This window comes from Phocoena sinus, chromosome 2 (genome assembly GCF_008692025.1).
Source record: "Phocoena sinus isolate mPhoSin1 chromosome 2, mPhoSin1.pri, whole genome shotgun sequence".
In the NCBI taxonomy this organism is placed as follows: Eukaryota; Metazoa; Chordata; class Mammalia; order Artiodactyla; family Phocoenidae; genus Phocoena; species Phocoena sinus.
In genome coordinates this window covers 117,212,974-117,285,062 of record NC_045764.1, presented here as the reverse complement: position 1 = coordinate 117,285,062, position 72,089 = coordinate 117,212,974, and the positions used below count along the sequence as shown (strand labels likewise).

At 38.5% G+C, this 72,089-nt stretch overlaps 1 pseudogene; it reads right to left on the bottom strand.

The window, feature by feature from the left end:
* Positions 1–23,154: 23,154 nt before the first annotated feature.
* Positions 23,155–48,587, bottom strand: LOC116748615 (annotated as a pseudogene).
* Positions 48,588–72,089: the final 23,502 nt, after the last annotated feature.

Sequence of the window (72,089 nt, the reverse complement as noted above, 5' to 3'; positions counted from 1 at the left end):
AGATGTAGAAAGTACAGTACAAGTAATCTCTGAGTACTCAACATCTAGCTTAAGCAATGATGAATGTTTTGCTCTTCTCCCATCCACATTTTCTTATTTTTCTAATTTAAAACAAATCCTATACATCAATCTATTTAACTCGTATATACTCCAGTGAGTGTGTCTAGTATGTAAAGACTTCTTTTACCCATTACTTATCAACCATTTAACTTTTAGGTAACTCTGCTTATGAGAAACTTCTTCCTTGAACATTGTGCTGAAAGTTGGCTTCCTATAAATTTGGCTCATTGATCCTGATTTGTCTTTTTGGAACAATGCAGAATAACCAGTCTATCTTTCATAAGACTGTCTTATAATCAGCAAATATTTAAATTCTATTTCTGTGGATTATGGTACCTGCCTTTCCTCCCTGCCCATCCTAAAACTTTTGTCATCAAACATAATATATTTTATTTAACCATCAGGACTATGATGAAATTACTATCTTAGCAAGGCTTTTCTGAACACATTCCAAATGACCAAGGTCTGTCTTAAAATGAGATAGCAGAACACAATCATGTAGAGATGGTCTGACCACTGAAAGGTGCAGTACTGTCTCCCTTGATCTGGATATGCATGCAGGGTACATTTTTTTAATAGGAGCACTGCTGACTCATATTAAGCCTTTAGTCATCTGAAACAACTCGGTATTTTTTACATACATTTTTATAAAAGGTCTTCTTTTTATAGGTATGGAATTGATTTTGCTGAATCTAAATGCAGGCTTAACATTTCTATCCTGTTTGAATTTGATCTTACTAGTTTCTGCTTGTCTCAGTTCTTTCATTCAACAAATTAGCCATTTCTCTTGGTTTTATGCCATATCTAAACTTAATAAGCCTGACTTCTAGATCTATGCATAGTTGGTAGAGAGGCAGGGGAATGGGGTGAAAAGAAGCCTGGGTTGGAGTCAGACACCCTGGGAAAAATCCTGACTCTATGCACTAGCTGTGTATCTTGGGTGGATGCCCTTACCTTTTTCACCCTCAATTCCTCATCTTTTCAGTGGAGGATATAATAATACCTACTTCATAGAGTTTTTGTGAGGAATAAATCATTAACATATAAAGTGCTTAAAATTCTTAACCCTAGCCAAGAGTAAGGTTTAATATATGTTACCTATTATTATTAATTAGACATGTTAACAGAGCTGAGTCAAGGGTACAACTCGGAGGCCATGGACCAACACTATTTGGGAAGAGTCGTTCAACCAGCTAAGAATTCACCTAAATGTTTTGTTATCTAAATGTTTCTGTCTTTTATATAAGGTTGCCATATAAGACTTTGTAAAAATGCCTGTTGATGTCAAGATACACTATTTTTTTAGCCTTTTGATTAATTTTCACCTCAGTTAATTATTGCTTAACCGATATAAGAGCCATAATAAAAAATCGAGTCAGTTTACTTCCTTTTTTTGAAAATGAGATTGTAAGCATCATATTGGTCCTGAAATAAACACAAATATCTCTTCAATCACTACCCTAGGCCCGAGGGCAGCACTGGGGCATGGAGTGGGGGAGAGGATAGTTGCTTTGAGAGTTTACACAGAAATATCCTGATATCAGTTGAGAGAAATTAGTTGGTAAAACCGTGGCTTAGGTGAGTTCATAAGCTGAAGTTGGTGATATTGGGGAGGGGAAAATTTCCCCCTATCCCTTTTGATTCTTCTGGCTGATCTAATAATTACATTGCCACAAGGCATATTAACAAGAGAAGAATAAAACAAATTTAATTTTGTACACGTGGAGGCCTCATAGGACCCAAAGAAGTGACCAAAGCAGGCAGCTTTTATATATTTTAGACAAAGAAACAATATATTTGTGAATTGACAAGACAAAGGGGTTTGAGCTTGGGATAGTAAATTAGTAAAGGAGGTTTGTTTATACAGCCTTCTTGGCCTTGAATTTCCTATCTCTGATGATAAAGATGTCTCTTTACTTCCTGGTCCAGGGAGGGTGGCTTTCACATAGGAGATTTATTTCCTGCTTTCAGGAAGAGAAAGGAGGGTCAGACTGTCCTTCTTGCATTGGCTGTTTCTTAAGTAACTTTAATTCAAAGTATTCAGTAATATGCCAGAGTGGCATATTTGGGGGCAGCCTGACCTGACCCGATCAGTGAGTTTCTCTGAAAAGCAGTGCTCATCCCAAACTAAGAAAGTAATATCCTAAGACAGATGGTTTTAAAAAGAACAGTATAGTGTGGATGAAAATTGTTGCCTATCATATCAGTAAACAAAGGATGTTGCAGGCTTCAGGCCGTCAGCCACTGCAGCCACGTCCCCCACCCACTGTGCACCCCAAGGGGATTCAGATGCAGAAAAACAGGATACTGGCCCTAGATAGCTAAGGTGCATATCAAAGGAATGCTTTCAATGAGCCCAGACTCTTGCATCTTCCCATTCACGGAATAGTGCTAAATTCATTAACTTGAGATGTTTGTTTTTTCTTTAATTAGCAGTAATCTTTTGATGCTCTGACTACCTTCTTTTCACTGCAGAAACTCCTGTACATCCTGGCTCCTCCCTTACCTCTTAGGAGAAGTCCCTCAGAGCTATCTGAGAGGCTGCCTCCCAGGCTTAAGTCCTTAGCAAGTCTGCCGAATAAAACGTAATTCTCAACTTGTAGGTTGTGCATCTTTTTCAGTTGGCAATAGGATGCATGGAAGTAAATCTGTAGAACATGTTCAATGGAAAGAAGAATCCAGACTATCCCAGAAAAGAAAGACTGCTAAAGGTTATCCCTACTTCCTTTGAGAAGAAGAAGTGTACATCTATACCAGAACTCCAGTGATATACTTTGCAGTTGGATAAGATTAGGTGTCTGTCGTCTGTTTCCACAGAATACCAAAAGACCTGAGTGGCTTTTCACAAAGTAGGGAGGATAACCATATAATAACCATCGTAAATATTGCAGTGGTTTGACTTAAAAGAGAGGCCAAATAGTATGCCAGAATTCACTTTTGGGAGAAACTGGGGGTGAGGAGAAGCTGGTAACTGATAATTAAGAGAGATGATTTTTTTTTTTTTTTTGCGGTACCCGGGCCTCTCACTGCTGTGGTCTCTCCCGTTGCAGAGCACAGGCTCCGGAAGCACAAGCTCAGCGGCCATGGCTCACGGGCCCAGCCGCTCCGCAGCATGTGGGATCTTCCCGGACCGGGGCACGAACCCGTGTCCCCTGCATCGGCAGGCGGACTCTCAACCACTGCGCCACCAGGGAAGCCTGAGAGACGATTTTTATTTTGCATAGACAGGTATCATAAAGTCCAGTTAGAGGGGTGTTTGGCTGCCAACTGATAAAGACACACTATATCTACTAAAAGATTTCGAAAAGAAAAACAAATGGTGAGCCCTACAATTATGCTATTCTGTTTCTGTGCTTTTCTTCCCCCCCACTGATGAGGTTTGAAATGTAAAGCTTGGTTTAAATGGACATACTGTTCCACTGGTAAAATCACATTGGAATAGAGTAACACATTAGAATACAATACATTGGAGATGAGAACAGAAATTATTAAGAGTGTAACATTTAGGATCCAGACAATTAAAAAAACCAAAGAACAATTACGGTGTATAGCCCTCTGCATTTCAGTGAGTTTTGGTGATGGCTTGGCTTTGGAGAACATCGATTCCACTGAACCTCTTTTCTTGCAAATATCTGTAGAACCTAGAGAGAATCTGCCTTATTATGACTATAAGGAAATCAAAGAGGCAGCTGCTTATACTGAATGTCCTCTTACAGGGGCAACTCTTTGTAGTATGGCCAGAGCAAGGCAGCACCATGAGCTTACTCATTTGTACACTGGACATAGAATGATAAATGGAGTGACCAAATTGAAAATTATTTCAACCCTACAGTAATTATTAAAATTACAGGAAATAACTGAAATGACAATATTAATTTTTAAGTATTTCTATTAAACATTATTTAAAAGAGATTAATGATTCTTGTAATCATGGCAGGTAATAGATCTAGTGTATGTATAATGAGATGCATATAGTTCTTATAGGTTAGTAAAGGAGTACCCATTTTCAGTTAACTTTTATAACATTTTAAATTTAGGGAGCTCTCTAGGTATTGATGTATATAGCTAAATAAAGTATGAATTCTCCTTTGCTGCTTAAGACAACTTTCTGGTGCAGAGTGGCAGAACCTTTTCATGAATTAACAGTGCTTATTCCAGTTGCTATGCAGTTTAAGAACAACTCTTATTTTCTAATACATTTCTCATTTCCCATGATTTCAAAAATTGCCATCAGACATTCTGTAATTCTAGTTTTCAGTACCCTGTGTGATTTCACTCATTAGAACCCAGGGACTTTGTTTCATTATTATCACTCAAATGCAGTAGGTGAAAATAGCACTACACCAGGCTGGAGCCAGGAGTCTAGTTTTACCCAAGCATTGCCATGTACTTGTGACTGAGCAAGAAACTTAATTGCATTTTTTTAAAATGTGTAAACCAAAAACATTGGACTGTATGATTTTTTTGAGGCTCCTTTCAGTATCAAAATTCAATTCTAGTTTTTGCTTTTTTTTAATAGTATTTATTCTACCCTTTCCAAACTGACAATTATTATTCTTAATGGTATAAAAGGAAGCAAAATAGTTGAATATTTCTATTTCTTTTCTGTCATCAGGCAGTGTTATACCATCTGCTTTAAGATTTAGGCCAACCTCTGCTTATTTTTTTCTCTTTGCCCTAAGTCTAGCTTTAAAAACAAGGTCTTTCTGGGGCTGCAGAAACTTGTGCTAAGCCTTGCTCATAGAGTTTATGAAATCAGACAGAACCAAGGCTTGGATCTCAGTTCTGCTTTGTGCTAGTTGTGTGAAATTGGCAAGGCTATTGAATTCTCTAAAATTCAGTTTCCTCATTATTATACTGGGTTAACAGTGTTTATCTCATTCCATTGTTGTGGGATTACATGAAAAAAAAACATAAAAAGTGCTTAGAACAATACCTGGCCCAAAGAAAGCCCACGAGAAATGTTATTTTCTTATTTTTGCTTCTTGGTGCCATCATCATTATCATCATCATCATTTTTATTATCACTTGGGAAGTTATTTTTGAAATACTCTGGTTTTTCATTGCTTCTTTCTACTAAAAAGCAACATCAACAATACCTCATATGTGTAGATAATTTCACAGTTTATAAGGTATTTTTACATGTCTTATCTGATCTTTACAATAATGCTCTGAGTTGAGAAGGATTAGTTTCTCCACATTACAGATCAAAGTCTCAGAGAGGTTTGATAACTTGTCCAAAGGATGAACCCAGGGTACTTGTGATCTTTACTTCCCTAGCCCCATAGTCCCTAGTACAGGAAGTGACTAAGGTAACCCACATGGTACTAGCAGGACGGTGATAAACAACATCAGGTGGCCTTGTGACAGAGTCATCTGCAATGAACATCAGCACTGGAAAGTTTAAAGCTTCTTTAAAGAAAACTTTACATGATTTGAGAGAACACTGCTATTTTATTATAGAGTGTGAATGTCTTGAAATAGAAACAGTATAAGGGTTTTTTTTTTTCCCTTGTATACATTGGCTTGTAAACAAGGTTTATCTCTCAAAATTTATTTTTAATTTTGAAAATCATAAGCATGCTACTTTTTAAAAAGACAGTATGGAATGTGGGGTTCTAGAGGCATTCAGAAGGGGGTCCTGAGGTGGGTGTTGGGAGCAGTGAGTGGTCATTGGACATAGAAACGGTCTCTAGTTGTGCCTGGGTGTATTTGCTGGAGGACACAGACCAGTGTAACAAGTCACACTGATTCATTTGTCGCATTTCCCTCCTTATTTGTCTTCCTCCAATCAGGAGGAAAACAGCTGTTCTTGTCCTCTAGGGCACTTTACTGTGGGAAGGTTTCCACCAATTTGAAGAAAATGGAAAAAACAAGGACAGCAAAGTGAGCTTTTCATAATGCTAATTTTATGCTTCAATTTAAAAAAAATTTTTAGTTAAGAATTTCCTGTTGTTTTCCTATTAAAAAATGTCCTCTTCTGAATGATAGCAAATAGTAGTTGGCAGTTGATTTTAATTTGCTAATCAGGCCAAATAAAAAGTTGGTAAATACACATTGGCTTTTGAAATTGTATTGGTTTGTGGAATGCGAAGTCTGAGGTGGGAGACATCCCTGGCAGAAGGCACCTAAGACCAGATTTCTGTGTGGAAGCTCTTGGTCACTGGCTTGGCCAGCTCCCTCCACTGACCCAGCTCCCCTTGTGCTGAGCTCTGAATAAACATCCATCTCAGTGAATGAAATGTGATTTAGTTGAGTTCCTCTTGAAAGGCTGTCTGAGGGACTGTGAGATGTGACTGCTTTGACTGACGCCCCCATTTTCTCTCTCTCAAAATAAGTCAGATTGACAGGATTCAAAGGAGACATGAAATTAGTTCTTATTGGCTGATTTAGCAACAAAGCCAGGAAGCAGAATCTGCTAAGTGGAAAATATTCTAAGACTAGGAATGAGAGATTGTGAGTATAAGGCAAGTCTTAACTAGCTGAGGAAGTCTCTCCGTTCCTGCAGCTGATAAGCTACTTTTGTAACTGGATGAAATGTTGGTCCCAGTGAGGACCCCTTTGGCGCAGACACTTTCAGACTGACTGCCAGGTGCAAGAGCAGATAGCATTCAGCCATTACTCATGCACGCACCCTTCATAAAAGAGTTTTCCCAGTAGCTACTGAGGCATCAGCCATTCAGGAAGAATTCAGTGATAGTTTCTGCTTAATAACACGATAACCACTTCCATTACATAGTTATTTCAGACTTTAAAACAAAAATCAGGTGAGATAAAACTGTCTGAAAGGGAATGTCCAGGTTCTTCTCTTCCATTTCCTTATGGTACTGCCGCTGGGCCAGGCTGAGTCTCTGATATTGCCAGTGCTACTCTGAAGATCTACAGAATGAGGAATAGGGATGTTCTCTTTATATTAATACAGATTAATTGGGGGGGGGGGGAATCTGCCCTAATTTTCCCTGCAGCAGTTGAGCCCTTTTTCATTAAAGGAAAATAACTTAGACCTGCTTTCTCCTCTGGTAACTGGAATGGAGAGGATGAGGTGGAAAGAAGGTTTCAGGCATTACCACAGGGAAGTGAACTGGTGTCTATTCTGTCCCACTCCATTCCATATTGTAGGCATTTGCCCTCCCACCCCATCACTTAATAATGAAGTCAGGCAGTACAGCAAGGCCTCAGACAGAAGGCCCATTAGGCATGCCTGTGATTAAAGTTGATTAGCTAGAAGTCCAACATGAGTGGTGAATCAAATCCAATTTGCATGAACTACGAGGTGCTTCATTAAGGCTAATCATTTTCTTCTGTCCTTTGGTAATAAATCATCCTTATGTGGGGTTCAGTTAGATCAAGCTTGAGGATTTTGCCTTTAGATTCCTCTGTTAGCTATGCTCTTTGGCTTCATTTTCTAGGATGGTACCTGTCTGGAGCCCCGCCTCAGAGCTTCATCCTTGAAAAAACTTCCTAGAAATTTAAGCAATGATTCATTTAGGTCCACGTGCCAGCGCACAAGACTCACACGAAATGGTGTGCGTCTTTCAAAGTACCAGTAGAACAAATCATACTTATTTAAACTGATGAAGTACTCAGGCCACATAGTGCCCTGTGTTGAGCCCACTGATCATTAAATAATTTTACAAACCCTTCTTGAAATGAGTCTATTTAAATCCAGCAAAATTGACCACATTTAACCTTCCAGAGCTCATGTGTAGATCATTCTTTCTTTGCAGTCTCTTGGAGAATGATGAGATGCTGCTTGTTTTGCCCCAAAGAATTATTTCTGCATATCTCCTGTCATTTGTATACTCTGTCCTCTGTGCCTGAAGCACCCTTCCCATCCACTCTCACAGTCCTCTGTGCTTGTGTCTGTTGAAACATTCATCACACTGCAATACAATTTCTTTTTTACTTATTTATCTCTTCTACTCCTTGGAAACAGGAATTTCATGCCTAGCCCACAGCTGATAATAAATATATATTGAATAAAATGTTGTGAATTATGAGATGGTAGCTATAATGGACTATTATGCAGCCCCTTAAAAGAATGATGTTGATCTCTGTATATTGGCAAGTAAAGATGCCCATATATTTCATAATATAGTTACTGAAAAAAAGAAAGCTAAAAAACATTATGCATAGGATGATGCCATTTTTATTAAAAAAAAGTGCTTATGCGTGTATCCATAGAAAAGGTAAAAGTGTAAATATGCAGGGGCAGGATCTGGGATGTAAAGGTAGGGCTTTTACTTTTACCTTTATAAATTTCTATGTTCTAATTTTACTTTTAACTATAATTTTCCATATTTTAATTTGTTAGACTGAGTCTGTATTACTATTATAAGTTAAAAGCCTAATAAATAGCTTTAAAAACTATAAATTACAGATTCTGGTTGCAAATTTTTATTTTGAAAAATACTATGTTATTTCTAGGGTTGCTTTAACAAATTACCACAAACTGGGTTGTTTAGTACAACAGAAATTTATTCTTTCATGGTTCTGGAGGTTAGAAGTCTGAAGCCACGCTCCCTCCAAAGGTTCTAGAAAAGAATCCTTCTTTACCTCTTCTAGCTTCTGGTAGTTGGCCGCAATCCTTGGCATTCCTTGGCTTTTGCACACATCACTCCAGTTTCTGCCTCTGTTTTCACATAGCCTTCTCCCCTGTGTGTCTCCATGTTTTCACATAGCCTTCTTAAAAGGACACCAGTCAGTGTAATTTAGGGTCCAGGCTAATCCAGTATGACCTTACCTTAACTAATTACATCTGTAAAGATCCTATTTCTAGATAAGGTCATGTTCTGAGCTTCTGGGTGGACTTGAATTTGCAGCAGGGAGGAATAAATTTTCCCCAGTACAAACATTAAACAGCACTTACTAACAAGGGCCAGAACCAACAAGCTTTATGTGTCAAAATGTCTCTTCTGCAGACAGTTTTCTGAGCGGTATCTTACCATTACAATTTGCATACCTCATTGGACTGGCACAGGATGGGAGCACCGGGTGATGTTACTGCTACTACAGGTTTGGAGAACCTAACAACCCTTGAGCTCATCCCTCCTCTAGCCTGAGACCCGAATTCACTTCACTCTACCCCTCCAGTTCTGGGATGAAGCAGCTTTTAGTTCCTATTCTAATCTCTAGCTTTACTTTTGGTCTTAGGTTTTGTTTAATTTGCAAATTCAATTCCCTTATTTCTTACTTTTTTCTTCTTCTTTTAAGATTATTGTCTACTGTGTACAAGGCTCTGTAGGGTACACAAAATGGATTTCCTTGTAGTTTGTTAATACTTACATAATGTTAATGTTACCAACCAGGGTTCTTGGCCTTCCCCAGTCAATAGAAATTGACTAGAGGCCAGACAAGAAATTCAGTCAAGGCTTTATTGGGGCCCCTGCTGCAGCAGGGGGGAGCAAGAACAAACAACAGGCTCCCTTGCTTGCTTGCTCCCCAAGGGGAACCTTTTTCTTATATGGGGTGAGGGTAGGGATGCGTCCAGGGGTTGGGCCAGAGGGGTGGCTTAGGTGTTTTCCCACCCCTTAGGTGGTGTTGTGTGGAGGGGACATATGTAGTACCCTGCTTTTGCTCCTGGCACCCTGTTTTTGCTCCAGGCTCCTCAAAAGTGACAGTTGGGTTTTTTGGTCTCTTTGTATCTTTTGGGTCCAGAATTTGCTTCAGCTGCCCATGCACACAGTTATTTTTAGCCCCATACAGTTTCTCTGTATTTTGTTGCTCGAGGAGAGGTATGTCCAGGTGCAAGCATTGTAGCGCTGCAGCAAAGGGTGCCAGGTCCCAGCCTGTCTCATTAATACTGTACTTACTGATTGAAAGATACACATAAACCTTTGTAAAATTGAGGTTCTTCGTATAGTTCAGGCATGGCATAGTTCAGCTGACAGCATTTAAAATTTCTTAGTGGTAAATAAATTACACATCTTACAGTTAATGTCTTCAGATTCAATGATATATGGTAGCAAAAGAAATTTGGGCAAATCTTCCTGCCATTACACTAGATAAGCACATGTTGTGAGTGATTGTGGGTTAAGAAATAGGAACCTATAGTTCTTTATTTTAATATAGTTTTTAAAATAAAATGTTTATTATTGTTACTATTTTTTAAATTGAGGTAAAATTGACATATAACATTTTATTAGTTTTAGATGTACAACATAATGATTCAATCTTTGTATCTATTGTGAAATGATAGCCCCTATAGGTCTAGTTAACATCCATCACCACATAGTTATAAATTATTTTGTGTGATGAGAAGTTTCAATATATATTGTCTTAGCAACTTCCACATATGCAATACAGTAGTATTAACTATAGTCACCATGCTATACATTATATCTCCATGACTTATTTATTTTATAACTGGAAATTTGTACCTTTTGATCCACTTTACCCATTTTGCTCACTCCCCACTCCCTGCTTCTGTCAATCACCAATCTGTTCATTTTTTAAAATTTGTTGTTGTTGTTTTGTTTTTAGATTTCACATGTAAATGAAATCATATGGTATTTGTCTTTCTCTGCCTGATATATTTCACTTAGCCCAATGCCCAAGGTCTATCCATTTTGTTGCAAACGGCAAGACTACATTTTTATGGCTGAATAATTTTCCATTGTATATATACACCACATTTTCTTTATCCACTCATCTATCAGTGGACACTTAGGTTGTTTCTATATCTTGGCTATTGTAAATAATGCAGTGACCATGGACTTGCATATATCTGTTCTAATTAGTGTTTTTATTTTCTTCAGATAAATACCAAGGTGTGGAATTGCTGGATCATATGATAGTTCTATTTTTAATTTTTTGAGGAATCTCCATACTGTTTTCCATAGTGGCTGCACCAACTACATTCCTACCAGTGGTGTGCTAGTGTTTCTTTTTTCCACATCCTCACCAACACTTGTTATTTCTAGTTCCCTCATTTCTTATATTCATTCCAGAAATATGATTTAGCACCTACTATTTGCAAGGGATAGAACATATCTAAATGCTCTTATAGAAACAGTATTAGTACTTACATTTACCAAGCAGGAGGTCTGGATATCATTAAAAATTCTATAAGCCAAAAATATATGTGAACCAGGACAGGAGGCAAGCTATGGTCAATAGTGTACAAAGTTATCAACACTGTACCTTTCCCATTGGCAAGTTTCTTCCAATGAACTGGGTTCTCGAATTTTTTACTAGTGAAACCACAGTCTTTTAGGTGGAAAATTCATTGGTATCAACTTAGTATTTAGCTTTTTCCCAAGCCTGCAATCAGTTATCAATACTTACTGTTTGTACCAAGTATCCTTTCTGTAGTGTAGATTTCTGTCCCTCCCCCAAAGGGCTAAAATATCATATGGAGAAGGGAAAGAAAATGCAAGAGGAATTCTAATTCATGAGTTTTTTCTTTTATATAGTATTTGTACAGAAATAAGCCCAGCTAAAATTGATAATTCACCAGCTAAAAGAAAATGGTTTTATGTGGCAGACCTACTGCCCCAGAAAACAGGTAATTAAAGGACCTCTTAAAATAGCCATGAAATTGACATTCTGTGGGAGCCCATGTGTTCATTACTGTTCTTTTTAGTGAGGCTCCTCCCTGGGCACTATTCTGAGACCTGAGGTCTGTTGGCAAAATGAGCAAATCACCTAAGGACTTTGCATCCTCTTCTGGGGAAAGGGTTAGTGTATTTCTGGTGTAGGCAAGATAGTTATATCATGTCAGGTGGAAGTATGACCTTGTTATTGTTTTTATTTGGAGATTCAGTATGATTTGAGGAGATCTGTATGGGTGCCAAGTTGACAAGCGGTGGACTTGTGATGCTTAATTTTATGTGTCAACTTTGTTAGGCCATGCTAACCAAATATTCGACCAAACGTTAGTCTAGATGTTTCGGTGAAAATATTCTGTAGATGACATTAACATTTAAATTGGTAGACATTGAGTAAAGCAGACTGCCCTCCATAATGTGAGCAGACCTCATCTAATCAGTTGAAGATCTTAGTAGAAAAAGAACTGAAATCCCTGAAAGAAGAGGGAATTCTGCCAGCAGATGGCCTTCAGACTTGAAGTGCAATGTTGACTCTTTCCTGTGTCTGCAGCGTGCTGACCCACCCTGCAGAGTTTGGACTTGTCAGTCTCCACGATCACATGAGCCAATTCCTTAAATAAATTATCTATCTATCTTTCCATCTACTTACTGAATCTATTATCTATCCATCCTATTTGTTCATTTTCTCTGTGATGATTCTTTGGCTAGGGAAAGTTGGGGGCGAACTTCTACTGAGGAGAAAATGGGTCTTCCTCTAGATTCCAAAGCTAATGCTAACAGAATGCCACATTTCCCTCAGTTTCCCCAAATGTGAGCCATTTATTGGTGTTAGTAATGAAACTTCGGTTGTGAGTACAAAGTTTACATTACACTTGCTTAAATGTCCTAGTGTTTAGACGCAGAGGGCTTATCATCATAATGTAAACAAGAAACAAATATGATGGCCCATGTCTTCTTTCCCTGAAGGTAAGACAGCATCACTACCTCAGAAAAAGGAAGCTTTGGATCAAAACCAATGGGGGAAGGAGACAGAGAGTGGCTGGCTGTATTCCAATAGGTCTTCTGCCTTTCTTTTTTTTTTAATTTAATTTTATTTTTTATTGGTGTATAGTTGTTTTACAATGTGTTAGTTTCTACTGTACAGCAAAGTGGAGTTCCTTGTGCTATACAGCATGTTCTCATTAGTTATCTATTTTATACATATTAGTGTATATATGTCAATCCCAATATCGCAATTCATCCTGTCCTCCCTTCCCCTGCTTGGTGTCCATATGTTTCTTCTCCACATCTGTGTCTCTGTTTCTGCCTTGCAAACCAGTTCATCTGTGCCATTTTTCTAGATTCCACATATATGTGTTAATATACGATATTTGTTTTTCTCTTTCTGACTTACTTCACTCTGTATGACAGTCTCTAGGTCCATCCACATCTCTGCAAATGACCCAATTTCATTCCTCTTTATGGTTCCTTTAATATTCCATTGTATATATGTGCCACATCTTCTTTATCCATTCCTCTGTCGATGGACATTTAGGTTGCTTCCCTGTCCTGGCTATTGTAAACAGTGCTACAGTGAACACTGCGGTACATGTGTCTTTTTTGAATTATGGTTTTCTCAGGGTATATGCCCAGTAGTAGGATTGCTGGGTGATATGGTAGTTCTATTTTGTTTTTTAAGGAACCTCCATACTGTTCTCCATAGTGGCTGTATCAGTTTCCATTCCCATCAACAGTGCAAGAGGGTTCCCTTTTCTCCACACTCTCTCCAGCATTTATTGTTTGTAGATTTTCTGATGATGGCCATTCTAACCGGTATGAGGTGATACCTCATTGTAGTTTTGATTTGCCTTTCTCTAATAATTAGTGATGTTGAGGAGCTTTTCATGTGTTTGTTGGCTATCTGTATGTCTTCTTTGGAGAAACGTCCATTTAGGTCTTCTGCCTATTTTTTGATTGGGTTGTTTGTTTTCTTGATATTGAGCTGCATGAGCTGTTTGTATATTTTGGAGACTAATCTTTTGTCCTTTGATTCATTTGCAAATATTTTCTCCTATTCTGAGGATTGTCTTTTCATCTTGTTTATGGTTTCCTTTCCTGTGCAAAAGCTTTTAAGTTTCATTAGGTCCCATTTGTTTATATTTGTTTTTATTTCCATTACTCTAGGAGGTGGGTCAGAAAGGATCTTGCTGTGATTTATGTCAAAGAGTGTTCTTCCTGTGTTTTCCTCTAAGAGTTTGATAGTGTCCAGCCTTACATTTAGGTCTTTAATCCATTTTGAGTTAATTTTTGTGTATGGTGTTAGGCAGTGTTCTAATTTCATTCTTTTACATGTAGCTGTCCAGTTTTCCCAGCACCACTTATTGAAGAGGCTGTCTTTTCTCCATTGTATATTCTTGTCTCCTTTATCAAAAATAAGGTGACCATATGTGCAAAGGTTAATCTCTGGGCTTTCTATCCTATTCCATTGATCTGTTTTTGTGCCAGTACCATATTGTCTTGATTACTGTAGCTTTGTAGTATAGTCTGTATTCAGGGAGCCTGATTCCTCCAGCTCCGCTTTTCTTTTTCTCAAGATTGTTTTGGCTATTCGGGTCTTTTGTGTCTCCATACAAATATTAAGATTTTTTTTTTTCTAGTTCTGTGAAAAATGCAGGTCTTCTGTCTTTGCTCACACAGTCCTTCTCACCTGGTTTGGCTCAAGCCAAATATATGATGCTTTCTAAACTTGAATGGATTTTTCTTTCTATGCCAGATGCCCCTTAGAGACTGCTCATCTTTCTACTCCCTTTCATAGCAAAACTTCTTGAGTCAGTGTCTCCACATTCTCACCTCACTTTCTCCCATACCTGACTCCATTCAGACTTTTGTCCTTATCACATTGCAGAGACTACCCTAGTCGAGGCCCTTCGTGACCTCCACATTGCCCTCTAGCTTTGTTCAAGATTATCTCTGTGTCTTTGATTTTCTGTGATTTGAATATGGTATGCCTAGGGGAGTGTGTATGCATATGTATATATGTGGTATTTATCCTGCTTGGTATTCTCTGAGCTTCCTGGATTTGTGGTTTGTTATCATTAATTCTGGAATTCTTAGCCAATATTACTTCGGGTATTTATCCTGCTGTTTTTCTTTTCCTTCTGATATTTCAATTATTATATGTTACACCTTTTGAAATTATCCTACAGTTTTGGATGTTATATTCTTTTTTCTTTTTTATCCTCTTTTCTCTTTATATTTCAGTTTTGTAAGTTTCTATTGACCTATCTTCAAGCTCACTGATTCTTTTTTCAGCTGTGTCCAGTCTACTAATGAACCCATCAAAAGCATGCTTCATTTCTGTTACAGTGTTTTGTTTTGTGTTGTTTAACATCTTTATTGGAGTATAATTGCTTCACAATAGTCTGTTAGTTTCTGCTTTATAACAAAGTGAATCAGCCATACATGTACATACATCCCCATATCTCCTCCCTCTTGTATCTCCCTCCCACCCTCCCTATCCCACCCCTCTAGGTGGTCACAAAGCACCAAGCTGATCTCCCTGTGCCATGTGGCTGCCTCCCACTATCTATCTATTTTACATTTAGTAGTGTATATATGTCCATGCCACTCTCTCACTTCATCCCAGCTTACCCATCCCCCTCCCTGTGTCCTCAAGTCCGTTCTGTACGTCTGCGTTTTTATTCCTGTCCTGCCCCTAGGTTCTTTAGAACCTTTTTTTTTTTTCTTTAGATTCCCTATATATGTGTTAGCATACGGTATTTGTGTTTCTCTTTCTGACTTACTTCACTCTGTATGACAGACTCTGGGTCCATCCACCTCACTACAAATAACTCAATTTCATTTCTTTTTGTGGCTGAGTAATATTCCATTGTAAATATGTGCCACATCTTCTTTATCCATTCATCTGTTGATGGACACTTAGGTTGCTTCCATGTTCTGGCTATTGTAAATAGAGCTGAAATGAACATTGTGGTACATGATTCTTTTTGAATTATGGTTTTCTCAGGGTATATGCCCAGTAGTGGGATTGCTGGGTCATATGGTAGTTCTATTTGTAGTTTTTTAAGGAACCTCCATACTGTTCTCCGTAATGGCTGTATCAATTTACATTCCCACCAACAGTGCAAGAGGATTCCCTTTTCTCCACACCCTCTCCAGCATTTATTGTTTGTAGATTTTTTGATGATGGCCATTCTGACTGGTATGAGTTGATGTTTCAGTGTTTCTGGTTTCTAGCAGTTCCTTTTGATTCTTTCTTAGTTTCCACCTCCCTGTTTATATTACCCATTTGTTCTTGCATGTTGTCTGCTTTTTCCATTAGTGCACTTAGCATATTAATCATAGTTATTTAAAATTCCAGACCAGGCCTGATAAAACCAACATCTGTGTCATACTGGAGTCTGATTCTGATGCTTGCTTTGTCTCTTCACACTGTGTTCTTTCTTACCTTGTATTTTTGTTGTTGAAAGCCGGACATGATGTACTGAGTAATAGGAAATGAGGTACGTAGACTTTAGTGTAAATTTTTATGTTAATTTGGCTAGCGGTTGGACTGTGTTTAATGTCATAGCTATAGATACCACAGGCTTCAATTCCTCTCGTATCTTAGTTTTTGTCTCCCCTGTTGTTCTTGGGTTTCACTAAAAATTTCTTCTTAAACAGACCTGAATTCACTATTATTGTACTAAAACCCTGTTGGTGTGGTGGTAAGGAATGCAGGAGGGATAGCATTTTATAATCTTATTATTAAATTTCAGTCTTTTAGTGGCCCTGTGTCTCTGGGCTATGACCCTCATGTGTGTTTCTTAGTTTCCCTCTCCTAACCTTCGAATGAGATGAAGGCTAGAAGGGGAGAAATGCCCTTTTTCCAGATGGGATAAAGCTCTGGAAAGTAGATCTTTGTTATGGAGAGCAATTCTGACGTATTTCACAAGGATTATGATTGCCTATCCCTCGCTATAGCCACAAGGTGATCTTTTTTGGCTCTTCACTGGTGGGAAGAAACTGGTTAGGTTCCTGGAGGTGAAATTCATGAACGTGTAAGGGTCCCCTAAGACCCTGCAGTCCCAGGATTCTCTCACTCTCAAGCTAGTCCATTTTCAGTCTCCAGCAATTCATCAAAATTACCACTTAAATGTTTCTACCAGTTTATGGCCCCAATGCTTCTGCTTCAGATCTCAGCTGTGGCTCTCCAGAATCTGGCATGGTGGCTTGCCCTGAAACCTCAGTTCTCTGATGTTTCCAAGAAAAGTCACTGATTATCAGTTTGTTTAACATTTTCTTTTCCTAAGGATGGAAGTGATGATTTCCAAGCTTTTAACATGTTGAATCCCAAACTGGAAGTCTAGGTATCCTTTACAGTACCTAGCACTGTGCTAAACAGGAATTGGCATACCATGTCTTGGCTTGTGTTTTCACCAATGCTACTCAGCCCATTTCCCCAGCACTTCCACAGCTGCACAGGACACTCTTTTTGCCAGGGGAAACTAGTTGGAGCTTTAGCATGTGTGTTTTAATGGCTGCCAATCCTTTAAATATAGGCACTAATTTCATACTTAGAGTGAGTGATGGATGACAGCAGAGATCAAGTGGGGTTGTCCCACTCAGCTTCCTGTTTTCTTCTCCCAGACATGTATATTTGCATTATTGCCAAAAAAAGAACAATAAATCCAAAAAAAATCCACACTTCTCTGTTGGGCTGGAGCCTTGGCCTACTCAGGAAGGGTCATTTCTGGTGTCTCAGGTGTATAGGATCTTCCCTGAGGCTTGATTTCTGAGATTTAGAGACACTCTGAAGACTTTAATTTTCTTATTTATGGTTTTGCTTTTTGCTGTGTGGGAATACATTTCTCTCACCCTTTCTTTCTTTATTTCCTTCCTTCCTTTTTTCCTTCCCTCCCTCCCTCCTTCCTTTTCCTTTTCAATATTAGTACTTAGCATGTTTATGTTAAGTTAAATGTTTTCCTCATTAATGTTAGCTTTTAGCAGAAAAGGAAAATTTAGCTGAAGACAATTGCCTGGTGAGTCTTTTCAATACTGATTTGAAATGCAAATTAATATAAGCAATTACGAGATACTATACATAGTCTTAAAATGGAAGGCTTTAAATGACATTTTCCTGGCAATCTGTATAAATCTCAAAGATTAGGCATTCTCTTTATTCAACAAACTAAATATGCATCCAAAGCCCAATTTGAAGTTGCCATCCCATAATCATTCTTAATTGTAGCCAGCTCTGAAATAAAGATGACCTCATCAAATAAGTTACCTAAAGAATTACTCCCTATTTGGGAATGTATGTTTGGAAAGAGAGATACCTTATGTATTGGGGTTGGGTGCTGATGGCCTCAGAGGATGAAGACCAAGATGATATTTTAGGGAGATGGATTTTTTTTCTCAGTCAGAAGGAATTGAGTCTTCTCTGTGTTGAACACTTAATATTCATTCGTTATTCAATGAATATTCACTGGGTAGTACCATGTATTGGCCATATATTTTAATTGCTGGGGATGCAATGGGAATAGGACAGACAAGGTCCCTTCTCTCATGAGTCATATCCTGGTTGGAAAATAAAATTAATCTAGAGAATGATAAGTACCCTGATGTAGGACTGAGAATGGCTGGGTGGGTGGGTGAGGAGAGGGTGCCCATAAGATAGGGTGGAACAAGCAAGACCGTTTTGAAAAGGTGACATTTGCATTGAGCTATTAAAGAGCCAGCCAACCACTCATTTTGTAATTTTCACAACTTGAGGAAAAGGTAACTTTAGTTCAACTGGTATAGGCAAAGAAATGAATTGCTTAACTAGGTTAAGTCATTTCTCTAAAGTTACACAGACTTCAAATCCTATTCCATTTGTCTCCAAAGCTGCCCACCCACCACAGCCCACAGGTCATTGCTCACCAGCTGCCTCAGTCTTGGGTAGAAACAAGATTTTTGTTTACCTGATCTAGGACTTTAGGTTTTCATGGAACAGAGAATTTTCTAATAAAACTAACCCCCAGTCATCTATTTTCTCAGTAAGAATATTAAAAATCAAAGAAGACAGCCACTTAATTTTCATAAAAAAAGATATTTTAATACCAAAAAAGTTAAAAGGATATTGTCTGACATTAAAGGACATGACTTTGAATTGAATAAATTAGCTTTATGAAAGACACATTATTTTGTCTCTGTTTTTACTTATTTCACAGAGAATCACTAGAACCACAACATAAGAAGACTCATTTGAGAACCGATAGACTCAATGACCTGCAGGTTTACCTCCAACCTTGAGAATCTTAGGTTGATGCAAACTTCCTAATCTTGATGTGTGGAGGGGCAACGCAGGGAGATGCTCTGCCCTGAGGATATAAACTTTCTTTTAATTCAATCAGTCCAGCAAAGGGCAGGCAGGTCATCTAGACCCAAGTATTTCCAATTTGAGTGTTGTCCTTTGAAATGTTTATCTGTTTAGGAAAGAGGACATGATGCATTCTCTGTTCATTAAAAAGTTCAAACACAACTTAAAGTTCTTTACAAAATAATACACAAACTGTTTTTCCGTAGGCAGTTGCTTACAATGGCTTGAATAAATTAAGAGATTAGATTCATTGCTTTTCCTATTAATTAAATATATGGTTAGAAATGACCATTTGGACTTCTATTAATATCAGTAGAAGTGTGTATGTATGTATGTATGTGTGTGTGTGTGTTTGTTTGTGTGTATCTTTGTCATGAATATTCAAGTATTGATCAATTTATGATAGTGATATATCTGTATTTCTTTTCCTAACCGTGAAACATAAGCACAAATAGGAAATGTAAAAGAATAAATACTATTTTAAATTATATGAAAACATAATGATAATTACAGAGGCAATAATTGTATACAAGAGCAGCAATAGCATCCTTGAGGCCGTTTCTACAGTGTTTCAAGTACCTAATTATATCAGTTTTATCAGAGTTCATCTCATAGAGAGATGAGGTAAGAAGTGTTGGGCTCAAGGATCAATTGAAATTTCAGTTCTGTACATGAGTAAAAATAGCAAATACACAAGCTGTTTGAATGCCTGGCTCTTCTCTTCTTTTGTTAATATAACTGTTATTACCTTCGCACTGTTTTATCTCCCTCTCTTAGGCTTAATAGCATGAGCTAAAAGCAGTTGATTTCAGAAAGCAATTGAAGGGATGAAGAGAAATACAAATTATTAAAAATGTACCAGATACAAGTGAATGCATTCTACAATATTAACAAAGTCCAAAAAGGCTTAGAATTAGTTTGAAGCTTTTCCTCTGATAGCTGTTTAATATGTATATTTTTAATTTCAAAAGAAGTCAAGGATGGTAGAAGGAAGGAGAAGTAGGAAACATATAAAAAAGCTAAATCACCTGTAATACCACTACCAGGGTCAGCACTGTTTGTGTTTTCCTGAAATCCTTCTGGTCTTTAAGATGTATATATTTATTATGTATTTATTAAATATGTAATTATTAAAACAATTATAATGTGTACATAATTTTCTACCCTTTCATTAATATTATGAGGCATTTTCATAATAAGAAATATTTTTCATACACGTGCTTTGTATGATGGCCTAATATTTTATCACATAGAAATATTAAACTTTTTCTAGTTACTCTGCCACTCTTGGGCACTAAGGTTGTTTTCAGTTCTTCCTTCTTAAAAATAATGCTGCAATGAACATGATCAAATATGAATCTGTTTGCAATTTTGAAATACTTCCTTAGATTAGATTTCCATAAGTAGAATTGCTATGTTAAAGAATGCAAACCCTGCTTAGAGTCTTTACAGCAGAAATGTAGAAACAATCTACCAGTGTGGTTTAATAATTCCCACTTCACTGTACCTTCACCCCTACTGGTATTATCTCTGAAAAAAATGAGTTTGATAACTTGATAGATTAAAAAAACTCATTATATTAATTTGAATTTCTTTCCTTTTTTTCTTTTTTAGTGAGATTCATTTGTGCATTTCTTCACTAAAATTTCTACAAAGCATCATGTTGGCAGGACTGGCTTCAGTGGAGTGTGACCTGTACAGTTGCGTGAGACTCCAAAGCTCAGAAAGGTATTGTGCTTGGTTTAATGCTCTGCTGTCGCCGTCTTGGAATTTTATCTTTGAACTTATGTTTTGTAAGTGAAGTTTGATGGGACAATGCAATGAATATATGTATGAGCAGAGCAGAAGAAATATATGCAATAGGTGTGTCCACTCTTCCTCATCACTCCATTTGCCCAGAGTTTGTGATGTTCCATGAGTACAGCATTCTGGAGGACCCAGGATGCATACAAGTTCAGGAAGACTCAAAGTGAGTACAAGGTAAGCATGATACATCTATAATTGAGTAAGTAAGGGGAGGTGACAGCTCCAAGCGGCCATGCTTTATGTTTGTGCCAGAACTTGCTTCCAATGAAGAAAGAAGGTAATTTTTTTTTTTTTTTTGCGGTACATGGGCCTCTCACAGTCGTGACCTCTCCTGTTGTGGAGCACAGGCTCCGGACACGCAGGCTCAGTGGCCATGGCTCACGGGCCCAGCCGCTCCGTGGCATGTGGGATCTTCCCGGACCGGGGCACGAACCCGTGTCCCCTGCATCGGCAGGTGGACTCTCAACCACTGTGCCACCAGGCAAGCCCAGAAGGTAATATTTTTCTGAGAAACATGAACAACCAAGAAACCCTATCATATCCTTTTTCACTCATGTTACTTTCTTGTATTAGCCAACCACTTGCACTGAAAATAATGCCATAGAAGGAAAGAAAAAGATAAGCCAACCTATAGTTCCTCTTCCCTTTAGTCCTTTCTTGCTCGTGATGAGGAGGAAAATATTGTGACCAAAAGCAGGAGAGTAAACAGAACCCTGGAGTGAAACCGTGAATGTAGAGTGTTGTTCATCCGGTGGTCATAAGAACTGTTTCTGATTCTCCTGCCTGATGGGAATGAAGAAGAACATCTGTGAGCTCAGTTGGGGCATACCAACTGATACCACATCTGGTGCATTATCTGCAGTTGAGGCTTCTACTTAATTGTCACACACTGTGATCCAGACTGGTATTTGCAGGGGACAGACTAGTGAATTAAAGGGGAACAAAATGGGACCATCACCCCTGCATCCCTTAAGTCTTTGAGGGCGATGCTGATGTCTGCTGTTCTACTGAGGGTGCAATATATTTTTTATTTACTATCTTAGTTGCGACCAGGGAGTGGCAAGTTCAGGGGTTTCTGCTTTGCCTTCACTCGTATAGTGGTTTTATTCATTAGGCTCAAAAGAGCCTACATTAGGGTCATGTCAGTGTCTGAGATGGCTAGTCCAATTCTACGTTTGGAAACTGGGAAAATACCACTGGATGTGTCTGTGGACTTAGTGGACTCTCCGTAGATGACGTTAGTCCAGAAATCCATTTATTGCTCAATTTCCATATACCCCTACTCTAATAGGGAGGCCGTAATGGAGCTTTGAGCCCTCACATGTTAGTGCCTGGGTTTGGTATTTATGGATGTGGGAATATGGGAAGTATTCTCTCCTCCTCAATTTTCTAGAAGTTTGTGTAATATTGATATCATTTCTTCCTTAATTGTTTGATAGAATTTGCCAGTGAAACCACTGGTGAATGAATGAATTTAATTTCTTTAATTGATATGGGGTTAATTCAGATAATGTGAAAGAGCTGAATGTCCCCTTTCTCCAGTGTGCAGCCAACCGAGTAAATGGTCATAGGTCTGTTTGGCAGAAAGTCTGGGGGAATCACTGCTTTGTATATTGGCTATGATGTTGCAGGGCCTTCAAGGGGAACCAGCTTTCTTTCAGTAGATTTGTTCTGGGTCAAAGAGCTGGCTGAGGTCTGGAAATGGGGAAAGGGCTCGTGACTTTTCTAGGAGGCCTGATCTCAGCCTTCTCCTCATCCTTTCTTAATCTCTGTCGATTATATTATGCAATACGCTTGTTGGATATTTGACTATCTTGCCTTTAGGGATACATAAGAAGTGAGTATGAGCGATATCCATAGGTCCCTTTGAGCCAGGCTTTCTTGGCTACCATTCCAACTTGTTCCCCATTTTGAATAATTACTTCTTCCTTGTCAATGATGGTTAAATGCTACCTTTTGGCTTTTCCTACTTTGGATTCCCTACTGTTGCTGAGGCGCCCAGTTCTGCAACAGTTTCTCTGACGATTAGTACTGGTCTCCAGAGAACCACCACACTTGAACTTTGACTTTTCAGTGATGCTGGTGACCCCTCACCTGAGCGTTCCTTATTGCCTTGGCAAGGGGAATGTTCCCTGGCTGTTTCCAGAAATGTAGTCAACTGGTGGATTTTATGACCTTATATGATAGTTCTATTCTATCCACTACTCTGAACCTGTTAATTTCTTCCTCCACAGACTGTCACAGAAATTCTGGCATACGTTTAAAGTGGGCCATCACCTTTTTCAAGATTTTAAGAGCCATCCCACAAGTGTATATAAGCCAACTCAAGAATCCCTTCCCATGGTATTAAACTGAGAAACAGGAAGAGAGTTGCACTAGTAAAAAAAAAATTCTCCCTCAACCAACTTTATATTCTTCATCCCCGGTAGATCTACTCCTGGTACCAATGGTCTTTGGTAAGGTTTCTAGAAGCTTGAGATTTTTGTGGAAGTTATTTATAGAGGGAGTATTCTCTAGAAAAACCTGTAAGGGAATGAAGGAAGCATAATAGAGCAGAAGTCAAGCAAACATATGTTGCAAGAGAAATCTAGCCTTGGCCTCTTCCCACGGGGAGCTCTGGAGTGTGAATGTTGCTGCAGAAGTTGTCCTTCCCAAAGGCAAGGGGGTCTTTTTTACACCCTTACATCAGGTAGCCATCCTGATCCACAGGGTAAGGTGTAACCTCTTAGTTGCAGCAGGCGGGCTCCTTAGTTGTGACATGTGAACTCTTAGTTGCGGCATGCATGTGGGATCTAGTTCCCTGACAAGGCCCGGGCCCCCTGCATTGGGAGCCCCGAGTCTTAACCACCACACCACCAGGGAAGTCCGCTTCATAGGCTTCTGATACCCACCTACTATAGTTGGCACATATGATGAACCAACTCTCCATTCCATCTTAAGGTGTTCATAGGCTGCACATGCATGGAGCTACAAAGGGGTTAAACCTTTGGTGCAGAGCTATTCAATTCTTCATGCACCAAGTTGGAGTAAGGCAGAATAATATATGGTTGATGCCTCTTTAACAAAGAGTTGAACTTTGTGTCAGTCAAAATCTATGAGGAGGGAATAATGGCACATGTGCCATAAATTTGCAATTCTGGAGTTAGAGTATAAGCTCTTAGAGGGTGAGATTGTGCTTTATACATCTTTGTACCCTCTGTAGCTAGCACAGGACCCTGAATAAAGCAGATGCATAATAAATATTTGTTGATTGATTGTTTTGGCTACCTAACAATTTATGCAAATGAAGGAGCTAGTGTCAGTGAAAATTGTTGAACACTTAACAAGAATTTTTATTCCTTTGGCTTTCTTCTTTGAGAACATTCTTTGACATTACAGGGTGAAATCAGAGCTGGAGAATGTGCAGCTAAAGGTTAACTCTGTCCTCAAAATATCATCTTTGGGGCTTCCCTGGTGGTGCAGTGGTTGAGAGTCCCTGCCTGCAGGGGACACGGGTTCGTGCCCCGGTCTGGGAAGATCCCACATGCCACGGAGCGGCTGGGCCCGTGAGCCATGGCCGCTGAGCCTGCGTGTCTGGAACCTGTGCTCCACAATGGGAGAGGCCACAGCAGTGAGAGGCCCTGCAAAAAAAAAAAAAAAAAATCATCTTTGTAGTAGTAAAATAAAGCACTGATACTGAGGTCCTTATGCTTTTGTCCTGGTCTTTCTATAAAATATAAGGCCCATGTATTTTCTTTAGAAATCCCTTTTTGTCGTTATTCAATCTTATCTCCTTGCATGAATTACTCATTAGAATTTAGCTTCTTCCAGAGCCCCAGTAACATATTTTGGTTCCTGGAATGTTATTAAGAGTGATATTTTGTGGTCAGCAATAATCACTATTACTGTCTATTAATAGGTCCTGCTTGAGTCAAGGGAATTTTTTTTTGTTGTTGTTATTGGTATTGGTATTGGGGTGGGAAGGTGAATACCTCCAGGATTTGCATGTTTAGTCCTTGACCAAATCAATGATATAAAATCGGATTTTAGTGGGTTCAAAGGAGAATGTAATCTCGGTTTATTTATTGGAGAGCAGGTGTCTAGGGCCAAAGGACATTGCTATAGGATTAAGAATGTTGTTTATGTTACAGTGACATTTGCTATGTTTTTAATGCTTTCCCAAAATGATTTCTTCTCAAGCAAAAAATGCTGAGAAGAATTCAAAAGGCTTGAATACTAGAGTGCCTGAGGGAAAATCCAAAACAACACCACAATCTCTCCCTCTCTCTCTCTCTCTCTTTCTCTCTCTCTCTCTCTCTCTCTCACACACACACACACACACACACACACACACCGTGTGTGTGTGTGTGTGTGTGTGTGTGTGTGTGTGTGTGTATGGACAGGTACATTCCAGGTTAGCTTATGCTATTAATGAATAGCATGGGGCTGGGCTATTTGCCACAATCAAAATTAAAAACTTAGAACTCTTGACACCTCTCATCAATTTGATCTTTCCAATTTCCTCAAGCTAATGAGGGTGATGGTTTTATTTGACACTAAAATATTTAGGAAATGCCTTAATCTAACAATGTGACAAGATAAATTGGGTTTAAATAGAAAATGAACATGGTCCTTTAATAGAAGCAAATGTATTTCTAAGGCAAACACAGTTGGTCTTGTTCCCCTGTGTGTTTCTATATGAGTGCCCTGTAATAATTAATGTTTTAAGAGCATAAAATAAGGAAGAAAATTTGAGCTCTAAAGCCTTAAGGAATTTTATGTTTCTGTGAAGTATTTCGTTATGTTACTCATCACTTGATTTGAATGTGAACTAATTTCAGTTCTCTAAAGCAAGGTATTTGCTAGCCTCAGTAGGGTGGATTGAGCATATAAAAATTATTAAGAAAAGCCATAAGCAGTGCAATTTGCAACTGTGAAGATTTGTGCAATGCATCTATAATATACCCACATATTGCTATCATCTAATTATCTTTTGGTGGCTAAAACCCAATGTTTGTCCTTGGGAACAAACTTGTAGTATAACCTTTGTCTAGGTCTGTAGACCTAGACCTTGAGTGTTCAGACTTAGCTGACGGTTCATACTGAGTATGTCAGTTCATACTGAGCTGACAACAATTCAAGATACTTAGGTTTGGGAGATAAGAATGTCAATTCATTTCTTTAGTAGTCTTGAGACAAGAATATCTTCCCAAGGAGTGAGTTACTAATACTAAATAATGATGATTCCTGGCCTGTTCCTTAGTTTAGTCAGAAATCTAATACTTTAAACCACATCTAGCCTTTCGAGCATGTATAGTTAGAATGATGTTTGATAGAAGTTGAATGACTTCGGGAATAAAATAAATTGCTTGTATCAGCATTTTTTTTTTTTTTTTTTTTTCTGTACGCGGGCCTCTCACTGTTGTGGCCTTTCCCGTTGTGGAGCACAGGCTCCGGACGCGCAGGCTCAGCGGCCATGGCTCACGGGCCCAGCCGCTCCACAGCATGTGGGATCTTCCCGGACCGGGGCACAAACCCATGTCCCCTGCATCGGCAGGCGGATTCTCAACCACTGCACTGCCAGGGAAGCCCTGTATCAGCATTTTTAATCTTACTTTTGGAAATCATAATTTCCATTTAAAATTTGAAATAGCATTATCATTGCTTTATAAACATTCATTCATTCATTTTTCAAATGGTTATTCAGAGCCTACTTCGTGCTGCTTATTATGAGGCATTAAAGAAAGAAGAATAAGTTGTATTACTTCCTTTACAAATCTTATTAACTGACAAATAAAGACACACATGTATATATATACAAACATATTCATACGCAGAAAGCCAAAAGTAATAAGGTACAGTGTGCTATGGTTATGAAAAGGAAGAATTGATTATTTATAGCTGTGACAGATTATTTATTAAAATGTTACCATGTGGGACTTCCCTGGTGGTGCAGTGGTTGAGAGTCTGCCTGCCGATGCAGGGGACACGGGTTCGTGCCCCGGTCCGGGAAGATCCCACATGCTGTGGAGCGGCTGGGCCCGTGAGCCATGGCCGCTGGGCCGGGCGTCTGGAGCCTGTGCTCTGCAATGGGAGAGGCCACAACAGTGAGAGGCCCATGTACCCCACCGCCCAAAGAAAAAACTTACTGAAATATTAAATGTTTTAACAGCCACTTTATAGTGTATTTTTGGGATATCAGGTCAGAATCCTAGTCATAGTCTTCAGAGAGCCAGATGGCCAGGAGAAAGGAGCAGGGAATATCATCAAAGTTATTTACCTTTATATCAGCTACTAATATGGTGCCTTAAGACTGAGAGTATGGGTCTTAAAATTGGAGATAATACTTCAAAAAGCAACTTAGAAGATGGCTACTTAGTCTTGAAGGGTGAATGTTTCTAAGATAGCCTTCTGAGAATCTATTGCTAGTAACATGGGAGTTAAGGCATGTTTTGGGTTTGAGAGACCAGAGAAGGACCATGACTGTAATCAAACATCACAAACTAGAAGAGAAGAGAGGGGAAGAAAGAGGATGGAACACTTATCAGGCTGCCCATGGATCCCTGGGTAGGGGAAGGCCTGAGTGCTTACATAGCAGATACCCTCCTGCTCTGTCCTGTAATGTAGGTGCCTGGAATCTGGGGCCTAGAGCCTGGGGAATGACTGATATGATGACCTAAGTCGTAGTTTACTTAGAACAGTCTGTTTATGCCTGTTGCCCAGCATAATTATATATAGCCCTTTCACTGTCCAAAGTGAGTTTGAATGATAATATGGGCATCCTTCCAAGTGATACCACAGAAAAAGTTAAAGATGTGGCTGGAGTCTGGGTAGAAGGGCAGCCCTCATGATTTGCCAGAACTGAATCTTCATAGTGTTGCTTTTGTCTAATCCCATGGTAAAGTAAGACCATTAAGCCTTATCCGGACTGGAGGATATTCTGTGGTCAGTGTTGGGAAAGCAAGAGATACCCAAGGAGGGGCAAGAAAATTGTCCATTTCACGGACTCATCAACTGGTCCCCTGGAAAACCTGGGGAAGATATCAGCATTTTTCTGTGTGTTGGAACTACTGCTGTGAAAATCCTACTCACATCATAGATAGGGTTCCCATCTAATTGATAAGTGAAAATACAGCAGGATATTTATGTTTTCCTTTTACTTATTCCTCAGACCTTCCAGTGCCTAAATTAGGGGGCCAAAAGCAAAAGGTGATTGTAAAACATTGTGTCTTCCCAGCTTTGCTTTCTCAAAGCCTGGATTTACTGAGATCATGCCAAGGACATTTGAGGATCGTGAAAACAGAGGGAAGCAATTTAGCTGACACTAATAAAAAATCTGGGGGGTAAAGAGGGTTCAGAGAAAAGGGGACTCCCAAACTGTTTGGTGGAAGCACCCTAAGGATATTTATCTGATCAACATTATAGAAAACTCCTGCATTGTGTGCATAGGGAGGCTGGGTTTCTATGAATTTCTAGATTTCTGAGGCACAGAAGTTGAGCTGTGTAGGAACGATGTAGTCAAGGCATTTAAACAGAAGCCACTGAGGACTGAGGACCACAGGAGCCCCTTTCTACCTTGGTGTGCCCAGTTTCAATGAACAGGGATCCCTAGATGGAGGGCACAGCACGTGAAGTTGGCTTTTTAGGATCAATCATATTTAGATACATGGGGAGGAGGGAACGCAGGGCACAAAAACCCAAAGCAGGAAATCTCATGATGTGAAAGAAAAATGGTCAAATATTTAAATTGTTTCACAAGTCCTTCATGATTGACTTATTCTTCAGACTTAACTGCTGATACTCTGCTCAACCACACCCATCCCTCAGCTTGGAACATTCCTTTTGTCCATTCTAATTTCACCTGACTAACAACTATTGAATCTTACAGTCCAGATTATACATGATTTTCACAAAGTTTAACGTCCAGTGGCTTGGTAAAGCACTCCTGTTGTTATACACTGTCATTGCACACTTGTACAATATATTTGTGTTGTGCTTACCACAATTGTATTTAAATTTTTGAGTAATTAATTTTCTTAATATCTGTCTCTTGCTAGATTCTAATTTCCACTGGCTCAGAAACTGTGTCATCAATGCATCCTCAGTACCTAGTACAGGGTCTGGCTCAAAGTACGTGTTCAATAACTATGTCTTGGATGAATGAATTAATTAGGCTGAAACATGAGGTATGCTATAGGAGGTTCTGGGAGATTAGACTCGAGAAATAGGCTGGAATAAAATTTTGGAGTGTTCTGAATACAAGCCAATGGAGTTTGGCCTTTCTCTAGGCCCTGAAGAACCTTTGAAAGTTTTCAGAGTACAGAGTGTCCTACCCACATTCAAACAGTTGGTTGGAAAGTTGCTCTTGGTAAACAGTTTCGAATTGTGCACAGAATACCCATGAGCTGTTGATAGTCATATGTTGATAAGGCAGGAAAACGGAGTGGAGGAAGAAAGGGAGGCATTGACTTTTATAGAATCATGTTTCTTTACCTCAAGCAACAGGTCCAGACCACCAGCAAAGTAAAAGGAAAAAAATGTCCCTAGAGAGTCTCTGTGAAAGAACTATTTTCCCTGAAGTTAGCTCAGTCTAAAACTGACAAATTTTGGCAAAATAGAAGTGACTTAGCAGTTGATTTCCTATAGTAGTGGTTCGGCTTTTAGTAGAGTGTATGGAATAGAAGGTGACTCTGATCTTTCCAAGCAGGTAGCAATGCTGCATCCTCAGTGCTACACAGCCTAGTCTCAGTTCTTTTGACCTTATCTGCTGGTGGCCGTCAGCAAGCTAATATCTTTGTTAACAAGGTCCTAACAGTACTCACCACGCATGAACTCCTAGGATCTAATTATTGCAAGTATCCCATCCAGTGACCTTTTTGACAGTACTTAGTTGGTTCTATAGACCCAGATTAAAGCAGGATAAGGGCCTGATTTTTCTAGTTCCAATAAAAGTCCAACTCTGAGTGTCATATCCTTTTACTGTCATGGTGTAAATGACCTCACTTCTTAGGGTTCAAAGAAATTGACAGAGAAATGTGGAGAGCAAAAGAAGGTGAGTTAGGCCCATTTGTCCACAGCTACACATGCCTCAGCCACCCTCACGTCTTCTTGGAAACTGTCTCCAGGCCTTTAAAAGTCGCATAGAATAAAAAACAAAAACAAGAAGGAGTGGTGATAATTTAAATATGAAAAATAATAATAGCTATTACTAAGTGCTTATGCTGCAGCAGATGCTTTAAATACCTTTTATAGATTTCTTATTTGATACTTACAATAATCCTTTGAGGTGGGTGCTGTCTCCATTTCATACATGAGGAAACTACAGCTCAGAGAAATGATTAGGCCTTGCTTGGAGCCAGACCTGGGCCTCTTTAGTTCATAACTCTGTGGATGGGCAGGAAAAAGAAAGGGTGGAGTGTGTGGCCCTTGATCCTCAATCATCTTTAGGGAAGATTGAGGATATGATTAAGAGAATAACTTTCTTTTGAGGTCACCAAATATAAATTAAACACTGAAAAGGAAAACTCAGCAAGAGTTACGAATCTATTATCAAGTGATACTGAGTATGGGATATGCTGTGGGCTGTAGTGTTTGGATGGGTTGACAAGAGGGCACAAGGTGTCTGCTTCCCATGGGGGTGAGTTGGGATCAGAGAGAAGAGGAGGAATACATGAGAGAATAAATGTGTCCAGCTGAGATGGAAGGAACAGGCGTTGGGGGCGGGGGGCTGCAGTTGCTAAATAGGGGAGTTGGGTGTTAGGTCATGGGACTTGGAATGTGAAGCTAAGGAATTTGGGATATATAAAGTAGATAACCAGAGTTATTAAGATAATTTAAGCAAGGAAGTAACTGGTGAAAAAAATGTGTTTGGAAAAATAATTGGCAGCACAGGTTAAAGTGGGCAGAGGGACTTTAGGAAACAAGCGAGGTAGCTACTACAACCAACCATGAACAAAAGGGAGAAGATTGGAAAAAGATGCACACAGAGGAAATGAAAAGGAAGGGATAGGTAGAGAGATGTTATGAATCTTTATTTAGCTTGAGAATTCTACCAGTACTATATAATTACTACCTTAAATTAAGAATACTAGGGAACTAAGTAATTTATGGCACAAACAGCACCTTTGAATTACTAGTAAACTTTTCAACTTGTTACTTTCTTTAACATAAATCATTATTTAATTTTTATAGCTACAGTGTACTAAAAAGTTTCTAGGTACTCTACAAATCATACAATTCCATGTGATTGCTACTTGGATGGATTGCAAATTGGCCAAGCTTTTTGTTCTGTGTTTTGGGTTCTCTACTCTCAATCAATAAACCTTTGAGAGAGGGAAATTTATCTGGAGGACTCATGTCTTCCACAATATAGAGGCTTATTATGATGTTAAAAAGAATCAAAGTCTAAGTGATCATCTAAAAATAAAACAATTTCATTTTCTGCTTAAATGATGATTTGTTGAGAATTATGCTGCTGTTACTTGAAGCTGGCACAAGCAGCTGTATCACCATTTGCATCGTTTCTTGTGCAAAACGCTAGGGATCAAATTCTGGTTTAAATCTCAGCCTAGAGAAACACGTTTAGTTTATTAAACGTAAACAGAGGCCGAGTTATAGGGAAGCTGAAAGGAAAACAATAAGCTCAACTGGAACACATGCTGACTCCAGGAAGGATGAAAGGCTGCCTATGTTTCAGCAAATCTGGTCAGGGATGGCTTGGGAAGGGACAGTGTCTGGGTCACTTCAGAGTTCGCTTTTTCTGTTTATTTTTTAAGCAGTGCAAGTGCCGCTTCCTGTTTCGTACACTTCCTTGAAGTCCCTTTGAACTTTCACATGGCTTATATTCACTTACAAGGGTTCATTTACTCAACAAGAATTTTTGAGGCCACTGTTTGTAGAACCCTCTTAGGTGTAGGCATTGGAAGGGTTATGTGAGGAGTAGAAGAAACAGTTCCTGTGTATGGAAAACTCTAAGAAAGCAGGTTTCAAAAAAAACTTTAAAAGAGAGAATCAAAAATAACATGGACCATGACATGAAGGCAAATAAGGATGAAAGAAACCAAAGGGATACAGAGTACTTGATGAGGAGTCTGGGAACCTAGATCCTAGTTTCAGCTGTGAACTGGGATCCGCTGCCTACACTAGCTGGGCCTTAAAATTATCATCTAAACACTAGAGAATCTTAAAACTCCCATGGTTATGTAAAATTTGCAATTTGGGTTAATGGTCAGTGTAGAAATTGTTTTAACAAAATTTTTTTCTGAAGTTGGTGAAAATTCATGAGTTAGCATCATTTAGAGAAACTTTGAAGATTTTATACTGTTCATCTAAAGAACCAAGTTTAGTTATTTTTTTTTCCTGTTGCAACTGAAGTTCAGTAAATGAATGATATTGTTATATATATTATCTATATATGCTATAAACCCCACAGGACAGTATTATAACTTTGTTTTAAATAGTCCTATATATTTTAAATAAGCTATAAAAATACTCTATTATATTTACCCAAGTATTTATAATTTACAGTGTTCTTTATTCATTCCTAAAGATTCAGTCTTCCTTTTGGTATCATTTCCCTTCAGCTTGATGAATTTCCATTAGCATTTTCTTTAGTGTAGTTCTGGTGGCAATGAATTGCTGTTTTTCATTCACCTAAAAGGTTATTTCATCTTCATTTTCACTTGATAATTCTTTTGGATATAGAATTTCAGGTTGACAGTTCTCTTTCTTCTATCAGTTATCTTGAATATTTGATATCTATAGGACTCTAATCCCAATCAAAATCCCAGCAAGTCATTTTGTGGATATCAACAATCTGATACTAAAGTTTATATGGAAAGGCAAAAGAACCAGAATACCCAGCACATATTGAAGGGGAAGAGCAAAGTCAGAGAACTGACCATGCCTGTCTTCACGACATACTATAAAGCTACAGTAATCAATATAGGGTGGTACTGGTGAAAGAATAGACAAGTATATCAATGGAACAGAACAGAAAACACAGAAATAGACCCTGACATATAGAATCAACTGATCTCTGACAAAGAGGCAAAGACAGTTCAATGGAGAAAGGGTAGTCGTCTCAACAAATGGTGCTAGAACAACTGGACGTACACATGCAAAAAAATGAATCTAGATACAGAACTTACCTTTTCCACAGGAATTAACTCAAAATGGATAGTAGACTTAAATGCAAAATGCAAGATTATAAAACTCCTAGAAGATAACATAGGAGAAACTCTAGGTGTCCTTAGGTCTGGCAGTGACCTATCTGATAATAGCAAAAGCATGATCCCTGAAAGAAAGAGTTGATAAGCTGGACATCATTAAAATAGGAAAATGTTTTGTCTGCAAAGACACTGTTAAGAGAATGAAAAGACAAACCAGAGACTGGAAGAAAATCTTTGCATCTTTGCAAAACATATATCTGATAAAGGACTGGTATCCAGAATACCCAAAGAGCTCTTAAAACTCAACACAAACAACCCACTTTAAAATGGGCAAAAGATCTGAGCAGACATCTTACAAAAGAAGATATACATTTGACAAATATGCATATGAAGAGATGCTCAGCATCATATGTTATTCGTTTCTGGTGGGAATGCAAATGGTACAGCCACTTTGGAAGACAGTTTGGTAGATTCTTGTAATACTAAACATACTCATAAGATGATCCAGCAGTTGTGCTCCTTAGCATTTACCCAAATGAGTTGAAAACTTACTTTCACACAAAAACCTGGATGTTTATAGCAACTTTACTCATAATTATCAAAACTTGGAAGCAACCAAGATGTCCTTCAATAGGTGAATAGGTAAACTGGTACATCAATCAAATGGAATATTAGTAAGCAATAAAAAGTGAGCTATTAAGCCATGAAACACATGGAAGAAACTTTAATGCATATTGCTAAGTAAAAGAAGCCAGTCTGAAAAGGTTACATACTGTATGATGTTCTGGAAAAGGCAAAAACTATAGAGACAGTAAAAAAGATCAGTGGTTGCAAACAGTTTAGAATGAGAGAGGGAGGGATGAATAGGTAGAGCACAGGAGAATTTTAGGATATTAAAACTATTCTGTATGATACAGTAATGGTAGATACATGTCACTATACATTTATCAAAACCCATAGACTATAAAACACAAAGAATGAACCATAATGTAAGCTATGGACTTAAGTTAATACAGATGTCTCTATATTAGCTCATCAATTGCAACAAAAATGCTACATCAATGCAAGATGTTAATAATAGGGAAAACTGGAGGTGGGGGGTTTATAGAAACTCTGTACTTTCCACTCAGCTTTCTCTAAACCTAAAACTGCTCTAAAAAAAAAACCTAATACTGCTCTGAAAAATAAAGTCTAATGATAATAATAATAAAAAAAGAAATTGAAATATACCTAATAGGAATTACCAAGACAAAAAGAGAAAGAATATAAATCACAATATGAGGGGACCTTCAAGATGGTGGAGGAGTAAGACGTGGAGTTCAACTTCCTCACCAAAAATACATCAAAAATACATCTACACGTGGAACAAATCCTACAGAACACCTACTGCACACTGGCAGAAGAACTCAGACTTCCCAAAAGGCAAGAAAATCCCCACGTACCTGGGTAGGGCAAAAGAAAAAAGAAAAAACAGAGACAAAAGAATAGGGATGGGACCTGCACCTCTGGGAGGGAGCTGTGAAGGAGGAAAAGTTTCCACACACTAGGAAGCCCCTTCACTGGCAGAGATGGGGGTTGGGGGGTGGGGGAAGCTTCAGAGACATGGAGGAGAGCGCAGCAACAGGGGTGCAGAGGGCAAAGTGGAGAGATTCCCACACAGAGTATCGGTGCCGACCAGCATCCACCAGCCTGAGAGGCTTGTCTGCTCACCCACCAGGGTGGGTGGGGGCTGGGAGCTGAGGCTCAGCCTTCAGAGGTCAGAACCGAGGGAGAGGACTGGGGTTGGCTGCGTGAACACAGCCTGAAGGAGGCGAGTTCACCACAGCTAGCTGGGAGGGAGTCTGGGAAAAAGTCTGGACCTGCCTAACAGGCAAGAGACCATTGTTTTGGGGTGCGTGAGGAGAGGGAATTCCTTCCCTGACTGCCCACAGAAGGCAGAGCACCACCTAAACGAACTCCAGAGATGGGCATGAGCTGCAGCTATCAGCTTGGACACCAGAGACAGGCATGAAACCCTACCACCGCTGCTGCAGCCACCAAGAATCCTGTGTGCAAGCAGAGGTCACTATCCACATGTGGCCCCCACCCCGCTGCAAGCCTGTGCAGCCCGCCACTGCCAGGGTCCTGTGATCCAGGGACAACTTCCCTGGGAGAACACACGGCATGCCTCAGGCTGTTGCAAAGTCATGTTGGTCACTGCTGTTGCAGGCTTGCCCCGCATTCCAATTATAACTAGCATACCCCCTCCCTCCCCCCGGCATGAGTGAGCCAGAGCCCCCTAAACAGCCGCTGCTTTAACCTCATCCTGTCTGAGCAGGAACAGATGCCTGAGGGCAACCTACATGCAGAGGTGGTGCCAAAGGCAAAGCTGAACCCCAAGAGCTGTATGAACAAAGAAGAGAAAGGGAATTTTCCCCGTGCAGCCTCAGGAGCAGTGGACTGAATCCCAACAGTCAACTTGAGGTACCATGCATCTGTGAAATACCTGATTAAACAACAAGTCAACCCAAAATTGAGGAGGTGGACTTTGGGAGCAACTGTAGACTTGGGACTGACTGGTCTGCGACTGACTGGTTTCTGATTTTTATATTTATCTTAGTATAGTTTTTAGTGCTTGTTATCACTGGTGGTTTGTTTATTGGTTTGGTTGATCTCTCCCTTTTTTATTATCACTTTTTTATTTTAATTATTTTATTTTATTGTTATTATTATTTTCTTTCTCTTTTTCTCCCTTTTCTTCTGAGCCATGCGGCTGACAGGGTCTTGCTGCTCCAGCCTTGTGTCAGGCATGAGCCTCTGAGGTGGGAGAGCCGAGTTCAGGATATTGGACCACCAGAGACCTCTCAGCCCCATGTAGTATCAATTGGCGAGACTTCCCCTAGATATCTCTGTCTCAATGCTAAGACCCAGCTCCACCCAAAGCCAGCAAGCTCCAGTGCTGGACGCCCCATGCCAAACAACTAGCAAGACAGGAACACAACACCACCCATTAGCAGAGAGGCTGCCTAAAATCATAATAAGTTCACAGACACCCCAAACACACCACAGGATGAGATCCTGCACAACAGAAAGACATGATCCAGCTCCATCCACAAAAACACAGGCCCCAGTGCCCTCCACCAAGAAACCTAAAAACCCACTAAACCAACTTTACCCACTGAGGGCAGACATCAAAAGCAATGGAAACTACGAACCTGCAGCCTGCGAAAAGGAGACCCCAAACACAGTAAGTTAAGCAAAATGAGAAGATGGAGAAATACGCAGCAGATGAAGGAAAAAGGTAAAAGCCCACCAGACCGAACAAATGAAGAGGAAATAGGCAGTCTACCTAAAAAAGAATTCAGGAAGATGGCGGAAGAGTAAGACGCGGAGATCGCCTTCCTCCCCACGGATACACCAGAAATACATCCACACGTGGAACAACTCCTATAGAACTCCTACTGAAGGCTGGCAGAAGACCTCAGACCTCCCAAAAGGCAAGAAACTCCCCACGTAACTGGGTAGGGCAAAAGAAAAAAACAGAGACAAAAGAATAAGGACGGCACCTGCACCAGTGGGAGGGAGCTGTGAAGGAGGAAAAGTTTCCACACACTAGGAAGCCCCTCCGCGGGCGGAGTCTGCGGGAGGCAGAGGGGGGGGTTTCGGGACCGCGGAGTAGTGCACAGCGACGGGTGCGGAGGGCAAAGCGGGGAGATTCCTGCACAGAAGATCGGTGCCGACCAGCACTCACCAACCCGAGAGGCTTGCTGCTCACCCACCGGGGCGGGCGGGGCTGCGAGCTGAGGCTAGGGTTTTGGTTTTGGACGGAGCTCAGGGAGAGGACTGGGGTTGGCGGCTTGAACATAGCCTGAAGGGGTTAGTGCACCACGACTAGCCGGGAGGGAGTTCGGGGAAAAGCCTGCACCGGCCGAAGAGGCAAGAGACTTTTTCTTCCCTCTTTGTCTCCTGGTGCGCGAGGAGAGGGGTTTAAGAGCGCTGCTTAAAGGAACTCCAGAGACGGGCGCGAGCCGCGGCTAAAAGCGCGAACCCCAGAGACGGGCGCGAGCCGCGGCTGAGGGCGCGAGCCCCCGAGACGGGCGCGAGCCGCGGCTGAAAGCACAAACCCCAGAGACGGGCGCGAGCCGCGGCTGAGGGCGCAAGCCCCCGAGACGGGCGCAAGCCGCGGCTGAAAGCGCAAACCCCAGAGACGGGCGCGAGCCGCGGCTAAAACCGCGGACCCCAGAGACGGGCGGGAGACGCTAAGGCTGCTGCTGCCGCCACCAAGGGGCCTGTGTGCGAGCACAGGTCACTCTCCACACCCCTCTTCCGCGGAGCCTGTGCAGTCCGCCACTGCCAGGTTCCCGGGATCCAGGGACAACTTCCCCGGGACAGCGCACGGCGGGCCTCAGGCTGGTGCAACGTCACGCCGGCCTCTGCCGCAACGTCACGCTGCCTCTGCCGCCGCAGGCCGGCCCCGCACGCAGTGCCCCTCCTTCCCCCATCCCCCAACCCCCGGCCTGAGTGAGCCGGAGGCCCCGAATCAGCGGCTCCTTTAACCCCGTCCTGTCTGAGCGAAAAAACAGACGCCCTCCAGCGACCTACACGCAGAGGCAGGGCCAAATCCAAAGCTGAGCTCCTGTGAGCTGTGAAAACAAAGAAGAGAAAGGGAAATCTCTCCCAGCAGCCACAGAAGCAGCGGATTAAAGCTCCACAATCAACTTGATATACCCTGCATCTGTGGAATACCTGAATAGACAAGGAATGATCCCAAATTGAAGAGGTGGAATTTAGGAGCGAAATCTATGATTTTTTTCCCTTTTCCTCTTTTTGTGAAGGTGTACGTGTATGCTCCTGTGTGACATCTAGTCTGTATACTCTAGCTTCCACCATTTGTCCTAGGGCTCTATCCGTCCATGACTTTTTTTTAAAAATTCTTTTTCTTAATAATTAAGTTTAATTGTAATAACTTTATTATACTTTACCTTCGTTCTTTCTTTCTTTCCTTCCTTCCCTCCCTCCTTTAGACAACGAATCACCCCAAATTGAGGAGGTGGTCTCAGGGAGCAGGATTTATGATTTTTCCCCCTTTACCTCTTTTTGTGAAGGTGTATGTGTATGCTTCTGTGTAAGACTTTCTCTGTATAGCTTTGCTTCCAACATTTGTCCTAAGGTTCTATCCGTCCCTTTTTTTTTTTTTTTCCTAAATATTTTTTAATTCAATAACTATATTATACTTTATTTTATTTTTACTGTATCATCTTTCTTTCTGTCTTTTTTCCTTCTTTCCCTCCTTCCTTCCTTCCTCCCTCCCTCCCTCCCTCCCTCCTTTCTTTCCTTCTTTGCTTCTTTCTTCCTTCCTTCCTTTCCTCCTTTCCTTCTTTCTTTACTCATACTTCTACTAATTCTCCCTACTTTTTCTCCCTTTTATTCTGAGCTGTGTGGATGAAAGGCTCTTGGTGCTCCAGCCAGGAGTCAGGGCTCTGCCTCTGAGGTAGGAGAGCCAACTTCAGGACACTGGTCAACAAGAGACCTCCCAGCTCCACATAATATTAAACGGTGGAAATATCCCAGAGACCTCCATCTTAACACCAGCACCCAGCTTCACTCAACGACCAGCAAGCCACAGTGCTGGACAACCTATGCCAAACAACTAGCAAAACAGGAACACAACCCCACCCTTTAGCAGAGAGGCTGCCTAAAATCATAATAAGGCCACAGACACCCCAAAACACACCACCAGACGTGAACCTGCCCACTAGAGAGACAAGATCCAGCCTCATCCAGCACAACACAGGCACTAGTCCCCTCCACCAGGAAGCCTACACAACCCACTGAAACAACCTTAGCCACTGGAGACAGACATCAAAAACAACGGGAACTACGAAAGTGCAGCCTGCAAAAAGGAGACCCCAAACACAGTAAGATAAGCAAAATGAGAAGACAGAAAAACACACAGCAGATGAAGGAGCAGGATAAAAACCCACCAGACCTAACAAATGAAGAGGAAATAGGCAATCTACCTGAAAAAGAATTCAGAATAATGATAGTAAGGATGATCCGAAATCTTGGAAGTAGAATGGACAAAATGCAAGAAACAGTTAACAAGGACCTACAAGAACTAAAGATGAAACAAGCAACGATGAACAATGCAATAAATGAAATTAAAATCACTCTAGATAGGATCAATAGCAGAATAACTGAGGCAGAAGAACGGATAAGTGACCTGGAAGATAAAGTAGTGGAAATAACTACTGCAGAGCAGAATAAAGAAAAAAGAATGAAAAGAACTGAGGACAGTCTCAGAGACCTCTGGGACAACATGAAACGCACCAACATTCGAATTATAGGGGTTCCAGAAGAAGAAGAAAGAAAGAAAGGGACTGAGAAAATATTTGAAGAGATCATAGTTGAAAACTTCCCTAATATGGGAAAGGAAATAGTTAATCAAGTCCAGGAAGCACAGAGGGTCCCATACAGGATAAATACAAGGAGAAACACGCCAAGACACATATTAATCAAACTGTCAAAAATTAAATACAAAGAAAGCATATTAAAAGCAGCAAGGGAAAAACAACAAATAACACACAAGGGAATCCCCATAAGGTTAACAGCTGATCTCTCAGCAGAAACCCTACAAGCCAGAAGGGAGTGGCAGGACATACTGAAAGTGATGAAGGAGAATAGCCTGAAACCAAGACTACTCTACCCAGCAAGGATCTCATTCACATTTGATGGAGAAATTAAAACCTTTACAGACAAGCAAAAGCTGAGAGAGTTCAGCACCACCAAACCAGCTTTACAACAAATGCTAAAGGAACTTCTCTAGACACGAAACACAAGAGAAGGAAATGACCTATAGTAGCGAACCCAAAACAATATATAAAATGGAAATAGGAACATACATATCGATAATTACCTTAAATGTAAATGGACTAAATGCTCCCACCAAAAGACACAGATTGGCTGAATGGATACAAAAACAAGACCCTTATATATGCTGTCTACAAGAGACCCACTTCAGAACTAGAGACACATACAGACTGAAAGTAAGGGGATGGAAAAAGATATTCCATGCAAATGGAAACCAAAAGAAAGCTGGAGTAGCAATTCTCATATCAGACAAAATAGACTTTAAAATAAGGACTATTAAAAGGGACAAAGAAGGACACTACATAATGATCAAGGGATCGATCCAAGAAGAAGATATAACAATTGTAAATATTTATGCACCCAACATAGGAGCACCTCAATACATAAGGCAAATACTAACAACCATAAAAGGGGAGATCAACAGTAACACATTCATAGTAGGGGACTTTAACACCCCACTTTCACCCATGGACAGATCATCCAAAATGAAAATAAATAAGGAAACACAAGCTTTAAATGATACATTAAACAAGATGGACTTAATTGATATTTATAGGACACTCCATCCAAAAACAACAGAATACACATTTTTCTCAAGTGCTCATGGAACATTCTCCAGGATAGATCATATCTTGGGTCACAAATCAAGCCTTGGTAAATTTAAGAAAACTGAAATTGTATCAAGTATCTTTTCCGACCACAACGCCATGAGACTAGATATCAATTACAGGAAAAGATCTGTAAAAAATACAAACACATGGAGGCTAAACAATACACTACTTAATAATGAAGTGATCACTGAAGAAATCAAAGAGGAAATAAAAAAATACCTAGAAACAAATGACAATGGAGACACAACGACCCAAAACCTATGGGATGCAGCAAAAGCAGTTCTAAGGGGGAAGTTTATAGCAATACAAGCCCACCTTAAGAAGCAGGAAACATCTCGAATAAACAACCTAACCTTGCACCTCAAGCAATTAGAGAAAGAAGAACAAAAAAACCCCAAAGCTAGCAGAAGGAAAGAAATCATAAAAATCAGATCAGAAATAAATGAAAAAGAAATGAAGGAAACAATAGCAAAGATCAATAAAACTAAAAGCTGGTTCTTTGAGAAGATAAACAAAATAGATAAACCACTAGCCAGACTCATCAAGAAAAAAAGGGAGAAGACTCAAATCAATAGAATTAGAAATGAAAAAGGAGAAGTAACAACTGACACTGCAGAAATAAAAAAAATCATGAGAGATTACTACAAGCAACTCTATGCCAATAAAATGGACAATCTGGAAGAAATGGACAAATTCTTAGAAATGCACAACCTGCCAAGACTGAATCAGGAAGAAATAGAAAATATGAACAGACCAATCACAAGCACTGAAATTGAAACTGTGATTAAAAACCTTCCAACAAACAAAAGCCCAGGACCAGATGGCTTCACAGGTGAATTCTATCAAACGTTTAGAGAAGAGCTAACACCTATCCTTCTCAAACTCTTCCAAAATATAGCAGAGGGAGGAACACTCCCAAATTCCTTCTACGAAGCCACCATCACCTTGATACCAAAACCAGACAAGGATGTCACAAAGAAAGAAAACTACAGGCCAATATCACTGATGAACATAGATGCAAAAATCCTCAACAAAATACTAGCAAACAGAATCCAACAGCACATTAAAAGGATCATACACCATGATCAAGTGGGGTTTATTCCAGGAATGCAAGGATTCTTCAATATACGCAAATCTATCAATGTGATAAACTATATTAACAAATTGAAGGAGAAAAACCATATGATCATCTCAATAGATGCAGAGAAAGCTTTCGACAAAATTCAACACGCATTTATGATAAAAACCCTCCAGAAAGTAGGCATAGAGGGAACTTTCCTAAACATAATAAAAGCCATATATGACAAGCCCACAGCAAACATCATCCTCAATGGTGAAAAACTGAAAGCATTTCCACTAAGATCAGGAACAAGACAAGGTTGCCCACTCTCACCACTCTTATTCAACATAGTTTTGGAAGTTTTAGCCACAGCAATCAGAGAAGAAAAGGAAATAAAAGGAATCCAAATCGGAAAAGAAGAAGTAAAGCTGTCACTGTTTGCAGATGACATGATACTATACATAGAGAATCCTAAAGATGCTACCAGAAAACTACTAGAGCTAATCAATGAATTTGGTAAAGTAGCAGGATACAAAATTAATGCACAGAAATCTCTGGCATTCCTATATACTAATGATGAAAAATCTGAAAGTGAAATCAAGAAAACACTCCCATTTACCATTGCAACAAAAAGAATAAAATATCTAGGAATAAACCTACCTAAGGATACGAAAGACCTGTATGCAGAAAATTATAAGACACTGATGAAAGAAATTAAAGATGATACAAATAGATGGAGAGATATACCATGTTCTTGGATGGGAAGAATCAACATTGTGAAAATGACTCTACTACCCAAAGCAATCTACAGATTCAATGCAATCCCTATCAAACTACCACTGGCATTTTTCACAGAACTAGAACAAAAAATTTCGCAATTTGTATGGAAACACAAAAGACCCCGAATAGCCAAAGCAATCTTGAGAACGAAAAAAGGAGCTGGAGGAATCAGGCTCCCTGACTTCAGACTATATTACAAAGCAACAGTCATCAAGACAGTATGGTACTGGCACAAAAACAGAAAGACAGATCAGTGGAACAGGATAGAAAGCCCAGAGATAAACCCACGCACATATGGACACCTTATCTTTGATAAAGGAGGCAGGAATGTACAGTGGAGAAAGGACAGCCTCTTCAATAAATGGTGCTGGGAAAACTGGACAGGTACATGTAAAAGTATGAGATTAGATCACTCCCTAACACCATACACAAAAATAAGCTCAAAATGGATTAAAGACCTAAATGTAAGGCCAGAAACTATCAAACTCTTAGAAGAAAACATAGGAAGAACACTCTATGACATAAATCACAGCAAGATCCTTTCTGACCCACCTCCTAGAGTAATGGAAATAAAAACAAAAATAAACAAATGGGACCTAATGAAACTTCAAAGCTTTTGCACAGCAAAGGAAACCATAACCAAGACCAAAAGACAACCCTCAGAATGGGAGAAAACATTTGCAAATGAAGCAACTGACAAAGGATTAATCTCCAAAATTTACAAGCAGCTCATGCAGCTCAATAACAAAAAAACAAACAACCCCATCCAAAAATGGGCAGAAGACCTAAATAGACATTTCTCCAAAGAAGATATACAGAATGCCAACAAACACATGAAAGAATGCTCAACATCATTAATCATTAGAGAAATGCAAATCAAAACTACAATGAGATATCATCTCACACCAGTCAGAATGGCCATCATCAAAAAATCAAGAAACAATAAATGCTGGAGAGGGTGTGGAGAAAAGGGGACACTCTTGCACTGCTGGTGGGAATGTGAATTGGTTCAGCCACTGTGGAGAACAGTATGGAGGTTCCTTAAAAAACTACAAATAGAATTACCATATGACCCAGCAATCCCACTACTTGGCATATACCCTGAGAAAACCAAAATTCAAAGAGAGTCATGTACCAAAATGTTCATTGCAGCTCTATTTACAATAGCCAGGACATGGAAACAACCTAAGCGCCCATCATCGGATGAATGGATAAAGAAGATGTGGCACATATACACAATGGAATATTACTCAGCCTTAAAAAGAAATGAAATTGAGCTATTTGTAATGAGATGGATAGACCTAGAATCTGTCATACAGAGTGAAGTAAGTCAGAAAGACAAAGACAAATACCGTATGCTAACACATATATATGGAATTTAAGGGAAAAAAATGTCATGAAGAACCTAGGGGTAAGATAGGAATAAAGACGCAGACCTACTGGAGAACGGACTTAAGGATATGGGGAGGGGGAAGGGTGAGTTTTGACAGGGCGAGAGAGAGTCATGGACATATACACACTAACAAACGTAGTAAGGTAGATAGCTGGGGGGAAGCAGCCGCAAGGCACAGGGATATTAGCTCGGTGCTTTGTGACAGCCTGGAAGGGTGGGATGGGGAGAGTGGGAGGGAGGGAGACGCAAGAGGGAAGACATATGGGAACATATGTATATGTATAGCTGATTCACTTTGTTGTAAAGCAGAAACTAACACACCATTGTAAAGCAATTATACCCCAATAAAGATGTTTATAAAAAAAAAAAAAAAAGAATTCAGAGCAATGATAGTAAAGATGATCCAAAATCTTGGAAAAAGAATGGGGAAAATACAAGAAATAAAAAGGACCTAGAAGAACTAAAGAGCAAACAAACAATCATGAACAGCACAATAAGTGAAATTAAAAATTCTCTAGAAGGAATCAATAGCAGAATAACTGAAGAAGAACGGATATGTGACCTGGAAGATAAGATAGTGGAAATAACTACCACAGAGGAGAATAAAGATAAAAGAATGAAAAGAATTGAGGACAGTCACAGAGACGTCTGGGACAATATTAGATGCACCAACATTTGAATTATAGGGGTCCCAGTAGAAGAGAAAAAGAAAGGGTCTGAGAAAATATTTGAAGAGATTATAGTTGAAATCTTCCCTAACATGGGAAAGGAAAGAATCAAGTCCAGGATGTGCAGAGAGTCCCATAAAGGATAAATCCAAGGAGAAACACGTCAAGACTCATATTAGTCAAGCTATCAAAAATTAAATACAAAGAAAAAATATTAAATGCAGCAAGGGAAAAGCAAAAAATAACATACAACAGAATCCCCATAAGAATAACAGCTGACCTTTCAGCAGAAACTCTGCAAGCCAGAAGGAGTGGCGGGACATATTTAAAGTGATGAAAGGGAAAATCCTACAACCAAGATTACTCTACCAGCAAGGATCTCATTCAGATTTGATGGAGAAATTAAAACTATTACAGATAAGCAAAAGCTAAGAGAATTCAGCACTACCAAACCAGCTCTACAACAAACGCTAAAGGACCTCTCTAGGCAGGAAACACAAGAGAAGGAGAAGACCTACAAAAACAAAAACAAAACAAGAAAATAGTAAAAGGAACATAACATATTGATAATTACCTTAAATGAAAGTGGATTAAATGCTCCAACCAAAAGACATACACTGGCTGAATGGACAAAAAAATCAAGACTCATATACATGCTGCGTACAGGAGACCCACTTCAGACGTACGGACACATACAGACTGAAAGTGAGGGGATGGAAAAAGATATTCCATGCAAATGGGAATCAAGAGAAAGCTGGAGTAGCAATTCTCATATCAGACAAAATAGACTTTAAATAAAGACTATTACAAGAGGCAAAGAAGGACACTACATAATGATCAAGGGATCAATCCAACAAAAAGGTATAACAATTGTAAATATTTATGAACCCAACGTAGAAGCACCTCAATACATAAGTCAAATGATAACAGCAATAAAAGGGGAAAGCAACAGTAATACAATCATACTAGCGGACTCTAACACCCTACTTTTACCAATGGACAGAGCATCCAAAATGAAAATAAATAATGATACAAAAGCTTTAAATGACACATTAAACAAGATGGACTTAATTGATATATATAGGACATTCCATCCAAAAACAACAGAATACACTTTCTTCTCAAGTGCTCATGAAACATTCTCGTGGATAGATCAAACCTTGGGTCACAAATCAAGGCTGGTAAATTTAAGAAAATTGAAATTGTATCAAGTATCTTTTCCGACCACAACTCTATGAGACTAGACATCAATTACAGGAAAAAAACTGTAAAAAATACAAACACTTGGAGGCTAAACAATATGCTAGTAAATAACCAAGAGATCACACAGGAAATCAGAAAATACCTAGAAAACATGACGGTGAAAACATGATGACCCAAAACCTATGGGATGCAGCAAAAGCAGTTCTAAGCGGGAAGTTTATAGCAGTACAATCCTACCTCAAGAAACAAGAAAAATCTCAAAGAAACAACCTAACCTTACACCTAAAGCAATTAAAGAAAGAAGAAGAAAAACTCCCAAGTTCGCAGAAGGAAAGAAATCGGAAAGATCAGATCAGAAATAAATGAAACAGAAATGAAGGAAATAGTAGCAAAGATCAATAAAACTAAAAGCTGATTCTTTGAGAAGATAAACAAAACTGATAAACCATTAGCCAGACTCATGAAGAAAAAAAGGGAGAAGACTCAAATCAACAGAATTAGAAATGAAAAAGGAGAAATAACAACTGACACTGCAGAAATACAAAGGATCATGAGAGATTACTACAAGCAACTCTGTGCCAATAAAATGGACAACCTGGAAGAAATGGACACATTCTTAGAAAAGCACAACCTTCTGAGACTGAACTAGCAAGAAATAGAAAATATAAGCAGACCAGTCACAAGCACTGAAATTGTGACTGTGATTAAAAATCTTCCAACAAACAAAAGCCCAGGACCTGATGGCTTCACAGGCAAAGTCTATCAAATATTTAGAGAAGAGCTAACACCTATCCTTCTCACACTCTTCGAAAATATAGCAGAGGGAGAGGAACACTGCCAAAACTCATTCTACAAGGCTACCATCACCCTGATACCAAAACCAGACAAAGCTGTCACAAGAAAAGAAAACTAAAGACCAATATCACTGATGAAATGGATGCAAAAATCCTCAACACAGTACTAGCAAAGAAAATCCAACAGCACATTAGAAGGATCATACACCATGATCAAGTGAGGTTTATCCCAGGAATGCAAGGACTCTTCAAAATATGCAAATCAATTAGTGTGTGATACACCATATTAACAAACAAAGATAAAAACCATATGATCATCTCAATAGATGCAGAAAAAGCTTTCAGCAAAATTCAACACCCATTTATTAAAAACCCTCCAGAAAGTAGACATAAAGGGAAATTACCTCCACATAATAAAGGTCATATATGACAACCCCACAGCCAACATTGTTCTCAGTGGTGAAAAACTGAAACCATTTCCTCTAAAACCAGGAACAAGACAAGGTTGCCCCACTCACCACTATTATTCAATGTAGTTTTGGACATTCTGGCCACAGGAATCAGAGAAGAAAAAGAAATAAAAGGAATTCAAATCAGAAAAGAAGTAAAGCTGTCACTGTTTGCAGATGACATGATACTATACCTAGAGAATCCTAAGGATGCTACCAGGAAACTACAAAAGCTAATCAATGATTTGATAAAGTAGCAAGATACAGAATTAATGCACAGAAGTCTTTTGCATTCCAATACACTAATGATGAAAAATCTGAAAGCGAAATTAAGGAAACACTCCCATTTACCACTGCAACAAAAAGAATAAGCTTGTACTTTGTGGCTGTGAGGATCTTTTCCTCCACACTATTCACGGTGAAGAGTCTCAGCATGCGGACGTTGTTCTGCTGGCCGATGTGGTGGACGCGGTCTTGTCCTTGCAGGTCCTAATGAGGATTCCAGTCGCTGTCAAAATTGACCATGGTATCAGCTGCCTGGAGATTTAAGCCCAGGCCTCCAGCTCTTGTGCACAGCAAGAAAATGAAATACTGGGACAAAGGTTCATTGAATTTCTTCAGCAAAGCAGCATGATCTTCAGAATTGGTGGTGCCATCAAGGCACAGGTAAAGGAAGTTCCGAAAAGCAAAGTAATCCTCCATGATGGTCATGAGAGACGTCATCTGGCAGAAAAGCAGGACGCGGTGATTAGTCGTTCTCAATGTTGGTAGGATACGATCAAGTTGGTCGCACTTTCCTGAGGCCTGATGCAGCTCAGACCCATTGATGACCCCATTTGAAAAACCCAGGTGTTCAGCAAAGGATTCCTCAATGTGCTGAAACATAGATGGATGATTGCAGATTTTTCTCAACTGCATGATAGCATTCATAAATGTCTTAGCACCTCCTTTCCCCTTTTATCTTTCTCCGAACCATCTGTGAGAAGGATCTCTTTGACTTGCATATGGCGATACAGAATCTTCTGCAGAGCTGACAAGTCACACTTGATCACATATTCAACTTTTTCTGGAAGCTGGGATTCAACTTCTTTCTTCAGTCTCCTCAGTAAAAATGGTCTCAACACCGTATGCAGATGCCTGATGATCAATATAGTTTCTTCTTCATTTAAGTCCACTCTCTCTCCAGTCATGGCAAATGGAGCATTAAACCACTGCTCAAACGCACTGCAGCTCTTAAAAATTGTAGGAAGGAGGAAGTTGAGGAGGGCCCAGAGTTCCGGGAACATATTCTGCAGGGGGATCCCAGTCAAGAGGATCCTTCTGGGGGCCACATAGTGAGTGTTCAGGACCTGAGTCAGCTTGCAGTGGTGATTCTTCATTTGGTGGCCTTCGTCCACTATCATGTATTTCCACCGAGTCTTTGCAAGAATGTGCTTGTCTTTAAAATGTACTCATAAGTAGTCAGGAGGGCATTGAATTTGCCGCTCCGTAACTGGGGACAAGGGAGCGACGCGTGGCGAGGGTGCCCTTGTAAGAAATTTTCACCACAGAAGGAGCCCATTTGTCAAATTCATACGTCCAGTTAGAGTCGAAAGGGGGACAATGATGAGATAGGGGCCATTGAGTCTTTTGTGATCCATCAGATAAGTGATGAGTGCAATGGTCTGTATTGTCTTTCCCAGCCCCATTTCATCAGCAAAGATTCTGTTCAAATTGTTATTATACAGAGAAACCATCCATTCCAGGCCCTGATAATGCTTCAGGGTCCCATTGAAGAGGAGGGCCGACTGTTTCTCCACCCTTTCAGAGATGGCATGGGCCACTGTGAAGTAGGACTGGGAGCCCCTGGCACTGTATTGCATGCTGTACTCATCGTCCACGTAGCAGACATTAGTATTAAAGAAAAAAGAACTAGACAGGTAGCCCTCATGAACATATATACAGATGAATTCCTAAAAATTGAATCCAGTTATATATTAAAAGGGTAATACAACAAGATCAAGTGAGGTTTATTCAAGGAATGCAAGGTTGATTTAACATTCAAAAATAAATGTTAATATAAAAAGGGGGAAATTCGTATGATACTTCAATAAATGAAGAGTGAACACTATACAAAATTTAACCCTTACTCATGATTTTAAAATAACTTTAAAACTGGAACAGTAGGGAATTACTACAGTCTTAAAAAAAGGCATCTATGGAAAATTTTTGGCTAATATTATATTTAATCATTAAATATTAAATGCTTTTCCCTTAAAATCAGGAACAATATGAATATGTCTACTCTTACTACTTGTTTCAACATTGTATTGGAGGTTCTAGCCGTTACAATAAGGCAAGATATTTTTTTAAATTGGAGTATAGCTGATAATGTTGTGTTAGTTTCTGTTGCATAGCAGTGAGTCAGTTATACATATACACATGTCCACTCTTTTTTAGATTCTATTCCCATACAAGGCAATTTCAAAAAAGGCATAAACTTAGGAATGGAAGAAGTAAAACTGTTGTGGTTTTTTTGGACAACATGACTGTTTATGTAGAAAATTCTTAGAAATCGATAAAACAGTTATTAAAAGTAATAAATGAAGTTATCAAGTTTGTAGGATAAAAGTTAACTGCATTTTTATATACTGACAGCAAACAATTGGAAACAATTAGAAAATGAGATTATTGAAGTTGAATTAATTATTCAGTATTAAAGAAATGTAATAACATTCATTTATGACCTTATACTAAAACTCACAAAATATTGCTTAGAGAAATTATAGATACTCTAACTAAATGGAACAATGTACCGTGCTCATGGACTGGAAAACTTCATATTGTTAAAATATCAATTCTTCGGACATTGATCTTTAAATTCTATGCAATTCCAACAAAATATAGCAAGAGTTTTTGGAAATTGATAAGCTAATTCTAAAATTTATATGAAAATTTAAATGACCTAGAATAGTCAAAATAATTTTTTTAAGGGCGAATTTGGAGATCTTATATTTTCTGATTTAAAGATATGCTGTAAACTACAGCAATTAAGACATTGGAGTATTGTCAAGAGGATAGGCACATAGATCAATGAAACAGTAGAAAGCACAGGAATAGTCCACAAATACATGGTCAATTGATTTTCAACAAAAATGTCAAGACAATTCAATGGGGGAAAAAAGTCTTTTCAAACAAATGATGCTGAATCAATTAGAAAGATATATTTTTAAATAGGAACATTATTACCCATTACTTCATGTCATACACAATAATTAACTTTAAAGGCATAATAAATCTAAATATAAATCTAGTGCTGTAAAACTATTTAAAAATTAGAAAATATTCATGAAAAATGTAAAAACGGATAAATTGGACCTTATAAAAATTCAGAACTTTTACTCTTCAAAAGGTATCCATTAAGAAAATGAGAAGACAAGACATAGAATGGGAGAAAATATTCCAATATGTATATTTGACAAGACTTGTATCCCGAAAAAGAACAATTACAACTCAGTTACAAGAAGATAAGCAACCCAATAGAAAATTTGACAAACTACTTGAATATTGACTTCACAAAATAAGATATACAAATTGTCAGTTTGTATCTCTCTCATATTCTGGTGATGGAAATGTAAAATTGCAAATCACTTTGGAGAAACTGTAGGTCTCTCCACAAGTTAAATGTGCATATAGTGTTTAACCCAGCCATTCAGATCTTAGGTATTTATATCAAAGAGAAATGAAAATATATATCCCCTCAAAGACAGCTGCTTGATACCCCTGTGTCTCAAATCACAACTGTTCTTTCTATCACAGGGCTATGAAGACATGTTTGTTGTTCTCTTAGTCATTGTTCCTGGGCTCAAGTTCCTGACTCCCTTCTGAAAATGGTCTCATTTTATAGCCAACATTGTGTTTGTTTAAAGGTCTTTAATAAATATGAGTGCAGGACCTATGGCCTGAGCATAGAGATGGTGAACAGGGCAGTTTAGGCATGGGGGCTGGATTTAGGTATAGACCTATTCAGTATAGGTATTAGATGGTAGTGGAGTACAGTGCTAGAGCATTGGAGTCGGTCAGACTTGAATTTGAATATTCCTCAATGTTTTTATCTGTCGACTGGGCTTTTGTGTGGATCAAATTAGATTAAAAGTGTTTTGCATAATTCCTGGCCTCCAAGTTCTCAAGAAATCATGACTCTTATTATAATGACACAGCATACTAAACCCATTCATCTCTTCTTGCTTAGGATAGGTTTTAAAATTAAATTTCTAGTATTACTTCTGATACTGATGAGACAAAAGTCCTTTGGGACCCTGATTATCAAAATGAGATATAAATAGGCACATACTGACCATAATAGGGTCTGGGCAGGAACATGAGTGAGGCTGAGAAAACATCAAAGATCACAGGGGTTTCTCTCAAGAGAGAAGGTGGCTAGAACAAAGTGATGATTCTGCATACTATGGACCATGGTTCTTGCCATTTTGAGATGTAATAGAAATTTAGTATGGTGGGAGAAGAATGTGATGCTGTGGGCTTTAAATTTTACTGTTTAAATTTCGGATATGCAGAAGTCCACTGTGGGACTAAGCTATTGAAAAAATCAAATTCACACATTTTTGCATTGTGACCTTCAATTTTAAGAACTCGAGATGAGTTTTTCATTATTGGGTAGGTGGTAGCTTGGTAAAGGAGAGAAAGTTGGGCTGTGGTGATGGTGATAAAGGCAACATGAGAGAAAGAGAAGGACCTCTAGGGATCTTTCTTGAGACCATGATAATGACTTCTGGGAGTTATCTGGTGGTAGGGTCGTGTGTTCCCTGACACACAAGGTTCTGCATCCCTGTAGCTGCCTTTTGAGTGTTATGTCATGACAGATACCAAAATTTGCTTTAATGATTGCAGGAAGATTATTTTCCCCTATTCAATGGCATGAAGCAATAGATGAATATTCAAATCTAAATTGTATATCTAAATTGTATACATATGTGTGTGTATGTGTAACATATATATATATATATAAATGTTTCATAAGTCTGGTACTCAATTATTCATTTTTATGTATGCAAGACAACATTTTCAAATCTGTTGTCCTTTTACTTTCCTTTGTAGTTACAAAATCAAAGTAAAGTCAACATATGCATATTTCTAGGTAGACTGATGTTTTTTAAGCTGCATTAGCTTGAAATCCTTGGTGAAGATGTGCATATGCTTACTTTATACCAATAATGTCATGAAAGAGTTTGAAGGAACAATGCTTTGTATATAATTAGTAGCATGATGAACATAATTTGAATAACAAAAATATTTGCTCTTAACTGAAGGAAAATGAATCAAATTCATCAGCTGATAGCATTCACTGACTAAGAAGACATGGGGAAGTCAGATGAGAAATCTTAAATAGAGGATGCTTTAACAGGGGGATTTATGTTCCACAACTAGGTGTTTAAGAAATAAAAGACAGTTGATATTATGAATTCTCACAAGCATATCCATGAATATCTGTTAACGATGGAAACAACCATAGCTAAGTATGAAGATGTTAACTTTGTTCCTTTCAATTGAAATCATTATTACCAATATTGAAGAAGATATTAAAATAAATCATATCTAATCCCAGTACTCAATCACAGCTTTTCATCTTTTTGCAAGTTTCTTTCTAAGCCTTGTCTTTAACCGTTTGTATTTATGGTTGTGACACATTTTCTAATTCAGCTTTTTTTTTTAACATCTATATTGGAGTATAATTTCTTTACATTGTTGTGTTAGTTTCTGCTGTATAACAAAGTGAATCTGCTATACGTATACATATATCCCCATATCCTCTCCCTCTTGCGTCTCCCTCCCACCCTCCCTATCCACCCTTCTAAGTGGTCATGAAGCACGGAGATGATCTCCCTGTGCGATGAAGCTACTTCCCACTAGCTATCTATTTTACATTTGCTAGTGTATATGTGTAAAGCTACACTTTCACTCTGTCCCAGTTTACCCTTCCCCCTCCCCATGTCCTCAAGTCCATTCTCTATGTCTGCGTCTCTATTCCTGTCCTGCACCTAGGTTCATTAGAACCTTGTTTTTTTTTTTTTTTTAGATTCCATATATATGGAATTCATCCCATCCTCCCCTTTCCCACCCTTGGTATCAACATGTTTGTTCTCCTCATCTGTGTCTCTATTCCTGCCTTGCAAACTGGTTCATCTGTACCATTTTTCTAGATTCCACATATATGCATTAATATACGATATTTGTTTATCTCTTTCTGACTTCACTCTGTATGACAGTCTCTAGGTCCATCCACATCTACAAATGACACAATTTCATTCCTTTTTATGGTTCCTTTAATATTCCATGCTATATATGTACCACATCTTCTTTATCCATTAGTCTTTCGATGGACATGTAGGTTGCTTCCATGACCTGGCTATTGTAAATAGTGCTGCAGTGAATATTGAGGTGCATGTCCCTTTTTGAATTATGGTTTTCTCTGGGTATATGCCCAGTAGTGGGATTGCTGGGTAATATGGTAATTCTATTTGTAGTTTTTTTAAGGAACCTCCTTACTATTCTCCATAGTGGCTGTACCAATTTACATTGCCATCAACACTGCAGGAGGGTTCCCTTTTCTCCACACCTTCTCCAGCATTTAATGTTTCTAGATTTCTTGATGCCCATTGTCACCAGTTTTAGGTGATCCCTCATTGTAGTTTTGATTTGCATTTCTCTAATGATTAGTGATGTTGAGCATCCTTTCACGTGTTTATTGGCAATCTGTGTGTCTTCTTTGGAGAAATGTCTATTTAGGTCTTCTGCCCATTTTTGCATCAGGTTGTTTGTTTTTTTGCTGCTGAGCTGCATGAGCTGCTTGTATATTTTGGAAATTAATCCTTTGTCAGTTGCTTTGTTTGCAAATATTTTCTCCCATTCTGAGGGTTGTCTTTTCATCTTGTTTATGGTTTCCTTTACTGTGAAAAAGCTTTTAAGTTTCATTAGGTCCCACATGTTTATTTTTGTTTTTATTTCCATTTCTCTAGGAGGTGAGTCAAAAAGAATCTTGCTGTGATTTATGTCATAGAGTGTTCTTCCTATGTTTTCCTCTAAGAGTTTTATAGTGTCTGGCCTTACATTTAGTTCTTTAATCCATTTTGAGTTTATTTTTGTGTATGGTGTTAGGGAGTGTTCTAATTTCATTTTATATGTAGCTGTCCAGCTTTCCCAGCTCCACCTATTGAAGAGGCTGTCTTTTCTCCATTGAATACTCTTGCCACCTTTATCAAAGGTAAGGTGACCATATGTGCATGGGTTTATCTCTGAGTTTTCTATCCTGTTCCATTGATCTATATTTCTGTTTTTGTGCCAGTACCATACTGTCTTGATTACCGTAGCTTTGTAGTATAGTCTGAAGTCAGGGAGCCTGATTCCTCCAGCTCCATTTTTCGCTCTCAGGATTGCTTTGACTATTCGGGGTCTTTTGTGTTTCCATACAAATTGTGCAATTTTTTGTTCTAGTTCTGTGACAAAAGCCATTGGTAGTTTGATAGGGATTGCATTGAATCTGTAGATTGCTTTGGGTAGTATAGTCATTTTCACAATGTTGTCTCTTCTTATTGAAGAACATGGTGTATCTCTCCATCTGTTTGTATCATCTTTAATTTCTTTAATCAGTGTCTTATAGTTTTGTGTATGCAAGTCTTTCCCACTTTAGGTAGGTTTATTCCTAGGTATTTTATTCTTGTTACAGTGGTAAACGGAAGCATTTCCTTAATTTCTCTTTCAGATTTTTCATCATTAGGGTATAAGAATGCAAGAGATTTCTGTGCATTCCTTTTGTATCCTGCTACTATACCAAATTCATTGATTAGCTCTATTAGTTTTAAGGTAGCATATTTAGGATTCTCTAGGTATAGTATTATCATGTCATCTGCAAACAGTGAAAGCTTTACTTCTGCTTTTCCAATTTGGATTCATTTTATTTCTTTTTCTTCTCTGATTGCTGTGGCTAAAACTTCCAAAACTATGTTGAGTAATAGTGGTGAGAGTGGGCCACCTTGGTTTGTTCCTTATTTTAGAGGAAATGGTTTCAGTTCTTCACCACTGAGAACGATGTTGGCTGTGAGTTTGTCATATATGGCCTTTATTTTGTTGAGGTAAGTTCCCTCTATGGCTACTTTCTGGAGAGTTTTTATCATAAATGGGGGTTGAATTTTGTCAAAAGCTTTTCCTGCATCTCTTGAGATGATCATATGGTTTTTCTCCTTCAGTTTGTTAATATGGTGTATCACATTGATTAATTTGCTTATATTGAAGAATCCTTGCATCCCTGGGAGAAACCCCACTGGATCATGGTATATGATCTGGTGAATGTGCTGTTGGATTCTGTTTGCTAGTATTTTGTTGAGGATTTTTGCATCTATGTTCATCAGTGATATTGGCCTGTAGTTTTCTTTCTTTGTGACATCTTTGTCTGGTTTTGGTATCAGGGTGATGGTGGCCTCGTAGAATGAGTTTTGGGAGTGTTCCTCCCTCTGCTATATTTTCGAAGAGTTTGGGAAGGACAAGTGTTAGCTCTTCTCTGAATGTTTGATAGATTTCGCCTGTGAAGCCATCAGGTCCTGGGCTTTTGTTTGTTGGAAGATTTTTAATCACAGTTTGAATTTCAGTGCTTGTGATTGGTTTGTTTATATTTTCTATTTCTTGCTGGTTCAGTCTCAGAAGGTTGTGTTTTTCTAAGAATGTGTCCATTTCTTCCAGATTGTCCATTTTATTGGCATGTAGTTGCTTGTAGTAATCTCTCATGATCCTTTGTATTTCTGCAGTGTCAATTGTTACTTCTTTTTCTTTTCTAATTCTATTGATTTGAGTCTTCTCCCTTTTTTTCGTGATGAGTCTGCCTAATGGTTTATCAATTTTGTTTACCTTATCAAAGAACCAGCTTTTAGTTTTATTGATCTTTGCTATCATTTCCTTCATTTCTGTTTCATTCATTTCTGATCTGATCTTTCTGATTTCTTTCCTTCTGCAAACTTCAGGGTTTTTTGCTCTTCCTTCTTTAATTGCTTTAGGTGTAAGGTTAGGTTGTTTCTTTGAGGTGTTTCTTGAGGTTGGATTGTATTGCTATAAATTCCCCTCTTAGAACTGCTTTTGCTGAATCCCATAGGTGTTGGGTCATGGTGTTTTCATTGTCATGTGTTTCTAGTTATTTTTTGATTTCCTGTTTGATTTTTTCAGTGCTCTCTTGGTTGTTTAGTAGTGTATTGTTTAGCCTCCATATGTTTGCATTTTTTTACAGTTTTTTTCCTGTAACTGATATCTAGTCTCATAACGTTGTGGTCGGGAAAGGTACATGATACAAGTTCAATTTTCTTAAATTTACCAAGGTGACTCAAGGTGATTTGTGACTCAAGATATGATCTATCCTGGAGAATGTTCCATGAGCACTTGAGAAAAAAGTGTATTCTGTTGTTTTTGGATGGAATATCCCATAAATATCAATTAAGTCCATGTTGTTTAGTGTATCATTTAAAGCTTGTGTTTCGTTATTTATTTTCACTCTGGTTGATCTGTCCATTGGTAAAAGTGGGGTGTTAATGTCCCCTACTATTATTGTGTTACTTTCAATTTCCCGTTTCATGGCTGTTAGCATTTGCCTTATGTATGGAGGTGCTCCTATGTTGGGTGCATAAATATTTACTATTGTTATATGTTCTTCTTGGATTGATCCCTTGATCATTATGTAGTGTCCTTCTTTGTCTCTTGTAATAGTCTTTATTTAAAAATCTATTTTGTCTGATATGAGAATTGCTACTCCAGCTTTCTTTTGTTTTCCATTTGTGTGGAATATGTTTTTCCATCCCCTCACTTTCAGTCTGTATGTGTCCCTGGGTCTGAAGTGGGTCTCTTGTAGACAACATATTTATGGGTCTTGGTTTTTGTATTCAGTCTGCCTGTCTGTGTCTTTTGGTTGGAGCATTTAATTCATTTACGCTTAAGGTAATTATCTGTATATATCTTCCTATTACCATTTTCTTAATTGTTTGGGGTTTGTTTTTGTAGGTCTTAATTTTATTTATTTATTTATTTTTGGCTGTGTTGGATCTTCGTTTCTTTGCGAGGGCTTTCTCTAGTTGCAGCAAGTGGGGGCCACTCTTCATCGCTGTGCGTGGGGCTCTCAATATTGCAGCCTCTCTTATTGCGGAGCACAGGTTCCAGACGCGCAGGCTCAGGAATTGTGCCTTATGGGCCTAGTTGCTCCGCAGCATGTGGGATCTTCCCAAACCAGGGCTTGAACCCGTGTCCCCTGCATTGGCAGGCAGATTGTCAACCACTGTGCCACCAGGGAAGCCCCTGTTTTTGTAGGTCTCTTTTTCTCTTGTGTTTCCTGCCTAGAGAAGTTCTTTTAGCATTTGTTGTAAAGCTGGTTTGGTGGTGCTGAATTCTTTTAGCTTTCGCTTGTCTGTAAAGGTTTTAATTTCTCTGTTGAATCTGAATGAGATCCTTGCTGGGTAGAGTAATCTTGGTTGTAGGTTTTTCTCTTTCATCACTATAAATACGTCCTGCCTCTCCCTTCTGGCTTGCAGAGTTTCTGCTGAAAGATCAGCTGTTAACCTTATGGGCATTTCCTTGTATATTATTTGTTGCTTTTCCCTTGCTGCTTTTAATATTTTTTCTTTGTATTTAATTTTTGATAGTTTGATTAATATGTGTCTTGGCATGTTTCTCCTTGAATTTATCCTGTATGGGACTCTCTGCACTTCCTGGACTTGATTGACTATTTCCTTTTCCATATTAGGGAATTTTCAACTAGTGGAAATGTGGTAGTTATTTCTACTATTTTATCTTCCAGGTCATTATCCATTCTTCTCCCTCAGTCATTCTGCTATTGATTTCTTCTAGAGAATTTTTAATTTTACTTTTTGTGTTCATCATTGTTTGTTTTCTATTTAGTTCTTCTAGGTCCTTGTTAAACGTTTCTTGTATATTCTCCATTCGATTTCCAAGATTTTGGATCATCTTTACTATCATTACTCTGAATTCTTTTTCAGGTAGACTGCCTATTTCCTCTTCATTTGTTTGGTCTGGTGGGTTTTTACCTTGCTCCTTCATCTGCTGTTAATTTCTCTGTCTTCTCATTTTGCTTAACTTACTGTGTTTTGGGTCTCCTTTTCGCAGGCTGCAGGTTTGTAGTTCCCGTTGCTTTTGGTGTCTGCCCTCAGTGTGTAATGTTGATTCATTTTGTTGTGTAGGCTTCCTGATGGAGGGGACTGGTGCCTGTGTTCTGGTGGATGAGGCGGGATCTTGTCTTTCTGGTGGGCAGGACTGCATCTGGTGGTGTGTTTTGGGGTGCCTGTGAACTTATGATTTTAGGCAGCCTCTCTGCTAATGGTTGGGGTTGTGTTCCTGTCTTGCTAGTTGTTTGGTGTGGGGTGTCCAGCACTGGAGTTTGCTGGTCATTGAGTGGAGCTGGGTCTTAACGTTGAGACAGAGATCTCTGGGAGAGCTCTCACGTATTGATATTTCATGGGGCTGGCTGGTCTCTGATGGTCCAGTGTCCTGAACTGGTGGCTCTCCCACCTCAGAGGCTCATGCCTGACACCCGGCTGGAGCACCAAGACCCTGTCAGCCCCATGGCTAACTCTGCTGGACCTCAGGGTCTCCTGAACATATCCATGGTCAGTAGCACAAGATGACATCAGGAACTGAATCGGCCAGCACTTTTCATCTTAGAGTTCCCATCCTCCAGAACTGGTCTTCCTAAAGCTGGGCCACCTGCAGCAGTAACTTCTTCCAGCCCCTCTTCCATAAAGCAACCTTCCAGATTTAAATATACCCACTAATTCAGCTTTTTTATATATAAAATCATATCATAAACATTTTTATTATTTCTACATACCATTTTAAATGCCCGTTTTAATGGTTGCACACTGTACTGTTAGGTGCTTGCTATAATTTACTAAAGCAATCTTGCTTTAAAAGAAGCTTGTTATTTCTAAATTATGTCATTTTAATTAAGTATTTTAACTGAGTACCTAAGCTACAGAAATGCAGCAGTCCTAGGTTTTGCACAATAATGCAAAATCCACAGTATCATTATTTTGGTGTGACAGACTACAGTGACTCCAAAGTGTAACTAAAAAGTTAACACTTTTCAGTTGCAGATAACAGAGAAGAGAGAACATTGGACAAATGATTAGAGAAATTAACTTCTCCTTTATAGATTCTGATTTATGGGCTTCCCTGGTGGCTCAGTGGTTGAGCAGGGGACGTGGGTTCGTGCCCCGGTCCGGGAAGATCCCACATGCTGCGGAGCAGCTGGGCCCATGAGCCATGGCCGCTGAGCCTGCGCGTCCAGAGCCTGTGCTCCACAACGGGAGAGGCCACAACAGTGAGAGGCCCGCGTACCGAAAAAAAAAAAAAAAAAGATTCCGATTTATGTCCACTTCTGTGTTCCATGGAAAATTTTTCTGTTGTTAAAAAGAGAAATGTTACTGGAGGTGAATTTTAATGTTCAAGTTTGACTTTTTGCTATTCCTGAAACAAAATAATTTCTTTGATTCTATTTTCATTGTGTCTCTCTAGAATAAAATCTAGATATATATATCTATGTAGATGTTTGAGTCAAATATGCACAGAGGAAGCGGTTTTTAATAATATGTGTATGTCTTAAGGTGTTGGCTTTTCATGTGATTTGAGTACCCTGAAATCCACATTTTACATATATATGATTTTGCATACTAATGTGCTAAGGTGATGAAATTTTCATCCATTTATTTTGGTTAAGATATTGACTTAGACAAATAAAAGCACTGTCTTCCCCAAAGGAAAAGTAAAAAACTGTTACAAAACATAAAAAATATATTAAGAGGCAAAATGAACCACATTTTTGAATTATTTATTTTAACCTTAGCATCGTTGATTTATTCTGATCCCTTCCAGAAGCAGGACCTGAAGAAATCGAACTGGCTGAAGGCAGGGTGGGGTGGGGGTCATGGGTGCAACATTAGAATTTGACTGAAGGAAAGTAGTCAAGGAAGAGGTATCCTAGTATTCAGGATAAGCGAGATGTAGATCTGCTTGTTTAGTTCATTGTGGCCTAAAAATAAAAATAGTTAACGTTGTTAATTATACTGTTAGTTGCAAATTTATTGCACATTTACAGGAGTCTTATTTTACGGTTCTTGTATAGTGAGAAATCTTCTTAACTCCTTTTGAGAGCTGAACAGTGCACTTTGGTCTTGGGGGAAATCTCATACAGTATGTGGCTTTGGATCAAAAATACATTTTCAAAGTTAGTATCGTTATGGTGGACTCATTACATCATAGATTTGATTTTGGTACACCAGATTTTCCCAAATTTATAATTAACTTTATCCTTTTGTTTGTCTCAAAGTTTATGTGGAAGGTCTATACTTAGAAGCATCATTTAACCCTGCAAATAAGTGTGGCATGTAAAACACAAGAAATAACCAAGTCATCTCTGTAGAACAAAGATATACACCACTGTGTCCAGGATCTTTTGTTAGCACATCAAGAACATTTTAAATCAAGTTTTCTCATGTCAGGCTGTCTAGTAGCTTTCATGCAAAAATTATTTTTAGCAGAATGAAGAACAGCCTAGATCAAATGAAGTCTTAATTTTTAGTATAATGCTTAGAAAACTGAGGTAGATCTAAGATCCCATTTCACCATAACTGAGTGTAACAGACAGGTTCAAAGGTGGTAATGTCATATATTGTCCAAAAGAAGAACCAATCAGAACTTCTGCTCCTCCTTATTTGTTCTCTTTTTATGAATAATTTTCTGATTATAAAGGTATCACATAGTCATTGTAGAAAATTCAGAATATATAGGAAAAATATGGAGAAGAAAATCAAAATCAACTACAATCCCTCCAAAAAGGCACAACTGGGTCCTTGGCATGGTCAATGCAATACCACACTTCCCCTGGAAAAACTGGTTAGTTTAGGAGTAAGTATATGACTTAAGATCAGTAAATTAGGTCCAATAAAACTCAGTCTTCATTTTTATCCCTGAAACTATTAAGGGAGTTTAGAACTGCCAGGATTACCATGTAGGGTCACTAAGGGGAGCTGAACTGAGTGATGGATAGAAAAGGCCTAACTCCTGTGACATGATTTTAAGCCCCAAATCTAGCCATACAAGAAGCCAACAACTCCTGGACTTCTCAATCATGTAAGTCAGTAAGTTTCACCTTTTTTTTCCCTCTGTAAGTTAGTTTAAGGTGAGTGTTTGTCACTTGCATCTAAGAGGCTTCTGGTTTATAAGCCCATTGAGTAAACTCCCAAGCTATGGAGCTACCACAAATAATAAAACAATCACAATTCTTTATTAAACAATTCTGTGTAATTAGCACTTTGCTGAGAAACATAAAAAAAAAAAAGAAAGAAAAGAGGTAATTCTTACCTGTCCAAAACTATAGTTAGATCTCACTTCTATTGTCTCTATCAATTTATTGACTCCTTGAGTGATGGGGTGTCAAATATGGAATGAAGGTAGGAGATTCTCTCATCCAAGGGTGTCATATAGGTGGCTCTAGTGCTGCGGCACCCCCCTCTCTTGTCCAGGGAAGACATTGCTAATTGCTCATGGCACTCAGTCGACTGAACTTAAATTTGGCCTTAGGGCTATTGTCAGCATAGCATTACAGAAAGTCCCAACAATTAACTGAAGTCAGTTCTCAAGACAGACCTATTTACTACCACTGCTGAGTCCATTCCCCTCATTTTAAAGATGGGAAAACAGAGTACCTGGGGGGTTAAGTGACTAGTTCATGATCATCCAGGTAGTGACAGTAAGCTGTTTTTCTGGTTATCACTAACATATTCCAGGTAGCTAAAATCATCATCTGTAAAAATTACTCAGTGGTTACCTATAGTATTGATTGCACTTTATTGATTTAGACAAATAATGTGACATGCCTTATATTTCCCATTTTAAAACAGTTCACACCTGTTATAAGTTGTATCAGTCAGTTATTGCTAACAGATAATTACAAAAATCTCTGACACATATACAGCAAAAACCATTAATTTTCACATGGCTTTGGCATGGGTTGGTGGCTCTGCTGGGCTCAGTTGAAGAGGATTAAGCTGCAGGTTGTGTTTGCTCCACATGTCTCATCCTTCTTGGACCAGTGGGCTAACCATGATATGTTCTTTTAACAGTGGGGGCAATCTAACCACAAACGACGTTTTCATGTCCTAGCTTACTGGCTGGCTGTTAATATCTCAATGGCTAAAGCAAATTACATGGTTAAGCCCAAAGGAAGTAGAGATGTACACATTCTTCTGTAGCAGGAGCTATAAAATTACATGGCAAAGTGTTTGGACATAGGGAAGAGTGAAAAATTGGAGTCCAAAATGCAATGTATCATATAAATCAGGAAGGAGATTTATAGGATACCATAAAAATATATAAATGGTTTAATCAAGTTGGGGGTAGGGTTTTCATTACCAAGGCTTTCTTTAGGGAAGCCATATTTGGTTACCAGGTAAAGAGGTAAAGGAGCTTCCTTGCAGAGGTAACAGCTTACATAAATATTCTCTGTTGGAACAGAGAGAAGGTCAGAGTGTCAGAAGCATTGAAGGCATAGGGTAAAATAGCAAGAGATGAGATTGGAGAAGTGGGTAGGGACAGACCATTTGAATAGTCCTGGTAGTTCTATCATCCTATGAAAAGTGGAATGTCATTGATTGGTATTAAGTAGAGAAGTGACATATGTAATTTGCATTTGGAAAAGATCACTGACTACAGTGCAGAGAATCCATTGTATGGAGCAAAAGGGAATTAAGAGCAGATAGTAGCCAGATCCATTATTGTAGGAGAGACCTGTATTTGATTCTACTTTCAAGTAGGGTGGTAGGAGTGAGAACAGAGGGAGATGAACACAATAGTTTGAGGGTAGAATCAACAAGACTTAGCTTCTTATACTAACATCCCTTTTGTTCTCTTTGCTTCAGCTTCACTTACTTTCTTTCAATCCCTGTACTCACCAGGCACCTGTCTACCACAGGGTCTTTGTTATACCATTTGTTATACCTAGTATGCTCATTTCTCCACTCTGCCTAGTTTAACTCTTAATCATCCTTCAGATTTAAGTTCCAACATCAATTCCTCAGGGAAGAATGATCTAATCTTTCAAAAAATATTATGATGGGTTCTCACAGAATGATATGCCTCTTTTACATAATACTTGATGTAGTAGAAATTTCACATTTGTTTTATGATTATTTGATTAGGGTTTATATCTCTCCACTAAGCCTTGAACTGCATAAAGAAAAATGTTTTATTTAGTTTTAATTATCATGATGTTCCCAATTCTGAGCTCATTGTCTGTGTATGCAGTAACTACTTAATGTATGTGATTTGAATGAATGCTTCTGAATGGAATATTTAGTTACATACTGGTTATATAAATGTTTACGTTGATCAGTTATTATAGGTGACAATATTTTTGAAGTTAATTTCAGGCTAGTAACAATCAAGATGAAACCAAAAAAGCTGAAAATTGAAATCAGGAAGTAATTTTCAGAGAGAGAAGAATGAAATAACGAATTTAAGCAGAAACTGAATATGCTACTCTATAAAAGCCTTGATGCCTGCAGCAAGGGCACCTCTATGACCTGATGAATATGATCAATACCCTCCAAAGATTGAAGATTAAAAGTAAGCCACTGAGTTTCAATAAGAATCATATTAAAATTCATAGTGCTGCTAAGTGACAAGAAGTCTTTTAGAGCAGAACCCAGGTAAAATTTACATTTGCTCTGGGGCATCATCTTGGTGTCATGTTTCCTCTACACAGTCAGTGAACAGAGGCCCCAATGCCCTTGAAAACGGGTCACTCCTGAGCCTTGAGAGTGCAAGAGAGAGATTAGGCTCTGAAGTAATCATGGAGCAGAAAACAAATTGCAATACTTTGCCATCAACAAAAAGAAATCACAGTAAACTAGTCCGTCCTAGAGGCCATTTAAATTGCCATAAACTTTTGCTTCATCCTAATCACTATACCCTAAACACTTGTGAGTTTTTCTTTATGGTTTATAGTTTCCTATTCCATAAAACTCCAAAAGAAAACATGAAATGGCAGGAAAGAAGAAACAGGCTTAGAAAGTAAATGTTATTTGTTTTTTTTTTGTTTTTCCACCCCTCCCCCACCCCCCGCTTTCCCCCCTTGGTGTCCATACATTTGTTCTCTACATCTGTGTCTCTATTTCTGCCTTGAAAACTGGTTCAGATTCCACATATATGCGTTAATATATGGTATTTGTTATTTGTAATTTAGGATTTTTTAATGACGTTTTTTGTTTATATGTGTTAATTTTGCTGCGAGAAGCAAAGAGTAGAAAGATCTCTCATATAGATGCTGAATGCTCTGTGCCCACTCTCTTGGATCACCAATTACTGCTACTACTATTATTGCTATTATTATGATTATTACTATTATTTGGACTTATAGTTGATACTGTTACTGGACTGCAGCCAATATCTTTAGGTCACAATGAATCTTTCAGAATATTTTCTTGGATAGCACAATTGTAGGCAAATAGCCTAGACTGATGCATCCTTGTGGTCTGCTATTCCTTCTGCCTTGACTACATTATTCTTAGACTGGCATGGGGAGTTTGCTTTCTCTCTGAAGGGTAACCATGCAATTTGGAGTCCTGAGAACTTCAGACTAAGCATTTAGACTCATTGCAAGTAAGATCTTTTCTTGCAATTGAGATGGAGAAACTTGTAAAGTTATTCACAGTGGCCTTTTCAAACAAGACAATGCTTATGGCAGTTTTCATCCTTGGATATTTTTAAGTTTCCAGACTCTTAACTCTTACCTGTTCTTTTTTCTTTTTTTGATGAATATTTCCAAGTGTGTGTATATATATTGCCTTAAGGTTTTATATTTCATTTGAATTCAAGTTCTAAATTACTTTTGTGGTTGTTTGCAATAAAGTCTTTGTTTTTAGATTTGGAGACCAGAAAAAAAATGATTAAAAAAACTCAATATGATTTTTGAGACATATTGAATAAGTATTAAGAAAATGAACATTCTGGCAAAGATGAAAACTTACTGAATGTGAAATATGCCATTTCTAAGTTACTGTACCTAGAATGACAAATTAGAGGTGATTTAAGGTATGAAAGTGAAGGCTTTTTGAGCTACAAACTTCTGTAGAATATTCTTCTTCATCAGTTGTGCTCAGTCCCCCGAATTTCTAGATTCTAGTCCGTGCTAAGGCTTTGGGGGCATAATCAAAAATGTAGTTTCGTGAGTCTGCCATGGTAACAGAGACTCTATCATTGTTTTATGAACAAGGATTCTGGTTGCTGATAGTAATTTACTTATGAAGCCTAGAAATCAAAGCTACCTGTATTTGTTAAGTTTTTGCTGTGTGCCCAGTGTGTTCTAGAAAGCAGAAGTAATGTGCTCTGCTATGGGGGAGCTTCAAGTCAATGATTAAATAGTTTAAGATAATAGAGAATCAAGAGGCAGCTTCTGTGTTAAAACTTACAAGGGTAATGGGATACAGAAAAGGGGAAGATTACGGCTTTGGAGTTGGAGGAGGTGGAGGTAGAATTTGAGGCAGCTGTGAAAGATGTATAATCCATGAAGGCATTTATGAGAAGGAAGAGGGAAATGCTTATAGGGAATGAGGAGGGGAGCATCTCAGTTACAGCAAACTATAGCTACGAGTGAGGCATATGTGAAGGGGATTAAAGTATAGGGGATTCGAAGTATAGGCATTGAGGAAGGAAGTTGTGGTGTGTGGCTTAAAGGTTGTACACCACTGCTCCCTTCTTTAACGTCTGTACTTCTTACTTTTTGTTGTAACAGAGACTTTGACTTCCAGGGAAAGGAGTTTGATTTTATACTGAGCAAAGGAATTCATGAGGAAAATGAAATGTGTTTGAGGAGGCATAGCAAGGCCATTACCCAAAGGTGCAGGAGAGAGGAACTAGAATTACTATAACCAAGTAGGAAGTTACTGCAGCAATTTAGTGTAAAATAGTGAAGACCTAAACCAGGGATTGGTCATTTTTTTCTGTAAAGGATAAAATAGTAAACATTTGAGACTTTTTAGACCATATGGTCTCTGTGGCAGCTCTTCGACACAATATGTAAATGAATGAGCATGGCTGCATTCCAACAAAACTTTATTTAGAAAAAAACCAAACGGCAGAGGGCTGTATTTGGCCTGCAGGCTGTAGTTTACTGACTTTTGGTCTAAACCACAGTGGTGACATGGAAATGAAAAGAAAAAAACAATTTGAGATGTTGAAAAAATACTACCACATTTTCATATCTGCTTGAATAAGAGGGGTTAGGAGAGGAAGGAGCAAAATATTTCAAACAATACATCAGTCCTTGAAATAGCAATGTGGGATTTATCAATATGGACATGGTGAATGAATTTGCAAAAGTTAACTTGTTGAAGGAGAAGAATGGAAGTTAAGGACTGACTGTTAGGATAGCTGGGGATGGAGTAGTGACTGGCCTCTGAGATGGTGTCAATACCTTGTTTCTTGATCTAGATGCTAGTTTCACTGGAGTGTATAATTTGTGAAAATATATGAAGCTGCACAATTATGCTTTTTGTCTTTTGTTTATTTTTGTTATACTTTAATAACTGTTTAAAGGGAATTGAAAGAGGAAGTAAAACCAGTGAGAAGACAAAGAAATCATGATCAGAGAAGTAGGAGAAGAACCAGAAGAATAAAATATCATGGAAACCAAGAGAGGGTAGAAGAGAAGGGACCGATTGGTCGGATCAGAGAAAGAAGCAAGGTTAAGATGAGGATGGAGAAATGGGTTTAAATTTACCTAGGAGGTAAGAGATGACCTCCAAATGGTAGCTTCAGTGGAGCATTAGATTGAAAATTAAATTTCAGGTTTTTAAGCAGAAAAGAGGAGGTAAGGAAATGGAGCAGTTTATTTAAAAACTCAAGGACAGTGGTTGTAAAGGAAAACACAAAAGTAACATGTAGTGAAAGGAATAGTAGAATAAAGTGAGGGTTTTATTTCTGATTTTTTTAATGGGGAGTGTTATGTATGTTTGAGAAAAAGGACAATTAAATGAGTGTAAAAGACTGATGATGTGAATAAAAGATGGAGAATATATGGGACTAAATTAGCTAGATCAGAAGAATGTATACCTCTAAAAAACAAAAGGGTAAAAATCAGAAAGAAAGGCAAGATAAATTCAGATAAGAAGTTACTCTGAAGAAGGGCAGATCTATCCATGGTGGTGAAGCCATCTGCCCAGTTTTGTTTGCATGTATGTAGGAGAGTTGATTTGGGGGTTGAAGGAAAGAGGAAAATCTCTGTAACTTTAGGAGCAAGTTAGTAAAAACTGGTTAGGTATGGTTGTTAAAGAATAAGATGCAATCCCAGGATATTCCCCAAAGCATCTCCTTGAATAATTGGCTGGTGTCTGACAACTATGACTATGAATGTGGTTGACTAGCACATCAAGTTACAAATTCCCATAAGCAATATCATTATTGTATTATAGGGGAAATCCCACGTATTTGAAGATCCATCTTGATACCACAATTTTTCCTTTTAGTACATACTTTATTTTATGGAATTGGTATAATGAAGTTGAAAAAGGAATCTGGCATAACTAATTTATAAAACAAAACTTCTAATATTAAGATCAAAACTCTAAATGGTTAAAATTTAGAGTTTAAATTTACAAAAGTATTTAATAAATGAACAAATATGGTATGCACACCCACAACCTTAAAAATTCAGTGATTCTTCTCTATATAATCTTAAAGAGGGTTGTGTTGCACACATATACACAATACCAATAAAATCAGACTCCTAATTTTAAGGACTCTGGATGTTTATTTAAGTGTTTTTATAACTTGTAATTCACTTTGTGAATATGCCAAACTCCATCAAATCCAGTAAAATCAAGGCTGTGAAGTAATAAATAAAAATCAAATCACTTTGTGAAACTGCATTATATGGGTATAATTGGATACACCTAGCTGCCTCATACTGATAATTAATAAACATTTTTTCACATTGAAATATAATTATCAGTTCCCTCTGAACTATGTATGCAAGATTGATGAAATAGTTGAGCCTTAATGAACAGAGACATTTGCATTTCATTACCAAGTTGTATAATTCTGCTCATAAACTTTATGAAATATTTTTAATGCTTAATTCATTGCAGATAAAAGTGAAAATATTTTAAAAATCTGTGCTAAAGTGTTTTATTCCTCAGCAATGTGCTTTTACTTAATATTCTTTCATTTCAATAAAGTGGATTGAACCAAAGTGAGATTACAAATTTAAAGTTCCATAACTTTATCAATTACTCTCTAAGGTCCATGAAATATTTATCAGTCAGTTGGATCAAGGCAGCATTTTAAAACATGCACATATTTAAGTAACTTCTAAGGGTAGTGGACCTTAACTTATTTTGATTGGTATTAACTCTTCTAATAAAGACTGACATTATTTACAACTTCTAGGTCTTACAGTTCCATACCAATACTGCTGAATATTGAAAGATAAATGACTACTATTATAGTAATTTAATTTTTTTTTCTGTTGAATTTTTTTCTGTTGTTACTCTAGTTTTTTACTCCAGGGAGATCTCAAACTTCCTCTTTGTTCTCATGATACTCTCAAAGGAAGAGATGTATCAAGATACTCTGATTAGACCTTATTTTCTGGGGATAGAAATCCTTTTCCCAAATGTCAGCACGTTTGTAATTAAGTCCCTTTTCTGCCTCTACTCCCAAAGAGAAGTGGGTAATTCCTATTTTTGGATAATCCCTACCCCAAAATAGACTTGGATGATCAGCGTAGTCAAGCAGAGTTCTAGAAACTGGGACAAGTTTTTATTTCTCAGCCCTTTGTCTTTAGAGTGGAAGACATGCTTTCAATGGGTTTTTTCTTGGTCTGGAGTCATAACTACCAACTAGGGGTAGTATGAAAGGAGCAGATATACAATTTCTTCATGCTTTAAGTGTAATTATGATTGGAAAAAGTGAGTCTTCCTCGAGGTCTGAACTCAATCAGAGCATCTTTCATTGGAATATGAGGCCAAACTTTCTCTATATATACTCCCATCCTTTCTTGTCTTACTATACTTCCTTCATAGCACTTATTACATCTTAATATAGATATTATATAAACATATAAATATTACATAAACACATATAATGTAAATATATAAGTATTACATAAATATGTATATATATTTATTTATTTGTCTCCCATAACTAAACATAATCTATGTAAGCTCAAGGACTTCGTTCTGTCTTGATCACCCGGAACAGAATGGGCACTCAATAAATATTCATTGAACAAGGACATGCATGGTGGGTATACCCTAAAGTGACCTCCAATGAGTTATATTCTTGCATAATTTCCTCTCGTTGAGTGTACACAGAACTTGAGATTTGCTTCTAGCCAATAGAATATGGCAAAGATGAAAAGATTTTTCAGATTTGGTTAAGGTCCTAAATCAGTTGACTTTGAGTTAATCAAAAGGAAGATTATCCTGGATGGATCTGACTTAATCAGGTGAAATTCTTAAGAATCTCAGTGCCTTATTTTTTTATATAAATTTATTTTATTCTATTTTTGGCTGTTTGGGGTCTTCGTTGCAGTGCGTGGGCTTCTCATTGCGGTGGCTCCTCTTGTTGTGGAGCATGGGCTCTAGGTGAGTGGGCTTCAGTAGTTGTGGCACGTGGGCTCTAGAGTGCAGGCTTAGTAGTTGTGATGCACAGGCTTAGTTGCTCCACGGCCTGTGGGATCTTCTTAGACCAGGGCTCGAGCCCATGTCCCCTGCATTGGCAGGCAGATTCTTAACCACTGCACCACCAGGGAAGCCCCTCAGTGCCTTATTAATATCACTGTTTAATAGCATACTATTTCATTACTCCCAACCAGATATTTATGGATGTAAAACAAAGAAATACGGTTATCAGAGCCACTTTATATATGCATTTACACTTTTAAGATTTAATTTATGGTTATTGTAAAGTTCTTCAAGAGATGACAGTCTAATTAGTGTAGTAAAACTTTTGAATAAGACTTAAAGACACTTTCAAAGCTGCATGTGAACAAATACCAGAGTATAGTGCAAATTGAGTTGATGAGGATAGATTGAGCAGTTTAAGGTACAAATTAAAGTTAAAATATGAAAATTTTACCTTCTTTTTGGCATCTTCTTGCCTCTACAGAATTATTTCTACTATGTTTTATCTTCGGTATATACTATTTATAAATATTACATTTTATATAATGTACAGTTTCATTCAAACCCTTGACTACAACTGCTGTGTATATACATGCAACTTCTAAATTTCTTTTTTTTTTAAGGGCTTCAGATGCTTGGCTTTTTATTTATTTATTTATTTATGGCTGTGTTGGGTCTTCATTTCTGTGCGAGGGCTTTCTCTAGTTGTGGCAAGCGGGAGCCACTCTTCATCGTGGTGTGCGGGCCTCTCACTATTGTGGCCTCTCTTCTTGTGGAGCACAGGCTCCAGATGCGCAGGCTCAGTAGTTGTAGCTCACGGGCCTAGTTGCTCCGCGGCATGTGGGATCTTCCCAGACCAGGGCTCGAACCCATGTCCCCTGTATTAGCAGGCAGATTCTCAATGACTGTGCCACCAGGGAAGCCCTAAATTTCTTTTTTTAATCCCAGATCTTTTTCCTGAGCCCTAGTCTTATGTATATAACTATTTACAGGACTCATATCCTTGGGTACCTGGTGATATCAGAGAGCTTTTCCTATAGCATAAGTCAGCTCACATTCAAATTCTTTAGCACCTACAAGGCTATCCTTCCATTATCTGTTGTTTCCTAATGTTCCAATCTCATCTCTCATGTCTACCCTGTGCTCCAGCTACATCTAATTTCTTGCAGTCCTGAGTGCAGCAGGCAATTTCATTCTCTATCTTATGCCCATCTTTGTGCATGGAAATTATCTCCATGTCTTTCGCTGCCTAGCTCAAGTTTGGCCTTCTCCTTGATGACTTACAGAAATGATAACATCTTTTTTGATGTCCCAACTTACATATTTTCTACAAATGTATGAGCTAATAGCTGTCACAATAGGTTTCACGTCTGTACCCTCCACTTGACTCTAAGTACCTTTAGAGTAGAAACTGTCTGGACATCTCTGTAACCTCAGCACATACCATCTTACACATGACACTTACTGATAAGTGCTCATTAAATACGTGATGAACGAATGATTGAATAAGGAAGATGCGCCCTTCTCATTAGTATTTTACTTCTATAACTTTGAAGAATTTATCAGTTTATTAATTTTATCAGTTTATTAATTAATCAGTTTATTAAAATTATTAATTTATTAATTTTTATAAATTTTAATTTATCAGTTTATTAATTTTTTATTAATTTTGATTTATAAAATCAAACAATTTTTTTCAACTAAAAATTGTGATCGTTGACTGGTACAGCCATTCTAGGAAAACATCTGGGTATACTTAGTCAAATGAGTAGATGTTTACCGTGGGTTCCAGCAGCCTGTTTCCTGGTTACACATCACAGGGACATTCGCACACAGGCCCATGAGGGGACATGTAGTAGAATCTTTATTACAGTCTTATTTGTGGTAATGAGAAGCTGGAGACCAGGTAGTTGTCCATCACTGGGGGAATGGATAAGTAGCATAATGTAGATGCACATTACAGACTATTATGCAGCACTCAGAAGCAATGGATAGATGTCCAGAAATATGGTCATATCTTTAAAAATATAGGGCTGAGTTTAAAAGTAATACTCAGAATGGTATCTACAGAATGATGCTATTATAAATCAAAATACATGCACATAACAATAGAAGACTCACAATAATTCATACATATAAAGGATATACATCAAACATATTATTTTCCTATGAGAGAGAGAGAAAATGGGAAGGAAGTGAATGAATGCAGTGGATTAAATAAATCAATAAATTAAAGGAATGGACCAATAACTGTAATACACCATGAAATTAGTTTATGATTAACTCAATATTCTGAACCTGAGGTACTTTCACCCACAAGCACAAAAAGAAACTTAGAAAACAGGAAAGTCCTATAAAGCAGTGGTCCCCAACATTTTTGGCATCAGGGATTGGTTCCACGGAAGACAATTTTACCATGGACTGAGGGGCGCAGTGGGGAGGTGCAGGGATGATTCAGGCGGTAATGGGAGCAATGGGGGAGATGGTTCATGAAGTAATGTGAGTGATGGGGAGCGGCACATGAAGCTTCCCTCGCTCGCTGCTCACCTCCTGTTGTGTGGCCCAGTTCTTCACAGGCTGTGGACCAGTACCGATCCCTGGTACAGGGGTTGGGGCCCCCTGGTATAAAGGAAATTTTAAATTGTTTTTCAA